Genomic DNA, 72,089 nt, shown 5'->3' with positions numbered 1-72,089 from the left:
ATCTAGTGTTGTCGCACTTGCTTCTTGTTGCTACTGTGTTGTCATTGACGTAGTGGTGTTAATGGCGCTGCTTATGAAAGTGCCAGTGGTAAAGTGGTGTTGTCATTGACTTAGTTTTGTTATTATATTTGAAATTGGTCTGTTCGATCTGAGATTTTCTTCATTCTGCAGTATTGCTGGTTCCGTTGGCAGTACTGCTGTCAATAACTCTGGCCTTACTTTACCACTGGCACCTATCCTAGGAGCTGCTCCTGTGGTACCTCCAGTTGTTGCTCCCTCCGCTTCTTTTCCTGCTCTTGCTGGACTTGGCGCAGGTCTTCAAGTTCCCACTGCTGCTGTGCCAACTATTGATACAATTCGTGTTCCGACTCCCGAGTGAGAGTGTTTATTACTGAAGGATATGTTTGATCCAAAAGTTGAGGTTGGTGGGTTTAGCATTTTTAAATAGTCTTCTGTTCATATTCCTACTGCTGATTATTTTTGAATGACATCTCCCTTTTGCAGACGGAGCCAGATTTTGATTTGGATATCAAAGATGTTCAGGAAGAATGTAACATATTTTGTGGAGAAATGAGTTTAGTGTGCAGCTTTTTTTTTTTTTTTTTTTGTCTTCTATTTTCCCTTGATACTTGTCTGTTTTTACGGGATTCATTGAGAAGTTATAGCCCAATTTGTTATGGGGTGGGATAGGTGAAGACTTCCAAGTATCATTTAGTGAATTGGTCAAAGGTTTGCACTCCGATTATTGAGAGAGGATTGGGTATCATAAATTTAATGATGTTCAACCGTGCTCTTTTAGAGAAATAGTTGTGGCGCTATGGGAGTGAGAGAGATGACAACATGACAACATAAAGATTAAAATGTGTTTGCCTTTGTGTTGCCATATATTGTTTTTTATGCATTTTTGTTAATTGTGACATTATTAGTGTTGTGATACAGGACATTGTGTGTTAGTCTTGGTGGGCTTCATATGAATATGTAGTGATCACTATTTATGTTATTTGTGTGTTACACTTGCAATCTATTTGCCTAAATCACATGATTGTAAGTACTTATTACATGTCAAAAAATAAAAATAAAAATAAAGGACTTATTAGATGTCGTCATGCATCCTATTAGTGTATTTTTAACTTGTTATTTGCAAACACATTTGGATCAGGTCATGTTTTGGGATGCCTATTTGTTTTTGTTTTGTAGTTAAATTATTTATGTTGTCCAAGTGAGAGATTATTGTGTTTATTTTATTTTTCTTTGGGTGAACTAACATAGTCATTTTATTATTGGGTCCATAATAAGCTGGACCATTCTGTAAGCACTTGAGAAAACCCGCATTCTCACCTTAAATATAAATGAAGTTGACCCATTATACTTTATTAGATCATCAGTAAAATTTTAGGATTAAGGTATTAGTCTAGCTCCTTCACACACACATAAACAGGGACGCCATGATCATGTAGAGAGATGGAAACATGTCGTCATAGTAATGAGGTACGTTTCACTTGTTCTTCACATGTTATGTAGAAAGACAAATCTATCTAGTTTAATTCTAACATTTAATTCTATTTAATTTAGTAAAGAAGAACTAATATCCTTAACTTATTTGCTTATTAGAAACTAACTAGCTTTTCTGCCATACAATATAATTTGCTACTCCTATTGACTGATTAAGGTTCAAATATATATAGGACTATCAAAATGGTGCCTTAGTGGGAAGCTTTGAGTTGAAGGACAGTAGGGCTAAATTTGAAAGCACCAAACATGATCCGGTAAGGTCGGTATCATGTGCAATATTTCTCAACTCCCGTACCCAGCACCACCAGTCAACTATCTCATTCACATTGCTATTCAATTATATATATATATATATATATATATATATATAGTACAATTTAACGTGCTTCAAAATGGTGTTGAAATATATATGAATATGCAACATGCATGAAGTCAATGCTAGCTGGTATGGATGCCCATGCAAGAAATATATAAGAGAATTATAATTATTAGTAGCACGTGGCCACTGCCTATTGGTTGGAAAAGGTTCCCATCCAAAGTAACGTCTCCTTTGCTTCAAGTTGCCACGTCCATCTCCGAAGTCAGTCGGAAGAGAAGGTCGGTGCATTAATCGTAATTTATGCAAATTAACCAAATAATCATGCATTCAGGTCTATATATGGAGGATCAACACCTCCATTTGCCTCTTATATTATTATTCCTAATCTGAAATTCATTATCCACCATTTTCAATTAGCAGGGAAGTTACAGTTTCTTCCACCATTTTCAACAGCCAAAATGACGGTAAGCAAACGTAACCTTTCTTTCTCTCTCGATCTCTTTCTCTGTTTTAGAGTGTTTGATGGATTTATAACGGCAAAAAATAGACCATTTTAGAGTGTTGGCAACTTTTTAGGTAAATATATGCTAGAATATGAGTTTCAATTTTCGCAACCAAAATTTGTAAATCGTCTTAAAGTTTCACTGATGTCGTAATGGAGTTGTATCGTTAGACTAGCTTAATTAATCAAGCTTAAAAAAGCTAGCGTTTGCTATTTTCACCGTCTAGTACCTTTTGTCATTGATTTCCAACTAGCAGGAATTGCCCCTCTTGCTTCTTTTTTTTTCTTTTTTTTTTTAATTAAAAAAAAAAAAAAGGTGCAAAAGATACTGAGTTGTGCTAATTTGCTCAAACAAATGAACTTAATTACATATATAAGTCAATAACTTTCCACTTTCTTCCCACACATGTATATATTGGCGTCCATATTTTTTTGTGGATCTTTTTTTTTTTTTTTTTCCCGGATAGTGTTTTCTATAAAATAATGACAATTTAATTTGTTCTGGTAAAAAAATTATCTAGAGCTTTCGAATTGCTAATTATACAGACCTTTTCTAAGCGTAGATATTAAAAAGAAAGAATTTTTTTTTTTTTTTTGTCTTTCTAAGGAGAAATGTCTTTAACAAGATCTATTAAATTAACAATTGTTCTTAAAATATATAATTCTCACATGCATGTGATTCTCATATGTATTATAAAAATAATGTGAAAATTACGTACTCTAAAGATATATATCAATCTAATAAATTGATTCCTCACGTAATTAATGAGATTAATTAGTAGTTCAATAATCTTCCCCCCTTTTTTTTTTCATTAGATCATAGAGATGCAGGTGCACATGGATTGTGGTGGGTGCGAGAGCAAGGTAAAAAATGCACTTCAAAAACTAAAAGGTATATATATATATAGAAATCATAATAATCATCACAATTCGTGCAATTTCATCTTCAAAAACTAAACATCCTCATGCATATGCATGCAGGTGTGGACGATGTTGAGATAGACATGGGCATGCAAAAAGTGACGGTGACTGGATGGGCAGAACAAAAGAAGGTTCTTAGGGCGGTCAGGAAGACGGGTCGGAGGGCGGAGCTGTGGCAGCTGCCCCACAATCCGGAGCTCCATTTTGACGCTAATCAATACCATTGTAATGGAGCAGTCACCTTTAACGCCCCCCACCAGCCCACTTCTTCCTACAACTACTACAAGCACGGATACGATATTGGTCATCCTCCTACCAATCATTACTATCAAAATCATTCGCATTCCACCATTTTCAGTGATGACAACCCTAATGGTTGTTCTATTATGTGATCATGATGCATCATCACCTTTTCTTTCTTTTTTTTTTACCAAATAAGAACGAACACAGCATATATATATATATATATATATATATATATGCTATGGGTCAAATATACAAGTTGTAATTATTGATTTAAAAGAATGGAATTTTAATTACATCTTATTTTGTTGGACTTTGGATCCCACATGTTACCTCTGTCTTTTCGGAAGGAAAACCGGCCCTTGGACTAAAGCGAACCTTTTATGTGTGATTACTAAATGGGAAGTGAAAACAGGGAAATGATATTCTTTGTAGTATTTGGGGTATAGATGGGATTTTGATTTAATTTTGCAGAGGCTTGTATTTATTGAACTTTGATGATTTATAGATTGGTTTGTATAAAAGTTATGAAGGTTTAGTAGTGCTAGCTTTTTTTTTTTTTTTTTTGGTAAAGTGTTAAGTTGTTTTGTTATTAAATTTTTTTTTTTAAAAAAAAAGTGGTTTTGCATAGTCCTTGAATGTATCACGAGTTTTTGCAATGTTAACCTTTAATTATCAAAAAGTTATAATGTGGATATTTCATTTTTAATTTCACTTTTACTTTTAAGATTTTGTGTTAACTCAAACTGTTAGTAGATGAAATGTCTCTTACACTATAAAATTTATAAAAATACAAATTTATCCTTAATTAAGAAAAAAAAAACTTTTATTTTTTTATTTTTTTATTTTTGAAATAGATAAGTAAAGTTTTGGTGAGGATATGTTCATTTATTTTCATGTTTTTTGTGAATATGTTATTGATTTAGAGCATGTGTTAGGATTGTGTCTGAGAAATAAAGCTTTTAAGTCGAAAAATGTTTTTTTGGCAAAAGTTTCATTTTTAATCTTTTACCAAAAATACGTTTGGGCAATTTTTGAGTTTTTTGAACTTTTAAAAACGCTTTCAATTTTTTTAGCAAACGGGTACTTTTATTTCAAATAAACTTTTTGAATGTAAAACGCATTTTTAAGCCACTCAAACATGCCCTTATTTTCAATGACAAGATGTTATCGGCCATGATAACAAGACCTACGTGTCAAAAGCCATTTGAGCACATAACAAGGCCCAAGCCTATATATATATGGGCCGCCGGCCCACTATTAAAAAAAACAAACGCAGAGAAGTTTCTGAGAAAGGCCCATTATTTGAATCCCAAAGCGTTCTCACTCACTCGGCTCGGCAGTTGTCTTTCTTTCATTCTTCAAACCAACCTCTTCCCATTTGAAACAAACAAATCCTTTTTCACTACTTTTCTCAGACAAAACCAAATCATCAAAGATGACAAAACCCCGGTACAAGCATCGTCAGAAAATCCTCCGAGATGATGATGATGATTATAGTGACGCTTCCCTATCCCAACCTCCGTACCAATCAAACGAAGAAGAAGAAGACCAACGACCCGTTAAGGAATATGATGATGATATCGGGTCGGAATCCGAACCCAGTGACCGAATTTCCTCACAAAGCCGCCTTGATTACAATAATATTATTGCAAAATCCTTGTCAAATTCGCCTTCTACTCAATTTTCTTCCTACATGAACATTGCCCCGCTCCCCGTATTTCGCGGCGCTCCCAATGAATCCCCTGTTACCCATTTAAGCCGGTTCGCCAAAGTCTGCCGCGCCAACAATGCTTCCACCATTGACATGGTGATGAGGATCTTCCCCGTCACGCTAGAAGACGAGGCTGCCCTCTGGTACGATCTCAACGTCGAGCCGTACCTGGCTTCGCTCAATTGGGAAGATGTAAAATCGTCATTTTTGCATGCGTATCAGAAAATTGAACTTGTTGATCGTTTGCGGTCGGAACTTATGGCGATCAATCAAGGCGACGAGGAATCGGTGCGTTCCTACTTCTTGAGGCTGCAATGGATACTAAATCAATGGCCGGATCATGGGCTTGGTGACGGGTTGCTCAAAGGGGTGTTCGTCGATGGATTGAGGGAAGATTTTCGAGATCGGATCGTTCCTCATAAACCCAACTCGCTAAACGAAGCGTTGAGGCTTGCTTTTGAGTTTGAGCAGGTGAAGAGCATTCGGCCGGTGAGGAAAAGGTCGGCGTTGAAATGTGGGTTTTGTGATGGTGTGCACGAGGAATTAAGGGATTGTGAGGCTAGGGAGAGAATGAGAGAGTTGTGGAGAAAGAATAAGGAGGAGGAGGAGGAGATTAATTGGAGTGATGAAGATGAGGTCGGGAAGGCTTTTGTGAGGTCGGTTTCGATCGGCGCCGGAAAGAATGGAGGGGATGACGGGAAAGAGGAGGGTGGGAAGAAGAAGAGTCAATGCCAGTGTTGGAAGCATCAGTGTTGGAAGAAGAAGCTTGACAGGAACAGCAGCTTTGTAACTACTGCAAATTCCAAAGCAGAGCCAGAGATGTAAGCCTTTTCTTTTCTTTTTTTCTTGCTCAGAGAAAACCAAAAAAAAAAGAAAAAAAACAGAGTAATTTTTGTTTGGTTGCTCGGAAAGAGGAGCGGGCAGTTTGTTTTGTTGTAACTGGAAAATTCCTAGCCAGCTTTTGTGGATGGAGGGTGCCGACCACCACCAACCTCCTTTTTAGTTTTTTCTTTTTATTTATTTTAAAAATATATAATAGATTATATAAAAATATAAGAGAAAAAGAGGAGACATTTTAACTATTGAAGTATAATAATTATATTTACAAAGATAAGTTAAAGTGTGATGATAAATAAAACTTAGACTAAATAAGGAAGAGATTAAATCTTAAATAAAATAAAAGCCTTATATAGAGAATATTATAACACGTGCATGAACAAATGTGCATGACATGATGATATGACATTATACGATATCATTAGTCCTAAAAATATGTTTGGGATTATGTTTGAAAAATAGAATTTTTAAATTAAAAAAACGCTTTTTAGCAATAAAAACAAAAACTTTTGTCAAAAGTGCGGTTTGCTATTTTTGAGCTTTTGAACCCTTAAAAGCATTTTTAGTTTTTTTTTTTTATTTTTATTTTTTTTTAAACGAACGTTTTAAGTTTTAAACACACTTTTAGGCTCTTCAAACATACACCCAGATAAGTCATAAGTGAATAAGATATCAACTATTAAAACTTAGACAGAAAAACTGATGAAATGGTCATTTTGTCACATGATCAAAATTTAGGTTCTTAATTATAAAAAATATAAATATAAATATAAAAAAAAATGTAATTCTTTTTATGTCATAATGGCACACTTCAGGGAGTCGGGAGCAATTTCGTTTCCATAAAATCTCAACAAATTTTCTCACCTGTGTTGATCTCGTCGAACATTATCATGGCATAATTTTGAGGGTTAAATGCAATTTTGATATATGTGGTTATACCCAAAATCAAACAAACTCATCAGTTTCAAAAAAGTGTCACAAGTGATACGGGTAAATATTAAAAAGACACACTTAGTGCTTTCGTCTATGATCCATCCAAAAATTTAACATAACTACACTTCAGCACGCTTAAAATGATGAAATCTGTCCAGGATGCCACATATTAACGTCAAATCTGTAGATTGGATGATGTGACATTATATCATATGTGATACCTATGCTTTGAATGCCACATATGCTTGTTGTGCCAAATACCACATAAATTAATATACAATATTCGATACGTTTTACTCGCAAGTGTACAAGATTAAAACGATAGTATAGTAGGTAAATACAAAATCATTCCCACGAGGATTGGTAATTTTGCTTAGAATTAATTTTCCAAATTAGATATATTTGAATTGTCACAAATTGAAAGATTAAAAAGAAAATAAGAATAACGAAAGGGTTAGGGTTTTGACATCCACTACTAATTAGACTAATTAAGATAACAATATACCAATGTTCTAATCATACTGGTATGTTTAACGCTTGCCAACCTAAGGGCATGATATCTACTCCTTAAGCTATTGATATCCCTAAGCAACGAATTAAACAAGATATCTACTCTATTTCTTTTCTTTCTTAAAAGATTTAGCATGGTATCTACTAAGTTGTTCTTTAAGAAAACATAAATCTATGAAAATCGACAAACACATGAAGCCTAGGGCATGGTATCTACTCTCGGTTCTCCATGTTGATTACCTTAAAAACTCGTGATGAGATTCTTTTGTCACTTTATTAAGCCCAAGACTCAGTCATCCAAATTGACTTAAATAACACATTCAAACACATGCATATGATGATCAGGCACATTCATATGAGCAATTCAATTAACCAGAAAATAATCAATTTAAATATACCAAAATATGATTGTAACAAAGGCGTCAATATTGAAATCTTTAAAAGACATGATTAGGGCTTCAATCTAGCCTATAACAAAATATTTAGCTAGACATAATTTAAATAAAACTAAAACTAAAAAGTGAAAGAAGAAACCGAAAACGCTTCTTGGTCGAACCTCCAATTCTCCTCTCCGAAATTGTATTTTTCTATGAGGCTTAATAAGCTTAGAAAAACCCTAGAAGCTTTAAAAAACAAAATAAAATCGAAGGTCTAACTTCTAGTCCATTTAGGACTTTGAAAACCTAATTATAAGTGGAAATGGAAGCCTGGCCGCATCTGGGCGCTCTGAGTGCGCTCAATCCCATGTGGCTGCGCTCGATCACAGGTCTACGTTCGATTGTTCCTCTTGTGCGCACGAGCGCTAATGCGCTTGAGCCTACTTCTTGTGCGCACGAGTGCTAATGCGCTCACTCTTTGTATTCTAACGCTCGATCGCTGCTACGCTCGATCCTAGCTCCAACTTTTCCCAAAATTGGTCTTTTATGCTCAAAACTTTCCAGAAGCGCTTCATTTTCTTCAACCACCTAAAAACTGACAAAAACACCGAAAGGAAACAAAACATCACAAAATAACACGACTAGGAGATCATCATACAAAAATTAAGGGGCTAAAATATTTTAGCACTTATCACATTCCCAAACTTACATATTGATAGTCCCTTAAAAAAAAAAAACAAAAACAAAAACTACAGAAACTCCTTCCTGTCCCACATGAAACTCCTTCCTGACTAGTGGCTTATCATGATATGCCTTGGTTCTTTCCTTGTAGAGCTTGGCGTTCTCACATGCATCTCACCTCAATTCCTCAAGTTCATTTAGTTGCAACTTTCTCTTGTCACTAGCTTGTTTCATGTCAAAGTTGAACTTTTTGATGGCTCAATATGCTTTGTGCTCCAACTTGACTAGTAGGTGACACGCTTTCCCAAAGACCAACCGATATAGGGACATACCGATAGGGGTCTAGTATGCAACTCCTATAGGCCTATAATGCATCATGCAAGTGCAGAGACCAATCCTTCCTGCTGGTATTCACTGTCCTTTTCTAGGATGCTTTTGATCTCTCTGTTGCTTATCTCCACTTGACCACTGGTTTGAGGATGATATGGAGTGCCAACCTTATCTGTGATCCCATAATTTTTTATCAAAGGTGCAAAAGGCTGGTTGTTGAAGTGGCTTCCTTCATCACTGATTATCGCCCTTGAAGTCCCAAACCTAGTAAAAATGTTATCTTGCAAAAACTTTACAACAACTTTGTGATCATTAGTCTTTGAGGGGACATCCTTGACCCATTTAGACACATAATTCACACCCACAAGAATATACAAATAACCAAATGAGTTAGGAAATGGACCCATGAAGTCAATACCCCACACATCAAAGAGCTCTACCACTTGAATGTTTTGCAAGAGCATCTGATTTCTAGATGAGATGTTGCCTGTCCTCTAGCATCTATCACAAGAGTTGCAAAACCAAAAGGCATCTTTAAGCACATTAGGCCAATAAAAAACAAATTGTAATGCCTTAAGTGCTGTTCTCTTGGATCCAAAGTGTCCTCCACAGGCAAACTGATGGCAATGCTACAATATGCTCATGTGCTCCTCCTCTGAGACACACCTTCTGATGATTTGATCAGGGCATAATTTGAACAGATAGGACTCATCCCAATGGTAATGTCTAGATATAGACATCAACCTCTTCCTTTCTTAAGTAGACATACCTGGAGAAAAAACCTTGGTCGTTATATAATTGACAATATCTGCATACCATGGAAGTTTGACATCTATTGTAAATAATTGCTCATCTGGGAAGTTTTCATTCAAAGGAAGCTCATCTCCTTCTTTTTCATGAAGTAGCCTAGATAGGTGATCTGCCACCACATTCTCACTGCCCTTTTTGTCCCTAATCTCAAGGTCAAATTCTTGTAATAACAGTACTCATCAAATCAATCTAGGCTTTGCATCCTTTTTAACAAACAAATATCTCAAAGCAGCATGGTCAGTGAATAGAATAACCTTAGAACCAACGAAGTACCACCTAAACTTCTCCAAAGCAAATATGATAGCTAGCAATTCTTTCTTAGTAGTAGAATAATTTAGTTGAGTATTATTCAAAGTTCTAGAAGCATAGTATATAGAATGAGGTACCTTGTTGATTCTTTGACCTAAAACAGCTCCGATGTGGTATTTTTGTGACCAAAAATATCAATTAAAAAATTACAACTCGCAATAGGACAAATCCCATATGATAGGGCTATATTGAGGATGTCGAACCTCAAGGATTGCAGGGGTTTAGTTATCAAATTTATGAGAATTAAAATTAACTTAATGTAAAGAAATTTGATTTGATTTGTAACTAAAGTGCAGGAAATTAAAATAGAATTAAATGGTGAAAGAGAGAGAGTGTAGGGTATTGACTTCACCTCTATCGTCACAACAATGACTAATCATATTTAATCCCAGAAATTCATTTTATACATGTTATAAATAAACAAGAAACTACTTTATTAAAGAATAAGCATAATCTATCTTCGATTGGCACAAATCGTCCACCTAACCATTAAGATGTGGTACGATCCGTCTTCCCTAGGTATAAATTATCAAATTCTTTAGCAGGATACATACAATCAATGAATAAGTGTAACCCATCTTCGATTGACACGAACTGTTTACCTAAATTACACTAAACTAGGGTGTAGTACAATCCATCTTCCCTAGGCATGGCCTATCAAATCCTATTGATCATATGTCAATTAAACCCATTGTATAACCATCATCCTCATAATTACAGAAAACAAGAATGATTTGAGATCAACAAAAATAAAATACTTTCTAAGACAAGATAAAAATTTCATAAATATTGATGTTGGCATTTAAGAACAATTGCATTTAATAATTAAGAACATAATCAAAAGGTAGCAACTCTCATAGTTATACAATCAACATACATAAATTGAAAATCTAGAAATTAAATACAATCAAACCATTGTGCTTGGATAGGGTTACATCAACACCCCACGATGGGGTTTAGCTACTCATGATCTTCTAAGCTCCAAAGACAATTTTTTAATTTCTAGCTCTAGGAAGCGGTGTTTCCATTTACAATGTTTAGAGGCCTATTTATAGGGATTATGAGAACCCTAAAAACCCTAGGAAAACCGAAGGTCAGTCTCCCAATCCAATTGGGAGACTAAAAACCAATTCCAAGTTGTAAAAAGATTCTTGTCATGCACTGTATGCCCGTGTGTGCTCGAGCTTAGGAAGGTGCGTTCGAACGCAAGTATGCTCAACCCTAGACTGCATGCGCTCGAGCGCATGCACGCTCGATCCCAAGTGCAGCTGCGCTCGATCGTGGTACCAAAATGTGTCCAGTTTTGCCTTTTAAGCCCAATTTTCAATGGTTTGTCAATTAAAACCTGAACCACAAAAACAAAACAAAAATCAAACAAATAACAATGCTAAGGAATAAACATATGCAAGTTAAGGGGCTTGAATGTGCAATATTCGGCGCTTATCAAGCTCCCAAGGCAAAGTCACTGGCATCGCACAGGAGCTCAAATGGAAAACTCCAATCAGGTGCCATCATTATTGGTGCAGATGTAAGCAGCTTTTTCAATATGTTGAAAGCATCCATGCATTTTTCAATCCATTCAAACTTGACATCCTTGGCTAGCAGTGCATAGAGGGGTCTAGAGATCTTGGAGAAATCCTTGATGAATCTTCTATAGAACCCAGCATGTCCAAGAAAACTTCTTACACCCTTCACTGTCAAAGGAGGAGGGAGTTTGAAGATGATGTCAATCTTGGCCTCATCCACCTCAATGCTCTTGCTGGAAATGGAATGACCCAACACAATGCCTTGTTGAACCATAAAGTGGCACTTTTCCCAATTGAGCACGAAGTTGCATTCTTCACACCTCTTGAGGACAATCTGCAAATGATTGAGGTATTCATCAAAGTTAGAGCCAAAAACACTAAAATCATCCATAAATACCTCAATGAATTTCTCCACCATGTCCAAAAAAATGCTCATCATGCATCTTTGAAAGGTGGCTGGTGCATTGCATAATCCAAATGGCATCCTTGTATAAGCAAATGTGCCAAAAGGACATGTGAAGGTGGTCTTTTCTCTACCCTCTGGTGCAATTGCAATTTGATTGTAGCCACTCTACCCATCCAAGAAGCAGTATTACCTATGGCCAGCTAACTTCTCTAGCATCTGATCATTGAAGGGCATAGGGAAATGATCTTTTCTGGTCATCTTGTTTAGTTTTTTGTAGTCGATACATACCCTCCAACCAGTGGTTTTTCTTGTAGGTACCAGCTCATCGTCTTCATTCTTCACCACTGTGATCCACTCATCGTAAGAACTACTTAAACTGGACTTACCCACTTACTGTTTGAGATGGGGTAGATAATGCCAACATCCAACAATTTCAATACCTCAGCCTTGACTACCTCCTTCATGTGTGGGTTGAGTCTTCTTTGTGCATCCTTGGTTGGCTTTGTTTCACCCTCAAGGAAGATTTGATGCATGCACTTGGCTGGACTTATGCCTTTGATGTCAGCAATAGTCCATCCTAATGTAGTTTTGTGCTTTCTAAGAACTCTCAATAGCTTCTCCTCTTCCCCCAAACTTAAGTTTGCAGCAACTATCACAGGTAATGTCTAGTTCTCTCCCAAGTAAGCATATGTCAGATGTTCTGGCAACTGCTTCGGTTCCAATTCTGGTGCCTTGACAATAGAAGGGACAAGAGTAGTGTTAGTAGGCACAAGAGTTTCGAAGGGAGGGGGATACTTACTTGGATGTTGTGGAGAGGCCTCAAGAAGGTGCACGACTTCAATGATGTCATCAGTAACATCTTCAAAGTCTGGCTCAATGTCTTGCTATGTGATACTATGAGTAAGGGTGGCCTCCAATGGGTCAATATGATGGACTTGAAAACTTTCTCAACAACACCTTGAATTATACAGACATTGAAGCACTCTAAATTATCTTGGGGTAATTTTAATGCATCAAATATCTTGAACTCTATCTTCTCACCATTTACCTTCATACTTATTGTACCCTTTTTCATACAAATTTTTGTATCAGCTGTTTTCATAAAGGGTCTTCCTAAGATAATAGGCAAAGGCAATGGCATAGGGCATTCTTCCACATCTAATACAATGAAATTAGCAGGTAAAATAAATTAATCTACCTTTACCAAGACATCATCTAGTATACCTCTTGGTCTTTTGATGCTTCTGTCTGTCAATTGTAAGGTGATTGAAGTCAGTTGAAGCTCCCCCAAACCCATCATCTCATACACATTGTATGGAAGCAAATTGACACTAGCTCCTAGATCTAGTAATGCACGCTCAAAAAGATGGTCACAAATCCTGCAAGGAATAGTAAAACTACCGGGATCTTTAAGCTTTGGTGATAGTTTTCTTAATAAGACTGCACTTACCTCTTCTGTTAAAGCCATTGTTTCATGCTCCTGAAACTTTCTTTTATGAGTGCAATCATTTAAAAATTTAGCATATGAAGGAATTTGTTGAATTGCATCTAATAAAGGAATGTTAATCTCTACTTTTTTCAAAGTTTCAACAATGTCAAGAAGTTTCTTTTCTTTCTTTGGCTTTGTTAACCTCTGAGGGAAGCATGGTGCATTCACCTTCTCCATTTCACTTACCTTGGATGTGGAGGCTTCATCTGAAGATGCTTGTGCTGGCTCATTAGCTCCGATGAACTTACCATTTTTGAGGGTTGTGACTACTTTAAGTTGTTGGTAACCTCCTGGATTGTTATTGTTTGGGCTAAAAATTCACCCTTCTTTCTTTCACTCAGCGCCCTAGCCATTTGCCCCATTTATGCGTTCAGTCTTTGAATAGCTTGATCGGTCCTTGCATTGGTTTGGTGTTGTGAAGTCGCAAATTGTCTTTGCTCAGTCATAAATTCTTGTTGCGAAGTAACTAGTTGGAGCACAATACTTTCTAGGTCATTCTTCTTTGATTCCTGAACTGGTTGGACTGCTTGTTGAGAGTTCCTTTGCTGCACTTGAGGATTTAGAACATTCTGATTGTTACTCCATGAGAAATTGGGGTGGTTGCACCATCCTACATTGTAGGTGTTAGAGTATGGATTGTTTTGAGGAGGATAATTGTTCTGTCCCACATAGTTTGCTTGCTCCTGATCTGCAAATGAATACAAAGGACAAGTCTCAGTAGCATAATCAAAATGGGAACATATGGCACATACCTGAATTTGTGCAGCTTGCTGAACGGGAGAGACGTTCTGAGTAGTCATGGCTTTTACAAGCATATCTAGTTTTCTCTCCATGGCAGCCATCTAATTTGCGCTCCGCTTTTTGTGTTCACTTCATATATGCCCTTACTCTTTACTCCTTGTCTCCCTCTGGATGAGAATTGTTAGGAGTGCTCACTCAATGTCTCAAAGAGCTCCATGGCTTCCTCACTGCTCTTTTCCATAAGCACACCTCCACAAGCTGAATCAACGATACCTTTGTTAGTGTCATTTAAACCTTCATAAAAAGTTTGTACCTTATCATCTAGCGATAGATTGTGATGTGGACACTTGAGAAGCAACTCATTGAAGTGCCCCCATGCTTCAAAGAAAAGGTCTCCATCTCTCTGTTGGAATGTTTGAATCTTCATTCTAAGTTATCTTGTCTTTTGAGCTGGGAAAAACTCATTTAGGAATTTAGTGGCTAACTCTTCCCAAGTATGAATAGAATCTGCAAGCAAGGAATTTAACCACAACTTAGCATTATCTTTCAAGGAAAAAAGGAAAAGAATTAACCTGATTCCCTCTGGAGTTAAGCCCTGGATGTACTGAGTTTTGCAGAGATCAAAGAACTCCCTAAGGTGCAAGTGTGGATCCTTAGTAGCTGTGCCCTTGAAGTGAGTCAAAGTATTGAGTATGTGAGGGGACAGATTAAAGGTGCCTGTACTTTTGGTTGATAGGCAATGCATGCTAGTTGGTTGAGGTTTTGTGGAATGAAAACATGTTTCATAGGTCTTCGCACTAGCAGTGGGTTAACGAGCTGTTCTACCATCAGTTCCTCAACTTTAAGTTCTTCTTCTATGTCGGAGTTGTCTCTAGGCCTTTGGAACAGCCTAATCAAGATTACTTAATGTTTGCCAACCTAAGGGCATGGGTGTATACTCCTTAAGCTATTGATTTCTTTAAGCAACGAATTATGCATGAGTGTATACTCTAATTCTTTTCTTTCTCAAAGGATTTAGCATGAGTGTATGCTAAGTTGGTCTTTAAGAAAACATAATTCAATGGAAATCAACAAACACAAGAGGCCTAGGGCATGGGTGTATACTCCCGGTTCCCCATGTTAATTACCCCAAGAACCCGCAAAGATATCTTTTGTCACTCTATTGAGCCAAAGACTCGATCATCCAAATTGACTTAAATAACTAATCCATACCACATTCATATATTGGCCAAACACATTCATATGAGGAATTCATTAAAGCAGGGAATAATCAAGTTAAGCATTACAATATGATTATCACAAAGGCGCCAATATTGAATTATTAAAGAGACATGATTAGGGCTTCAATCTAGCCCTACTAAAGTATTTAGTTACACATAAGTTTGATGCTAATCATCTTCATAATAAAATAAAAAGGAAAAGAATAAATCCGAAAAATGCTTCCTTGAAGAGCCGTCAATTCTTCTCCCAAAGCAAGTCTTTGGAATTGTGTCTCTGAAATTGTGTATTAAATTGTGAGGCTTAGAGGTTTATTTATAGGCTTAGGAAAACCCTAGAAGCCTTAGGATTCCTTTAAAAATCAGACTTTAATCTCCTAGTCAAATTAGGAAGTAATCCAAGTACAAATCGGAAACTCATATTCCACAATGATTTGTAATATTTTGAGTTAGCTTTCCAATACCGCTAAAATCACTTCAATCCGATATTTGAACAGAAAGTTATGATCAAAATACTGAGACATGTGCAGAATCCAAATTTGAATAAAATCCGATTTTGACTCCAATTAGAGAAATTCCGATTTAATCATTTCCTTGATTTGATTAAACTTAACCATATCATATAGGTTCTGTATTATGATTGGTTAATCTTAACCATATCTTCTAGGTCTTCTCAAAGTGTGCTTTAAGCCCGAAACTTTCTAGAAACGCTTCCTTTTCATCCATGACATACAAAAACACAGAAAACACTAAAAAGAAATAAAATAGCACAAAATAATAAAGTTAACAAATTAACAAATGTAAATTAAGGGGCTAAAATATGAATATATTAGCACTTATCACCAGGGAGCCCAGTTCCAGTTACCTGTTTTTGGGTTTTTAAATACTCGGTTATAACCAAGTAACTAGGTATATATATATATATCGAATTTAGTATATTTATTAATATTTTTGAATTACTATTTTTTTTTAAATGGGGCACAAAATGGTTAAATTAAGCCCAAAAGTTAGGCCCAATACTTAAAATAAGCCCAAAAAATAGGCCTAAGAACTAAAACAAGCCTAAAATGTAAAAAAATTAAACAAAACCGATTACCCGGTTCGAATAACCGAAACTGGCCAGTTATTGTATAACTGGTTAATCGGGTACCAGTTTTGGTTCTAGTTTTCAAAAATGAAAAACTGGGTAACCCGGTTCCGGTTCCCGATTTTGGCCAATAACTGAAAAACTAGGACCGGATTTACACCCCTACTTACAAGAGGGAAAAACACACTTTTAAAAGTACAAAAACCTCTTCAACAGAGGAATTTCGGTAACAATGTCTTACAAAGAACAATAAATGAATTTTATTAACTGTAGACATGTTGGAACGGCCAGAGGTGGCAGAGCTTGAATCATCCTCATGCACATGCGAGATTAATAATTAATTAATTAATATTAGTGTTAAATACGCTTTACCTCTCAAAGTTTGAGCCGATTTTCAATTTTACTTCCAATGTTTCAATTTTTACAATGCACCCCATCAAAGTTAAAAAAAATTTCAATGTAGCCCATCTGTTAACCATTTCTGTTTTCTCTAATGGAAATAATGGAAAACACTAAATTGTCCCTACAATTTTATTTTTTATTTAAAAAAAAAAATAAAATAAAATAAAATAAAATAAAATAAAATAAAATTTTGGGGTGGTCGTAGGCTCGTAGCCACCCCCCTTTGGCCATTTAGGGGTGGCTAGCCACTCCCCTTTGGGCCATGGGGGTGGCCATGGGGGGTGGCCGACCACCCCCAAGGGGCCAAGTGGGGGTGGTTTCGACCACCCCCAAATCCTTTGGCCACCCCCAAATCCTTTGTGGGTGGCTTAGTGCAACGACCTCGATGGAAAAATCAGTTAACTGGTAATTGACCCCATGGTTCGTCTCCTAGCCATATAACGAGAGAATTCAGCAAAAGACTTTGTTACTCTAGGGAAAATGAAAGCAATAACTAAACAACCACAAAATTCATATACGAGAATAATTACAACACCTCATAATATAAATAAGTCATCAAATGTATCGATCAACAGGCCGTCATCAGAATAAGCATATTACATAACCATAACATAATTGTCTTACAATAAGATAAAAGATGAAATCCTAAGTTTGAGTATTGCTAGAGAGATGACAATTTCTATCATGTCTGCCCGTATGGTTCCTCCATCATCCAACATCGGTTTCAACCATATTGGGTCCAGATCTTCAAACACAACTCTAATCAAATCCTGAGCCACCACCCAGGTCCGGTTCGTAGACATCCTCCTCTAGACTAGCTAGACCGTGCAATTGTATATAATAGAGGGGGAGACATAAAAATAAAGGGGGTAAATCCAAGGACTTGGTGAAAGTTAATGCACATAATACCCATGTCATTTTAGTGATGAACTCCATTTGGTAAAGAATGCAATAATTTAGTCATGACAGTTATCCAAGTATGATATAGATATAATACATGCATATAATCATGAGTAACAGTGATAGTTCAATAGTTTGGTCTACCCTAGATATTACCTATTTTCATCAGGGTTGGCACTGCCCCGAGGGACCCATAATACAATACTGGTGCACTAGATATTGTACGCTACCATCCATAACACTAGCAGTCCGACCGAGTTCGACCTTGGATGGCCCATGCTACTAATGATGTATGTCCAGTAGTCACCGCCTTTTAAGGTTGCTCCGGTCACGAACAACCATTGGATTCAAGGCCCATATATCACATGCACATTTGACCATAAAGTTAACATGTATAGTAAGCCCATGGCCGTTATCCCGCACATACCGGTGTACCATGTCATACGATGCAATTACTCTTGTTCGTATTTTACATGCATGCTTTTACAAATCTCAATATCATTATCTTTGTTAAGTAGCACATTTTTCATAAAAAGCTAGAGTTCATATGCAGTAAGAAATATACTGTGAGAGTTGTAAATATGCATGTTTTGGTACACAAAATAGTCGTGCAATGCAGGAAAATAAATGGTGAGCATTATGTGAGTTAAAACTTACCTGGATCGATCAAGTTCTCTGAGTATTCCTCCAAAAGTCCCGGGCTCTCCGAATCTGTGAAAAACCTTCTATTAGTCCTAAGTCCAACCAGAACGAACCTAAAACTTGAAAACTAGGGTCGTTGGGTGCTTGGCCAAAAGGGTCTTTCCCTGAACGACCCTGGTCAAGCGCTTGACCTTAGGGATGAGCGTTAACTGCCAGTGAGGTTCAGGTAGGACCTCATTTGGTCCAAATGCTTTTTGAGCCTTCCAACAATCTCTTATGTTACCCAAAGGTTTTCTAACACTATTCTAAGCAAAGCAACGTTTCTAAATAGCAAGATTAAACCTAAGCAAGAGGAAACGCTAATCAAAATTAAAGCTTACTAAGCTATTAGAAACAAGAACCAAGCTAACAACTTAACGAATCTCAAATAAAAAGGGTGGAGGTTACCTCAACACGTAAGCTCCTCCAAGAACCACCTTTTCCAACCAAAGACCTCACTCAACTTTACAAAAACAAACCAACAGGGTTTCCCCAAGCTTTAGAGGTGAGAAAACTCGAATGGGGAGTGGGGTATTTATAGGACAAAGCGGTTGAGGGCAAAATGGAAATTTATGAAAAGGTGGGAGCGCTCATGTACTGTAACTCAGAGGTGTTAGAGTTGCAAATGGCACGAGCGGGTAAAAATCAACCATCTAAAAAAAGTCAACGAGTGCTTGTCCTAGTCCCCACACAAGCGCTAGTGTACGTCTACCAGGCGAGCGCTCATGTATGGTCCCCTACATGAGCGTTTGTCTACTGTAGCTCCAACATTATGAAATACCCAAAATGCCCCTCCAGATGTTCCTAGTGACCCAAAGTCTAATTAATCCCCTAATTAAGCTATCCTAAGCCTAATTAATTATTTGGGTCACTACACCGAGCCACCCCCAAATGGCCGAGAGCCACTCCTAAACAGTTGAATTGAGGGTGGCTGAAACCACCCCCAAACCCTTTGGGGGTGGCCGAGCCACTTCAAGTGGCCAAAGGGGGTGGTCAACCACCCCCCATGGGTCGTGGGGGTGGTTGGAATGGCCAAAGGGCCACAATATATATATGTGTGTGTGTGTGTGTGTTATTTTTAGTTTGGTTTAACTTAGTGGCATTTTTGTAATTTGCTAAAATACATGGGGAGAATTTTAAAAATTTAAGACAAAAAAATACACGGGCACGTGACTAATTTTCAGTCAAATTGGATTGAAATAGTTAACAGATGGACCACATTGAAAAGTTTTGAAACTTTGATGGGGTGCATTGTAAAAATTAAAACAGTAGAAGTCAAATTGAAAATCGGATTAAACTTTAGGGAGGTAAAGTGTACTTTTCCCTTAATATAAAATAATATATTATATTTTGATATGGTTTATTCAATACCCAGCATGAATATTTTTTTATTTGAAATATTAAAAAAAAAAAAAGTATTGAATGCCTTATTAATTACATCCAAAATTTAATTATTGAATAACATGTAATTATTTTAAAATTATTTTGTTTTCTTAATTTTTAATTTCCTTAAAAAAATAAAAATAAAGTAAATTCATTTCAACTCAAATTAGAATTAATTTCATTATTTGCTAATAATTTTAACTCTAAAAAAAGAGTTAAGTAACATCTATTTTATTTAATTTAAGTTTTGTTAGTAGAAATTTTTTAGTCTTATGATTTTAGGAGAAAAAAAATGATATGTGATTCACATAAAATAGCTAAATTGTGTTAATAATAATCAAAATTTAAAAGTAGAGATGTAGTCTGACGGTTCCGAAGTTACATGTCAAGATGTGTATACTTTGCTGCATTCTTTTAAGTTTCCAATTATAATATTAAATGTCTATTTTCTATCGACTATTAATATCTCATCAACTAAATGACTATATTACCCCATTTTGTTGCACAACATGATCAATTGCTTCACATACAGCGTGCGCTTCAGCATAAGTAATTTCAACATTTGCACCATGATACAATTGGGCACTTCTATAACGATGAATTCCATGGTAATCAAATAAGATGAAACCAATAAACATCTAACCGTTTGAAATACTTTCATTTGAGTTCATTTTCCATTCGGCTACCTCTCTAGGGGTGACTAGTTCAATAGGCCCACCTTTATACCTACAACGAGGGTAAAGTGTTGAATATTATTCAAACAATATGCCACGCTTAATAAACTGAGTTAAAAATGCTGAATATAATTCAAAAAATATAAATTATTTATTTTCTTAACAAATACTTGAATAAATAATATTCTATGTTTAGCTTGATCCACTTACCTTCCAATCTCCCCTTATAACCAAAAGAATAGTGAATATGACATTAACTAAATAAATTTATCCGCGGTCCACAAAGAAAGCAATTAAGAGTATAAAAAAAATTCATTTAAAAAGCATTTCAACTTTACCAATGATTTGAACTTGATATTGTTTAAGACATCAATTATGCTAAAATCCTGCACTATTCGATTCTAAAGTCATTTCTCAATTCCCTCTATATCCTAAATCAAAAATATTTCAATAATGTTACCATTAACTTAATTTTGCCAATATATACGAATCTCGCATTTTGAATGTAAAATTCAAACAAACAAATGAAATTTATTAATAATTTACTGTAACATATTTTCTCTTTAATCCAATAATAATACTATCCACAGAAAGATGAAGATCATAATAAGGCTCCAACTGCAATGATTCGTTAAACTTTTCTTTTGCCTTTCAAGTTTTTATCTTACCCCCACCGTGACACATAGCCCGCCAAATTTTACGATGCCTAAATATTCTGATAAAGGTATAGGATGAGACGAAATATTAATATCTTGAAACGAACCCAAGTTATACACTGCTGATAGTTGATTGATTTGTATATGGGTTTTGAAGCTTCAGTTTCATGCTATAACCTTTTCTTTGTAAAGTATTAAGTTGTTTTGTTAATGAAAGTTACTCATTTGGCAAAAAGATATAAAAACTGATTAGATAAAATTACTCATTTTTAAGGAAATAATTGCCATCGTAGAAAGATTTGATATAAGAATTCCTTTTTTTTTTTTTTGAAAGTGACTACAATTTGATACCAAACAAATGAAAAATTTATTTATATATTAATGATTGACGCAACTAAAAATGATAAAACATGCATTCCTTTTATCATTGTATTCCTGATACATTGATATAATCGTCTTTGTAAATTAAACATTAAAGTTAAAAATAAAATAAAACATTGATAACAAATAAGCTAAAATATATTAAAAAAAAAAAAAAAAGCCAAAGAATATTGAAGTTTACCAACTGTGGTATGTCTTTTAACCATTGCAAAACATTGATCAGTTTACATATTACTTGACTTTTATCAACATATGCCTTGCAATTGGGGATGACCAAAGATATAGACACTGCATCAAGATAAAAGTAAGAATTAAATTAAATTTCTAATAAAAGTAACTGATAAGGCGCAAAAAAAAAAAAAAAAAAAAAGAGAAAAAGAGAAGGATTATTGACAATGTATTAATGTATTACTTACACGTATTAATTTTTTTTTTTTCAATAAATGTGTTTTCGGATTTGAAATTTGGAATATTAATTTTTGCGGGATCTCATTAATATTTGCTGCATTCAACAACCCTGTGAAAATAAAGAGAAAAAGAAAATCAATTAATTTTTAGAAAATAAATATATACCATGTTTTTTAAAATGAAATTAACATAAATTAAAACAGTACTAACTTAAAAAGGAAAATAACACATTTCAACAATGTTACCATTAACTTAAGTTTGTACAATATATACCAAGCTCGTATTTTGAACGCAAAATTGAAATAAACAAATGAATAAAATGAAATATATTAACACTTATCGCAACATATTTTACTCATGATCCAAAATTAATACGATTTACAAAAATCTTATTGACATCTCGAAATCTGTCTGAGATCTCGAAATCTCACTAGATCTCACTAGATCTAAAGATCTTAATACCAAGAATAGGAAGAGTTGTTCATACCATTCTAGCATTCTTATCTCTTGAGTATGAATTGAAGTGAAGTTATTTCTTATCTTTATTCTTTTCTTCAATACTCTCCTATTGCAATGATATGAACATAATCATTAATCAACAAAAAACAATTGATAACTTTTGCAAAGATTTTAATTTTTGTCTTTCAAGTTTTTATCTTACCTCTACTTTAATGCGTACATTTTTGTCAAATTCTACTATAGCCAAATGTTTTGATAAATGTGTAGGATTAAAAAAAAAATAATAACCACTTCAGGAGAAATCAATGAATACAACACATTTTTACTGCAAAGAAAATTAAACACATGTTACGAAGTTACATTATAATTTTTTGGTGCCAACCGTTGAACAGTGAAAACAAAAATGTAAGTAAAGTTGAATATTGAAGCAACCTCATGAAAAGTGACTTGACATAAAAATCGAGTTCAAACAGCAAGAAATAATCAACATTTTCAGGGCTAACTATGAAGAAAACATTGCTAGTAAAATGTAACCTTATTGGAGCACCAAAATTAAATGCACCCACTCCTTCCATCTTACCCCAAGTATGCTAGCCGTTTGGCTTTAGAACTATCTTTTTCTACCTTGAGGAGCAGCTCTTCAAACGTTACCAACTTCAAGTTGATGTTATCTGGCTGTTTTAAAAAACAGTCCAGTTTGTTGACATAATCCTCCAATTTTGCTCACGAATTTTCAAGTGATTTTTCAAGGGAGCCAAGTCTTTTATTCTAATTCTCTCTAATTTTGCACCCTAATAATATTTTCCTAAATAATCACACATATTTATGCAAATGAAATCATCACAGTTCTTCAACAGCAAAAAACATACTATAACCAAGAACAAAAACAACACTGAAATTCTTCAAATCGTTGCATCCCTCATGGAGGAGCATCTGATCAAAGTGTCATACTCCTGCAAGTCACCAAACAAAACTTTAAAGCACAAAAAATTGAAAAGAAAGGAATTGGATAAAGCAGTCTTTGAAATCTGAATCATATCGTGGCCTTTACTAACCATGGCGAGTGCCTTTGGTAATAAATATATAATTGTATTAAGGGTGGAGCTCGCTAGGTGGTCACTTCCTTGAGAGATGACCAAAAATAAAGTGAACACTGATGCCAGCATTTTAGAAGATGATTTGTTTTTCATTTGATTTGTTATGTTTGACTATCGAGGCATTCACCACTATAGATATTCTGAAAAATGCTACTATGCACACTTTCTGGTTGATGCTAAAGATCCAACATATGACGAGGAAAGGCAGTTAGCGATTTGTGAGGCTGAAACACGCGCCATAAAGGAGGCAATTCACCATGTGGTGCAACAAAATTGCTTGCCCACAAACATTGACACTGGCATTTTGATTGTTAGTGGAGCAATAACTGGTGAGTGGCATGAAAGAAAAAAAAAGAAAAATAAAATAAAATAAAATAAAGATAAACTGAGCGTAAATTTTTGGACAACTATTAGAGAAATTCATGAGTTAATTGGGAGTATGAATATTCAAGTTAAATAGATTCCTGATAAATTGAATTGAGCAGCTAACCATGTGGTCAACCTTGTGAGAAAGTCAACTGTTAAAAAGTATCAAATAGAGAAAAGATGGGAGAAGTTGAATAAAACAATTACGGACCAAACTTGGGTGGCAATGTATCGTGTCTCTCAGGTAATTACTAGGGAAGAACAAAAAGGAGCGGCAAAATAAAAGATAGATAATGCGAAGGATACATGTTATATATTCTCAAAAATTGGATAGATACAGAACAGTACATTATCTTTCCTTTTAAGTTAGTACCATCTTAGTTTATGTTGATTTGATTTGAAAGAAGATGTTATTTCTAAAAATCATTTTAATTACTTTTTCTTTTCTTTTTTTCTATCTTTTCACATGACTGCCAATGCAAATATGAATCAGATCCCTAGTAAAATAATATTCCAAATTTTCAAATCAGGGACATCCTTAAGGGAACAATATACTAGTATATGTCATACCTTATCAATAATCATTCTCTGTTTTTTTGGGAGGGCGCTAATTAGTTATTTTGTTTTTTTTTTTTTTTCTTTAATTTTATCTTGCCTATTTTTTATTATTATTTTAATTCCTTAAAAAAAGGCCAATTAATTGCATTAGTAAATTATTTAAGCTCAAGTTTAGTAATTAAACATTATTCAACAATTAATTATAAAATACAAGAGTTAGAACAAAATAAAGTATGATAATGCATATTTATAATAGAAAAAAAAAATACACTTTTAAGCTATTATCACCCTCCCCAACTAGCTTATTGTTAGTCTCTTGCAATTCAAGAGGCTCAAAACAAAACCAAACACAAGAACAGAGATTCAAGAAAAGAAAAACAATTTTTAATATAAAATGGCCTCCCAAACTAACAGCCGTTTGCGAGTTCACCCCCCAATTTTCAAAAGATACTAAAGTAGCTTAACAAAGTACCAAAATATGTTAAAGTGGCCACCTCGTTAGTCAGCCCTTTCAGTTTGGATGGAAAATGCATCATGTGCCGTCCACGTGATTTTTTTTTTTTTTGACTTGAACTTACTAAAATGTCCTTTTGGGAAAATACTCTCAAATAGGCCTCTCAACCGTCTTCGTTTGGCAACCTAAAATAATACCCATACAATTATCAAAACAATGTCGTTTTGGTAATTGTATAATACCCAAGTCTTCACGCCTCACCCTATCCTCACGCCTCACTCGTCTTCACCACCTGTTAGTCAGTCCTCACACCTCACCTGTAAATCTCAAACCGTAAGCGTGTTGCGTGTAGATCGTGGTCCCAAATGACATCATCCACTAAAGGTAACGCACTAAGATTAATTAGACTTTCGTACTGTTTAGGGTTTGTTGATTTCACACTAGTAGGCTTGTCTTTTGAGGCATTTGTGGGTTCCTTTCTCTAATTATATTTTTCTGCACTATCTATGCCCCACTAGGCTTTCATTTTACTCAAACAATAATTCCCTCTTCATACACGACAAATAAAAGGAAAACAAAATTACGTTTTGTTTGCTTGTCTGTCTGTTATATGTAGGGGAAAATTCACTTTACCCCCCTGAAGTTTCAGGGGTTTTTCAATTTGAACCTCAAAGTTTTAAAATTTGCAATGTACCCCCCTAAAGTTACAAAAATTGTCAATTTAAACTTTTTGTTAGTATCTGCCGTCAAAGTGGATGGAAAACGTCTCACATGCATATCACGTGAGCTTTTTCAGTTTGCTCTTCCAAGTTTGCCCTCAATATTGATATCAAAATTACAAGATTGCCCTCAGTGAACATAAAGGCCTTTTTTTCTTTTTCTAGCAGCCGAGTGGACCCATTTTGCACCCCACCTTGTCTTCTTAACTCCAAAACACACGCACACACCACGACAGCAGCAACAACCTCATCCATTCCATCACCGCTTGTCTATCCACAAACAAAAAACATTCTTTTGAGAGCCTTGACTTGAGGATAAGCAGCTCGTTAGAGTATAGAGCCACACGGACAGAGACTCTAGAGTTAATCCATGGAAGCTGGAAGGAATTTTCTCTCTTCAGCGTCATCGTTTCCTCTAGGAAGCCACCTTAGAAACTGTCTTTCCTCCTCTTCGTCTTCTTCTTCTACTTCAGGTCAGCTTTTATTTCTTTCAAAAACCATAGTGAATGGCAGTGGTCATCATCGTTTCTCTTTTGGAATTGGGATTGTTCCAAATGTTGTTATGTACTTAATTTGTTTTGTCTTACAATGAATATTACTAGTAATGTTAATTTGATAGCACAAGACCCGTTACTATTTTTTTTGTGGTGTCTTCATTCAAGATGACTATAAAATGTAATGCAGTGGTGAATTTAGATTCAGCAAGGAAGTAGTTTAGACGTGCTGTTAATGTTTGATGTTTTGTCCATTCATTTAAGAAGTTTGTCTAATTTATTGTATTGCTGGCTCTATTGACAGACTTGTTTTTATTAGTGAGTGAGTTTCCAAGTTTCTCTTCCTGTAAATGTTCAAGCTTGTTTAACTTCTTTGGGTTGCCCAGAGTTATCTGTGTGTTTGAGTTTTCATGTGTCATAAGTGTTTGTGCTCTTAATTATGCAGTTTTGATGCTTCATGAGCAAGCAGCTCCTGCTGTTACCTCTATGCTAAGCTCTTCTACAGCACGACGGTGTCATACTTCAGTTCTATTACAAGAGCAGCGTGATGAAATTGGGCCTCCATCGCACGTATTTAAGAAAGACGCAACATCCTAGGTTAGCTTTTGTTGTATATAATGCACGACTTGTTTTCTTTTTTCCTTGTTGTCATGGTGTGTGCGTGTGTGTTGGAGTTAAGAAGACAAGGTGGGGTGCAAAATGGGTCCACTCGGCTGCTAGAAAAAGAAAAAAAACACCTTTTATGCTCACTGAGGGCAATTTTGTAATTTTGATATCAATATTGTGGGCAAACTTGGAAAAGCAGGCTGAAAAAGCTCATGTGATATGCACGTGAGACGTTTTCCATCCACTTTGACGGCAGATACTAACAGAAGGTTTAAATTGACAATTTTTGTAACTTTAGGGGGGTACATTGCAAATTTTGAAACTTTGGGGTTCAAATTGAAAAACCCCTAAAATTTCAGGGGGGTAAAGTGGATTTTTCCCTTATATGTATGTTTGTTTGTTTGTCTACTTATTGGGGATTTGTTTCCTTTCACGCATATTGGGGGTTTGTTTGCATGTCTGTTATATGTCTGGTACATTTGTTTTATGTATGTTTTTTTACACAGTTAACCCATTTAATAATGTAGTTTTGTTGGTTTATGGTTGATGGGTTGTGTGGTCCCTACGGATGTTATATGCTTTGGAAAGTTGTTTTCTATTTTGAAATGATGTATTGAGGCATCATATTTCTAATGTGGTACTTGGATGTGCCCCTACTTTTTAGACTAATTAATGACTTATTATACATGTGGTCCCTGGATGTGCCTCCACTTTAGGTTTCATCTCTTGTACTCATACATGTGCATTTGACTGTTTAATCAATTTCATTGGCAGTATGTACATGCTATACTAAAAACAACATAAACAACATATCTTACCCCAAATAATTCATGATGCCCCATGTGAAAACTTATTCAAATTTATTTAAGTTCATATGTGTGGTAAGTTGAGTGTTTGAAATAGAGGTCAAACTTATTGATTTAACTTAAATTAATTAATTATCATATATGTGAAATAGACCTCAAACACTCATATTAAGGAATAATAATAAGTAAGACTTTATTAATAACTAAGACTCTAATATTTACTTAAGTTTGATTGGTGGTCAGTTACACATCCACTTTCTTGGTTGCATTCGTATGCTATACTAAATCTTTATTTATTGGCAGTATGAAAAACATGTTAATATTTTATTGATTTGTTTATTTTGTTTATTTTTTTTATTGTTAGGATGACTATTCAGGAGTTTGTATTCGATGTACATTATGGGGGTAAGATAAATAGGGGGTTTATGTGCACATATGTGGGTAGTGATGTAGATGTGTATGATGAGAAGTTTGACGAGAACAAGTTGTCCTTTTTTGAGATTGAGGGTATAGTTAAAACGTATGGATACAAGTCAGGGGATCTAGTGTATTACTTACACCCACGTAGTAGTATTCAAAATGGTTTGAAATTAATTTCATCAGACCATGATGTGTTGGAAATGGTTGTAAAACATATAGGGGTACCAGTTATTAAGTTCTACCTTGTTTCATTTGATGAGCCTATAGTTAGTGATGAGGAATATGAGGAAGATACTGATGATAATGATGGTGAACATGGTGGGCATAGTAGGATTGATCAAGATGATCCTTATTGGGACGAGGTGTTAGAACTGGACTTGTTTGATGAAGATAACAACGTTCCTGGGCCATCAATGGAAGGGGGCAATGTTGAGGAGGGCGGTGTTAAGGGTGATGGGGAGGGTAATGAGTCTGAGGATGAGGAGGAGGATAATGATGATGTGGAGGGGGGTGATGAGGAGGAGGAGGAGGAGGAGGGTGGTAATCAAAATGCAAATGCAGAGGGAGTTGAAGAAGTTAATGGAAGGGGTAAAGGCTATGGTGATGAGGTTGATGATGATGCAAACTCAGATATGATACGAAGTGACATTCTTGTATCTCCTCCCATAAGTGATGAGGAGATTGAGATTTCATCTCTTGCCACATGTGTAACTAGGCGAACAGAGTTTCAACAAACTAACATGCAAAACCCACAGTTGAGTACTCGGCAGCAATTTCCCTCAATCAAAGTCATTAGAGAAGCTATTAGAGAGAACAATTTAAAAAATGGAAAGGATATAAGGTTTAAAAAGAAGTGCATGGCCAAATGTATTGTGGTATGCAGGGATCCAGGTTGTAGGAATAGGGTGTATGGTCGTAAATGTAAAGATGATGACTCATTTGAAATTAGATCATTACGGCCCAACACACAGTTATACAAGGAGGCATAGGAATTCTATTGTCAAATCTGCATGGATTGCTGACAAACTGATTGACAAGTTTAGAGCACAACCTAACATGCCTTTAAAGGCAATCCTTGGGGAAGTCAAAGATAAGTGGGGTGTTAATGTTAATAATTGCCAGATGTATAGAACTAGAAGACTTGCAAATGATAAGATTCTTGGTAAAGTTAACAACTAGGCAAACAAACCAGGGTAGTTGTGTGATGATGAAGGTTGATGTCATAGAGTTTACTGAAAAGTGATGATGAATTAGTTTGTCAACAAACATTTTGGGAGTAAGTCTCCCCTCCCCTCGAGTATAATCTTCACGCAGCAATTTGGGGATAGCTGCCAAGGGATTCCCCTTCAAACCCTTCGCCAAAGATTTAATGAAAGGCGACCTTCTCCCAGAATGGCCCCTAATCGGTTGTCCCCTATACACGGGGGCTTGATTCTCAAGCTCGGTAGGAGAAGACGGAGAGTCTGACTCCATAATAGAAGTATCGGGCACACCAGCAGCAGGGACTTCTCCCTGAGTTGCCCGAGATTCAGAATCTATCGCGTCAACCACCTGAGGATGTATGCGCAATGAGATAACTTCTAAAGGAGCCACACTTTCATTTTGAGGAGGTTGAGGTGAAGTGACGAGAGAACAACGTTCCCCAAAGGTAGCTGCCTAGCTGGAGCAAAGCAACAACTAGTAGACTTTACCAAGCTCAAGAGTTGTTGGGATCTCTCTATCCTTGCTTTCTTCAAAACCTCATCTACGATGCCCTCACCCTTATTTGCATTTCTTTTCAAAGCCGAGAGGTAGGTCTCAGCAGCAGAAGCAGATGAAGCACCATCCCGAGAACATGTTGAAGATTGAGGTGCGAGAAACTTTGAAGCAGAAGCCTTGGTGACAACAGGCTTATCTGTTTGAACGCAAACTTTGTATGCCCAGGTTTCTTGCCTTAAGCCCGGGCAGGAGATTTTTGAGCCACCTTATCAGACGGTGGAACCGGTTTCTTTGGCTTTCCCCGACGGTCCCATAAAACTATGTTAGCCGGGATCTAATATCTCAAGTGTTCACGAAGAGTGGAATAGGTAACAATAGCTCCAAAAGTTATCCAAGCCTCATTCTCAAGAAGCAAAGAAAAAGCAAGAATATGATCAACTCGACACCGTGAGTCTAAGTCAAGCTTGGGACACTCTTCCCCTACTAAAAGAAAAAATTCTTTTAGGGAACATATAAAAAAGAGTCAAGCCGAAAGAACAAGGAAAGGAAGGGAAAGCACTTACAAATCACCCAAGGATTACCCCAATTTCAAGGAATGGCATGCTCTAGTGGTAGAGTTTCGGAAGGAGATGCCTCCCATTTGCCGGAAACATAGAAAAATTGTTTCGACCAATGTTTGTTGTTTGAATAAGTAGAACAAAACTCAATAAATTGGTTCTTTCCACGAACCAAGAAAGTCATTGTCTCGGTATTTGGATAAAAGTGAGGACCATATATGTTGAAAAATTCCGAAATTGACATCGACTTCCCGGAAAAATGGTGGGCCACAACAAGAAAGTAGCCATAAAATAGCGCCACCCATTGGGCATCAATTGCCCCGGAGCAACTCCAGAGTAAGATAGCAGCTATCTGATAATAGGAGAAAAGGGTAAGAGAATCCTGGCTCAGAACATGCGCTCATAAATGCACACGTCTCTAAGACCATCCACCATACCCGTAGAATTATCGAGAAAGTGAAGTTGTATAGAAGAAGGAATCTCATAATTATGCCGAAGTACCTTCTCGTCAGTCAGCATGAAACACGACCTCTGTTGACAAGGAAAATCCAGGCATAAAAATGCCCTAGAGTCGAAGGCAGGACCTTTACAGAAGGACGACCCTTTGAAGAAGAGCCATCGGTCGGACGAATCAAAGGAGCCTCAAGAGAATAACCAGCAAAATGCTCCTCATCAGTGGGATGCAATTGTTTGGAAGAAGACATGGGTGCAAGAAGAGAAACAAGGAAATTTTGAGAGTCTGTAAGGTTGAAAAATGCGAGAAAATCAACAGAAAGAAGGAGGAAGACGAAGATCACTTATAAAGAGGAAGCCTTGGTTGAGGTGAAAGAGCATTAAATGCGAGGAATGATGATCTCGCCGCCTTGTCAAAATTAAAATGACCTATGGAGGATATCTCAAAAGACGCAAAAGGAACAACCACCCGATATTTGACACCTGTCCCATAAACTCGTACACCCGAGCAAGGATCGCGTAGAAGGCAACACGTGGAAAGAGAAGAAGCCCATTTATGTATAATGGACAAAATCCATAAATATCAAAGATCGGGCCAAACCACTGGATATCACGGATGAATAACTGTCGAATTAGAGAATAGTTGTCGGATTCGAAAAAAACAACTGTAATATTGAGGAAAGTAGCTGTCGAGGGATAATTAGCAAACCGAGCCATGATTACATGGATATATGTTCATTTAAAAGAACCAAAAATTGGGAATTCCATTCTTTCGACTCCTCTCAAGAAGGAATTTGGGGAGTAACTGTTATACATATTTATCTGACTAGAGCCCATGGGCCCGGGCCATCAACAAATGTCAGAATGGCTTGGAGCCCCTATTTATTCAAGATTAGCACAAAGGATCAACTACTCATATTACCAAGGATAACTCCACAGTGCTATGTTATCCTCGGATTGTCTATACTCAGGATTGCATACATGGTTAGAGCAAAGCCATCCAATGTATATAACGGAGGAATGTCAGTTACGAGTTAGTAAATGCCTGTAAGCGTTACAGCATCCATAAAGTCATCTGAACATTACGCTCAATTATTTTCAATGGAAGATCTTGTCATCAATTCCCCATCAGTTACGCTCGAGCATCCTTAACTCTTTAAACGGTTACATCCAATCCCGCATCCTTCGCTTGGTCTTCATTCATTTGCCAACGGTTACATCCAATCTCGAATCCTTCGCCCAGTAATTATTATCTCCTTATCAGCCACATTATAAATATGGAGTAGAGTCAACAGAGAAGGTGAGACGCTAAAATCATTCTTGAATACTCTATCACCCCACCAAAAAAGGTCACTGACTTAACCATCAGAGGAGCATTCGCTAGAGACACCCTGGCGAGCTCTCTTAACCATTTTTTTTATTTATTATCTTGCATATCATGAAGGAACAACAATAACTGTAGTGGCCCAAATAATTAACTAAGTTTAGGTAGCTTAGTTAGAGGGTTAATTTGGACTTTGAGTCACTAGAAATAGCTGGAATGACATTTTAAAAATTTTAGACTTTTTGACCGGACGTGTGCCCGGGGACCACCGTACGTACGCTCTTGTATTTAAGTAAAGACGTACACTGGGGGACCATTGGACGTACTTTGCCAATAGTACGTTGTACTCTGCAAATAGTATGCGGACGTACTCCCCAATAGGACTGGACGTACTCTACTTTTTGGTTAACTCCTGAATAATACCTAAACGTACGCTACAACCTTGGACCGCAGGGTAAATAGTACCAGACATATGCCCCAATAGTACCGAACGTCCACTACTTCTCAGAATAGTTGGTAGCACCCTCTGCTTTTTCTCACCTATAAATAACCCCCTACCCTCAACATTTAAGCTTCATTCTTGCCCCAGGCTCTCTGAAAATCCTTTGTGTGAGTGTGTTCTTGTGAGTTAAGTGAGTTTTTGTGGAGAAAAGAGGTGATTCTTTGGCTTCAAGAAGGTAACCTTCTAAGCTCTGCTCGTTGCTTAAATCGTTATGCTCTTTTAATGCTTTAAGGCAAGCTTAGTTGTTGGTTTGAGTTTCTAGCTAGATTATGCCTTAATCTTGGTTTAAGCATGGGTTAGCGTTTAATTTTTGTTGGGCATATTTCCTTTTGCATGGAGGTGTTGTTTTGAGATAGGAGGTTTTAGGAATCCTTTTGGTAGCTTTAGAACTAGTTTAGGAGGATAGGAGGATGGTTGAACCAAATGAAGTTACCTAAACCTTCTGGGCGGACGTACGGCCACAGACTTGGACGTACAGTCAGAAGTGTTCCAGGGAACACCACTTTGGCCAGTCGTCCAATAGCCTATGTTTTCATGTTCTAGGTTTATTTTAATTGGATTTAGAACTAATGATAGGTCTTTTCTCAGTATTCGAGGTTATGGAGCCTCAAGAGAATTTTATGGAGGAGCCTTACGACTCGGGTGAGTACAAACTCATGCTTGTTGTTACTTTTCCCACATTGCATATCTATTATATATATATCAAACATGCATATTTTGCAACTCTCATGAAATACATTTTGGAACTACCGTGAACTCTCTTTTGTGAAAACGTATGTTGATTAATAAGATAACAATGAGGCTTGTAAAACTATGCATGTAAAAGACTGATAAGATTAATTGCATCATATGAAATGGTACACTGGTATGTGCGGGATAACAGCCATGTTCTTACTGTACAAGTTAAGTTTATGGTCAAAGGTGTGTGTAGGGGGCTTTGGATCCAATGGTTTTGTGACCAGGCCCAGCCATTCCCTAATGGATGGCCACTATAAGACGGGCATCATTAGAGGCATGGGCCACCCGAGGTCGGACTCGGTCTTGCCACTAATGGGATGGACAGCAGCGTACAATATCTGGGGCACCGGTGTTGTATTACAGGTCCTTCGGAACAGCGTCAACCCTACTGAAAATGGGTAATATTTCGGGTAGACCATACGATTGAATTATTACTGTTACTCATGATTATAAGCATATATTATATCTATATCACATCAATGATAAATTTCATCTCATAATGTTGCATGTGCTTTATAAACAACTGAGTTCACTATTTAATGACGGGTACGTCATGTGCATTTATACTTATTAAGTCGTCGGACTTAACCTTGTATTATATCTATTTATTCTCTATATGTACAACTATACTGTTATAGATAGTTTAGTAGAAGATGGATACCACGAATCATCTGGTTATCTTGGAGGATTCAATCCAGGAAATGTTTAAGGACTTATTACGAGTTTAGGCGGGTGCTCATGATAATTAGTACATTGCTTTATGTTGTAGGCTTAAGAGCTTTGATGCATGCTTGCATATTAAGGTATAGTGTGACTTGAATCCCTTGTAAAAATGACTTGTGTAGTGTGATTTTAATTCCTTTTATGTTCCTTGGTAGATGCTTTGGTTGTAATGATTAATGTTTATAGAACTTAAATTATTTCCGCTGCTTAGTATCATCTCTTTTCGAGGAGATGTGGCTTGGAGACGAACCGTGGAGTTAATTACCATTTAATTAATTTTCGAGGTGTTGCAATAACGAGGCAACTCAGCATTGAAGAAACAACCTTCTCCCCCTTGCATTTAGCAAACTGGAAACTGTTTTAACATATCTCAATTCGTATAAAGATTTTAGCCCCTTTTGTTGTAGGAAAGAAAATTTCCTGGAGTTGGGGTCTAATGCACCATGATCTCAAACTATGACCCTATAGAAAAGTGTTTGGTTTTTATTTTTAATTTATTTCTTGTTCATCTTCGTATAAGAGATAAGTAAATTCACTATTGAATTTGTAAAACCACACATAAATCTCACAGGTTTAAAGACGAATTTGTAAAAGAAATGGATTGAAAAAAAATGAACGTGTAACACTTGTAGTATACAAAATATGAACCAAACAATTTCCTTTATTTTTTCAGAGTTTTTTTTTATTTGCAAATTTTTATTTATATATAGGGTAAAGTTTACTTAACCCCCTCAAACTACAACTCTAATGACAATCTACCCTTCAAACTATCAATTATGACAATTTACCTCCCAAACTACCAAAAAATGACAATGTACTCCTCAATGCTAGCAAAATGACAAAATTACTCCTATAGACTTTTCAATAAGACAAAAATTTTCTTAAAATTTTGAAAAAAAAAATTAAATTTTAATATTTTTGTTTTTATTTTAGTATGGGTAATTTTGTTATTTTGTTAAAATTTGAGGTACATTGTCATTGTTTTGATAATTTGAGGGGTAAATTGTATCAATTAATAATTTAAGAGGTAAACTATCATTAAAATGGTAATTTGAGAAGATTAAGTAGACTTTATCCCTATTTATAAAATTCTGTAAAAGATCCGAGGGAATATAGAATATAATGGAAGTACATTCCAAGTGCGAGTCAAAATCTGCAATATCTGTCATGATTAATGTGGTTGAATTCAAACATAAATTTAATTTTAAAATTTTCTCTTGAATTTAATGACAATCTACCCTTCAAACTATCAATTATGACAATTTACCTCACAAACTACCAAAAAATGACAATGTACTCCTCAATGCTAGCAAAATGACAAAATTACTCTTATAGAATTTTCAATAAGACAAAAATTTTCTTAAAATTTTGAAAAAAAAAATTAAATTTTAGTATTTTTGTTTTTATTTTAGTATGGGTAATTTTGTTATTTTGTTAAAATTTGAGGTACATTGTCATTGTTTTGATAATTTGAGGGGTAAATTGTCGCAATTAATAATTTAAGAGGTAAATTATCATTAGAATGATAGTTTGAGAAGATTAAGTAGACTTTATCCTTATTTATAAAATTCTGTAAAAGATCCGAGGGAATATAGAATATAATGGAAGTACATTCCAAGTGCGAGTCAAAATCTGCAATATCTGTCCTGATTAATGTGGTTGAATTCAAACATAAATTTAATTTTAAAATTTTCTCTTGAATTTATTTGTAATTACGAATTACGTAATAAAGGAGCCAAATCGGGTTGGCATTGGGTCACGTCCTGATTGCAACGTATCTCCTTTGAAAAAGACTAATTAACCAAAATAAAATAAATAAAGAAATAAATAAAATCCAGGTACCAAACAAAAAATAAAATTGTAAACGCGGCACATTTTGATTCGCCACAACAACAACAACAGCATTTCCTCAGAAAAAAAAAAAAAAAAAAGAAGAAAGGGTTTTGACCTGAACTGTAGTACCACACGTGGGCTTCAATGATTGGGCAAAAATTCCATAAATTTTTTTAATGTAAACTGCATCTAAGTCAATCCCACTCTGACTTTGAAATATAAAATCATTAGTTGAATTAGAAAAAGTACCAAAAATAAATAAATTATTTGTGTGGACATGTAAAAGAAAACACAAAAATAAATAAATAAATTATATTTAAGTAATTAAGGTATGAAATTGATTGCTTAACTATCATTTCTGGTCCGTCTTAGACTCTCGTTCTCTGCAGTCTGCTCGAGCAAGAACAGAGAGATTCGAAGGCTAGAGCGAATTTTTCAAAAACCTAGAATTTCTCTGAGATCGGCTATGGCTTCCCGCGAGAATTTGGTATTCATCGCCAAGCTCGCTGAGCGGGCCGATCGCTTCGATGGTTAGCGTTTTTCTCACTCAATTCTCTCTCTCTCTCACACTGTGTGTGTAGGTGTGATCTTCTTCTTTAGCTCCGTTGAAGTAATTAGTGAAATTTGAGATTAATCGGTGCGTCTCTTTGTGAGTGTTTCAGTTGGAAGTTTGACTTTACTTTCCCTTTTACTCAATTTAAGAAAGGCTCTGTTTGTTTGGCAATAAAATAAGGCTGGGTTTGTTTTCGAAGCATTCATTAAAATTATAGAAGAAATAACGTTTTTTTTTTTTAAGTATCTGCGCTTGGTTCGATGGACATGCTTTGATTGAACTTTGACGAATATAGGTTTTGCCGCCCTTTTTGCAGTTATTCTTTTATATTTGTTACCAGCCAAAAAAAAAAGAAAAAGAAACAGAATGGTCTATTTGAAGTAATTTGAATTGGGATTTCGATATTTCAGGTTTTTAGTAATGGGTGGCTCTGTTTGTTTACACAGATTCTTTCTTTCTTTTGAATTTTCTACTGTGAAGTTCGGTAAATTTGTTACGAGAGGGAAAAAATTGCTATATGCATGATTTTTAATTTTCTAGGCTATTTTTGTTTGTATCATTGTATGACAACTAGGCCCTGAAAATCGTTCTGGAGAATTGGGGTGTTTTTGGCCTCATTTTCTTAATGGGTTTTATATCCTGTTCACATCTGCAATGGGTACGATATCTTTCTACTCCTTAAAATTTTTTAATATTAATTCCTTAAAGACAAACATGCTGACTGAAAATTTTATGATTTTCCTCTTCTCGACTTCCTCAGTGACTAGAAAGAGTTTATTTATTTTTACCTTATAATGATGGAAAGCTTGATTCTTTTCCATTCTTTTCACTCATAATTTTAACAGAGATGGTGGATGCAATGAAGAAGGTTGCAGAGCTTGATGTTGAGTTGACAGCTGAAGAGAGGAACTTGCTCTCTGGTGGGTACAAGAACGTGATTGGTGCTCGGAGAGCATCATGGAGGATCCTATCATCAATAGAGCAGAAGGAAGAATCAAGAGGAAATGAAATGCATGTGAAGTGGATCAAGGAGTACAAGCAGAAGATTGAATCAGAGCTGTCGAGCATTTCTAATGATATAATGACATTGGTTGATGAGCATCTTATACCTTCAACTTCTGCCGGTGAATCAACTGTGTTTTATTATAAGATGTGAGACTATATTTTTACTGAACATAAGCTTACAATTCTTGGATTTAGGTGTGAAGATTTTGAGGTTACTAAAATATTCTTGGTTGCAGGAAAGGAGATTATTATCGATATCTTGCAGAATTCAAGACTGGCAATGAAAGGAAAGAGGCTGCTGATCAGTCAATGAAAGCTTATGAGGTGTGTACTTCAATTTTTTTTTTTCCTCTTAATGTGAATTTAGGCCAATATTAAATCAAATATATGCACTCGTTTCTTGTTTTATTGTAAATAAAAATTGTGGTGCTGTGCGTGATCAACCACACTTCAGATTTTATGTACTTGGTTGAGACAAGTTATACTGTTAATATCTTGTTGTATTTGAGGTTATTATGATTGTGGCCCAGTTTTGTTGTCTGTTTACAGACACACACGTGCACACACATTTTATATTATATATTTTCTTTCTTCTAGTTGATTAGGTTGTTCAAAGTTCTGTTGGAAACAAAGTTGCTTACTTCTATATTTGTTGGGAAGTTTAAATAACTAGAAGATCAATTGTTTTTTTTTTTTTTTTTTGTCATTTCTGATTCAAATTTCAATGACTGATTAAAAAATACTCTGGGTCTAACTCAAAGTGCTGGTTCCTTGAGCCAAGTGGTTGCATATTTTGCAATAGTTCTCTATTCCCTCATTGAGGAACAATATTCTGTTGTCTTTTGTCCAAAGTTATTTCAGGTGTTATAATGTTCTTGAAGATCAAGACTTTTGATAATTGTTCCGTTACATTACTTCTTTATTTGTATGTTTTGAATAAGAAGAATGGCTATCTATTTTTCTATTGTTTGCTGTTCTCTGTTGCTTGGCCAGCTAGTTATGGCATGAATTCTTTGCTTTTGAAAAAATTGAATTGGCGTAAATTCTTTGGTGTCATGCTTTACATTTGGTTTTGCTTGCTTTAAAAGAAATCTGAGGATCTTGGTATTGGAGAAAGGGCACTAAATGTGAAATTCTGTAGAAAGCCATGTGAAAATTTGTTGAGATTTTGTCATATAAATAATTTGAAGGATTACTCATGGCTTATATCTTGTGTTTCCTTAGAGACGTTAGGGGAAAAATTATTTGCTTGGGGACTCTTAGCATTGATGATTGTTGTTTTCGTCATAGTGAAAAATATTACAACTGCTATCGAGCTATCGGCCAAATAGGTGGATTTGCTTTAAATTATCATTCAATGATGTCATACTAGATTTATTTATTTATTTTTCAAGTTTTAGGTTATTTTATAGATTCTTCTGAGTAATGCAACAAAAGGTTGATTTGTTTTAATACGTTATTTTTATATTGATAGTTTGATTTGAGCAGATGCGCTCCCCCTCTCTTTTTCAAAGGGAAATATTATTACTGCTCTTGATTTTCACATTATATATTTGAGTAATGCTACACATACTCCCATTTTCCTACACCTATTTACTTACACCCATAGGTGGCTTTTAAAACCACCATTGGATTAAAATCCAATAAACATCCATCTCATATCCAATGGTGGTTTTAAAACCACCTATGGGTGTTGTGGAGAAGTACTCCATTCATCTCATATCCAATGATGGTTTTAAAAGCCATCTATGGGTGTAGGGAAATGGGTGTGGAGAAGTGGGAGTAAGTGTAGCATTACTCTATATATTTAAACTGTTACCCATTAACTTGATATGCTTCATTCGGAAAAGCATGCCCCTTTTTGCTGGTTGTGTATGCTTGTAGTTTGCTGATATCATTTTTTTTTTGGGTTGGGAATGCTCTCACACATTTCTCTTGACTAATTTTCTGAATTTAATTTTAATTGTATCTCTTTGCAGACTGCTACCACTGCAGCTGAGGCTGATTTGCCCTCTACGCATCCCATCCGATTGGGTCTGGCTTTGAATTTCTCAGTCTTCTATTATGAGATCCTGAATTCACCTGAAAGGTTTACGTTACTATTTTCAGCCTTAACTGTAGAAATATGTTCTGCTTTTCAGTTTGATGTGGAAATTGGCTTTGGTTTTGTTTTCCAGGGCTTGCCACCTTGCAAAAGAAGCTTTTGATGAAGCTATCTCAGAGCTTGACACCCTCAATGAGGAGTCTTACAAAGATAGCACCCTAATTATGCAGCTTCTTAGAGACAACCTTACCTTGTGGACTTCTGACATCCCAGAGGATGGAGGTGATTCTAATAGTTATTACAGGATATTACCTTTCAAAAAAAAGTTATTACAGGACATAAGCATGCAATTTAGTTCTCATCCGTAGTTGTTTCTAGGGATTGCCTTTTTTTTTTTTTTCTTTCAAATTAGTTGTTTTTTTAAGGCTAAGAAAGAAATTGTGATGCTATTTCAGTTACATTTTTGTTTAAGGCTTTTTATTCCAAGTAATCTTTTCTTTACATGGCTTTTGAACCTAACGTTGTGTTGAGATTGTCTTCACATACAGTTTTCTCTGAAGAGGTACACTTAGATACCTCATTCATATATATAACTAGTAATGGAGATTTGGTTGGACATATATTTCGCATGTGTATGTAGCAATGCAAACATAAATTAGAGGACTCACCTAATACACAGTAGGTATGAAGTATAAGGGCTTGATTAGGTTTGTTCTCAAAAAATAGTTTTATGTTTTTAACACAAAAATTGAGAGATGGAAAAAATTGTGTTTGGGTGAGTTTTTTCTATTTTCTGGTTTTTTTATGAAAACCAGAAAATAGATAAGTAGGTTAATGTATTAAGGACAAAGGACAAGGGATAGCCCAGAGTAGACAATATTGCAAACAAACTCCAAGTTGGAAAAGAGATTAAAGAGATTGGAGCATAGCAAAGGGATAGAAATTTGTTACAAACTAGTTTGTAGCTAATTCATACAAACGCATATAATAAAGTGACATACGCATATAATAAAGTGACATGTGTCCCATAACTATTAAACAAGTGAGAAGCACATGTTAAACATGTGCTTCTCACATGTTAAGGGACACATATCACTTTATTATATAGGTTTGTATGAATTAACTATAAATCAATTTGTAGCAAATTTTTGTCCATAGCACAGAGTCCCTGCATCAACTTAGAAAGCAAAAGATAAAGTGACAAACTAATCAGGCCAAAAAATCTCAGTTGAAATACCCCATGATTTTTTAAGCCCTTGATTTTCTTAAGTAAGATTGAAATAGAAGGTATTAATTCTAGCAACCACATAATACATAAACTCACAAGAACACAACAAATATTTCTGCGCTATCTTGAAACCTTTTGTAGATGGCTGCAGCTAGTATGAGTTTACAAATCATACTTGGAAGGTTCTTTCTCTTAAAGCATAGGATCATCCAGGAAATAGTTTCTTCCGTGTTTTTAAAACTCATGGAAGGTGTTTATGCATAGCAGCCCAATTTTATTGCTCCATGCTTGACGCTGAAACCTTGCTTATTCTTAGATAAGCGAACATGTCACCAAGCAACCTTGGCCTTGCTAGTATTTAAGTCACTACATTTCTAAAGAGAGGCTCCAAGAGTCTACTCAACTTGTTTAATTATTGTTCTAAAAATAATAAACAAGGAATATCGATAGACCTGGATGGTAAAAAGAATAGTCTTTACCAGCTGCAGCCTCTCAACATAGGAAAGAGTTCTATAAGTTCAACTCTGCGCTTTAGAAACTATTCTATCCACTAGGCCCCCCTGAAAGCCTAAAAGAAATTAATGATACTCCTATGCACCTTATTGAAAGAGAGCCTTCATTCTAACAAAAAATGTGCAGAATGTTGAAAGATGATATCAGAATTTGATCATTATCATGTGATTTACATTCCTTATATTGTACATTCATATGGCCTATAAATAGCCATTCTCACTGTATTACCATAACAAGTCGTCAAATAAAGATGTAGTCCCATTGGACTCTCTTCCTAATGGTAGATGTAGGCTTCTTAGGCCAAACTGCCCCAAATTTCTGTGTTCTCTCTTTCTCTATTGCTTTTGCTCTCTTATCTTCTTCATTTTATTATAAATTTCAATATGGTATTAGAGCCACTTTTTTTTTTTTTTTTGTGATTTTAACTTGGGTGTTTGGAAAGTGCCAACACATAGCTTTTCTCAAAATTCAGGTGCTTCTGGATCTTGTTATGGTACAAAAACTACACCTACAAGTTCCACAAGTCCCGATCTACACTGCACTGACAAAGTAAAGCTATTTCGATCTTACACTGATAGGGATAATATTAGGGTTAAATACATTTAATAGTTGAGTTGGAATTCTATTCCAACTCATTATGATTGGATTATTTAAAAGGTTAAATACCAAATACCCCCCTGGGGTTTGATACCTTTATTTTTACCCCCCTGGAGTTTCATTTTTATCACAGGACCCCCTTGAGGTTTTGATAAAGGACCAAATTAGTCTATCCGTTAGTTGACCGTTACGACTGACACGTGGACCAATCAGATGTTGACACGTGGCACATATTTAATTTATTATTATTTTTTAAAAAGAAAAGAAAAAAAATTGGGGTGGCTAGGGAGCCCCAAGGGGTGGCGAGACCACACACCCCACAGCCTCGTGGGGGGTGGTTCGGCCACCCAGACAAAGAAGTGAGCCACCCCCCATCGGCCAGAGATAGGGTGGCTAGAGCCACCCCCATGGCTAAGGAAGTGGTAGAACCACCCCAAATAGCCAAGGGTGGCTCGGCCACTCTTTTCTTTTTTAATTTTTTATTTTTAAAAAATACATTTTTTTTAAAAATTTTTTTAAAAAAATTAAATATGTGCTACGTGTCAACATCTAGGGGCTTCCTTCAAGCAGGTGGCTGTTTGGGATGATATGGTGGAGAAAATTGCTGGAAGGTTGGCCTCGTGGAAGCGTTCTTATTTGTCCAAGGGGGCGAGGCTCACTCTCATCAAGAGCACCTTATCCAACTTGCCCACCTATCTTCTGTCCTTGTTTCCCATCCCTATCTCCGTGGCGAATCGTATTGAGAAGATTCAACGGGATTTTTTATGGGGAGGTTTCAAGGATGAACCCAAATTCCATTTGGTCAGTTGGCACGAGGTTTGTTCTCCGATTTCTGAGGGAGGTCTAGGGATTCGGAGCTTGCGCCTTTTCAACCAAGCTCTCTTGGGGAAATGGCTATGGAGATTTGCAAATGAAGAAGAAGCTTGGTGGAGAAGTATCTTGGTGGCTAAGTTTGGGGTGGTTGGCGTTCAAATGTTCCGCGTGGAACGCATGGGGTGGGGTTATGGAAATACATTTGTGGGGTTTGGAGGTCGTTTCGGTGCCACTTCAGATTAGTCCCCGGTTTGGGGGGGAAGGTCAAATTTTGGGAGGATTGTTGGTGTGGCGAGACGCCCCTCAAAGATGCTTTTCCGGGCCTTTTTAATATAGCCCGCAACAAGGATGCCTCCATTGCGGATATCCGGGAGTGCATAAATGGGATGGTGCACTGGAACGTCACTTTTACCCGTAGCATCCATGATTGGGAGGAGATGGCCTTACCTCTTTCTTCTCGCTCTTGTATTCGTCTCCGATCCGGGGGGAAGGGGTTGACCGGATGTGGTGGATTCCTTCTAGGAAAGGGAAGTTTGAGGTCCGCACTTTCTACAGGAGGCTTGCCCTTAAGGAGCCTAACCAGTTCCCTTGGAGAAGGATTTGGCGTACTAAGGCTCCTTTGCGAGTGGCGTTTTTTGCTTGGTCGGCCGCTCTTGGGAAATCTCTCACACTGGATAATGTTCGGAAGAGAGGTATTGTTGTGATTAATCGTTGTTGCATGTGTAAGGCGGATGGGGAGTCTGTGGATCATCTCTTCCTTCATTGTGGGGTCGCGCGCAAGTTGTGGGAGGTCATCTTCTCTCGCTTTAACTTGAGTTGGGTTATGCCTAGAAGTGTCATGGAGATGTTTGCCAGTTGGTGGGCGGGAGGTAGAACTAGTAGTGCGGTGGTTTGGAAGATGGCCCCCTTGTGTCTCCTATGGTGCCTTTGGAAGGAAAGGAATGCGAGATGCTTCGAGGATTTGTCGAGGAACCTAGAGGACCTTATTCACTTCTTTTTGTACACTTTATTCACTTGGACAGCAGGATGGCTTGCTCCTTTAGTGATTGATTTTTCTGATTTTCTCTTTATGTTCTCTTCTTCTTTCTCCCCTACTTAGTCGCTCTCTTGTATACTTCCTGTGTACTAGGGTTGCGCCCCTCTGCGCTCTTAATGCATTATTACTTATCAAAAAAAAAACATCTGATTGGTCCACGTGTCAGTCATAATGGTCAACTAACGGATGAACTAACTTGGTCCTTTATCAAAACTCCAGGGGGGTCCTGTGATAAAAATGAAACCCCAGGGGGTAAAAATAAAGGTACCAAACCCCAGAGGGGCATTTGGTATTTGACCCTTATTTAAATTAGTATTAGTTTATTTGAAATTAAGATTAGGTTATTTGAAATGAGGATTATGATTAATTATGAGTTCTTATCAATTTAGGTGTCATCTTATTATTGTATGTTTATTTAAAGACCCATTTGGTTGTTAAGGGGATATTGAGAATTGATATAGACTTTTATCTTGTGGTTTGTTTCCAATCCCAATTGTTTTCACTTGTGGTTTGTCTCCCACCCTAATTGGAGTTCACTATCAATACAATTTCCATTTCATTTCTACATTCATTCACAATCCATTGTATTCGTTAGAAAACACCTATCAATTGGTATTAGAGCAGTTGAATCCCCCATTCAAAATTGCCCAAAACCACAACCAGCCCTCCACGGCAGAGCCATCAATGTTTGTCAAAGTCCCCTTGAGTGCAGATCGACTAGAAGCAATTTGGGAAGCCCTTCTCGAGTTTAAGGATTGGATGATCGAGCAGGCGAGTGAGTGTTTCAAGCAATTCTAGCTTGATAGCATTTCAGCACCTGGCGGTCCACATCCAGCCCAGTGTCACTGCCCAAAAACCATTAGTACCAGAACACCTGTACTAGCAACTCAAACTGGCACAAACCCAGCAACCCCAAGGTTTCCCCATCAACCACAGAAAAACCAACCCAAATTCAACCAGAAACACCGAAACCCACCCCAACCAACCTAAAACTACCCAAAGGCCACCGGTCCTACCACCCCCCAAAAACCCGTCCAGTGTCGCCCCAGCTCGCCCGCACCTCCATCAGACTGGCCAACGTCGCCACCAGATTGCCAAACGCCACAACCAGATTGCCAAACGCCCCACTGCGTCGATCCCTCAGCCTCATGCACCGCCGCACTTTGGCATGCCTAGTCGTAGATCGCCACACCACCACTTCCCCAGGCCGCCGATCTATCTGGTTTCACAGCTTTCCGTATGCAGCCGTGTGTAGACACTTTATTTTATGGCTTAGAAGGAGAAGAAAAAAAAAGTCTTATTTTCTCCGTTTGGTTCAGAAAAAGAAAACGAAGAAGAAAAAAATAAAAGGCAGTGGCGCACGTGGGATGGTCTTTGAACGTGCAACAATAGAGTCACCTCTCCCACAAAAGTTTGCCAGTGACTGCTATAGAAATAGATCTCTACTAATTTAGTTTAAATTTTAGTTTAATTTTTTAAAATCAAGTGGGAATTAAGTGAACCTTGGGGACAAGGTTCTTTCAAGGCGGTAGGAATGATATGGATAATATTTTGGTTAAATATGTTTAATAGTTGAGTTGGAATAAATTCCAACTCATTAGGATTTGATTATTTAAATTAGTATTAGTTTATTTGAAATTAAGATTATGTTATTTGAAATGAGGATTAGGATTAATTATGAATTCTTATCAATTTAGGTGTCATCTTATTATTTTATGTCTATTTAAAGACCCATTTGGTTGTTAAGGGGATATTGAGAATTGATATAGACTTTTGTCTTGTGGTTTGTTTCTAGCCCCAATTGGATTCACTTGTGGTTTGTCTCCAACCCTAATTGGAGTTCACTATCAATACAATTTCCATTTCATTACTACATTCATTCACAATCCATCGTATTCATTAGAAAACACCTATCACACACTCCCCCTCACGTGCCCCTAGAAGATCTACCTTTGTTGTTTACGTGCCTCACATGCTACCTGCCATATTTCACTTGTCATCACCTTTAGCCGTTTTTGGTGTTTCAACCCCAAAAATAGGCATGGAGGCTACCAATTTGCTGAACTGAGGAAATTTCCTCACCGTACGCCTTCTATGCACTAACAAAGTAAAGCTATTTTGATCTCACACTCCCCCTCAGGTGCCCCTAGAATATCTACCTTTGTTGTCTACATGCCTCACATGCTACCTGCCATATTTCACTTGTCATCACCATTAGCCGTTTTCGGTGTTTCAACCCCAAAAATATGCGTGGAGGCTGCCAATTTGCTGAACCGAGGAAAGTTCCTCACCGTACGCCTTCTATGCGCTGTCATGTGCTGCTTTGAGTTACAATTCTCCATCTCACATGCCTCACACATGCTGCGACAGATTCCACTAGTCCTCAAGAACCTGCACGTGCCAGTTCTGCATGTGCCGCATGCGCAAGTACCAGACGTGCGTTCATCAAACTCTCGCGTCACTCGATCCAATGAAAGGCCCAGTTTCATGACCTGTTAGTTGGCCTAGTTTCATCAACCTATTAGTGGGCCCAGTTCAGCGGCCCATCGTCGATCCAATTTAGCAGCCCATAACCAGATTAGTTTAGCGGCCCATAGTCAACCTAGTTCAACTACAATCGTCTACACAAGTCAATTGGCCCTCTGCTAGCTCAACCTTTGACAACTTCCAACCACTGTCTCTAATCATCTCTGCCCATCGTCTTTGGTATCCACCATCAGTCATCATCTTCAGCAAGCACCATTGTCATCGTCTCTGGCAACCACTGCCACTAGCCACGTCACCGGCCATCGTATCTGCCACCTTCTCCATATTACCAACCACTGTTACTAGTTGCTATTCACTTCACTCTTGTGGCCAAGTCAACATTGGCGAGTCAACCTATTGAGTCATTAACATGCCAACCCAGTTGAGTCAGCTTTGATTTGACTCGCCAAGTTCAGCGAGTGAACTAGCTGAATCACTCAGTTAGTATTAAAAAAAAAAAAAAGGAAAGAAACTCATTAATCCAACTCGGCATGAGTTGGCTTGGTCGAAAAAAACACAAAAAAAAAAAAGAAGAAAAAAATTCAGCTAATTTTCCTTCCAAACTCAAGCTTACACTTTGAGTTAGAGGGGGAATGTTGAAATACCAAAGATATTCTTTCCTTATCAGATGATATTAGAATCTGATCATGTCCTAATATTAGAATTTGGTCATTATCACGTAATTTACATTCCCTATATTGTACATTCATATGGGCTATAAATAGGCATTATCACTGTATTACTAGGACAAGTCAGTCAGTATATATGCAGTTCTATCAGGCTTTTCCTAGTGGTAGACGTAGACCTAGACCTGTAAGGTTGTACCATCTGTGTTCTCTCTTTCTCTCCTGCTTCCGCTCTCTTATTTTCTTTATTTTATTATAAATTTCTACACAGAATTTGCTCTCTAACACTATTGCAATGCCATTTGTGAACAAGTTACTAGTAAGCCTGGAAAGCTCCTTTAACTGATTAGGATTGCAAACTACTTAGTCGGTTTGGACTTCATCCTTACAAAAAATGGGGAGATATCTGCAAAATAGAGATGGTAGATTTTCTCTTTTTCACATCCCAAGTGAAACTTGAAGTGCCCCTCAGCTATTATCCTATGCATTAAGGCCGAGATAACTTCCTCACAAGAACAAAGATATGGCACGACATGGGGGTCCCTTTACTCAATCCTCTGACCTCAGGAAAGAACCCATTCAGTTCTCCATTTATGCTGATAGAAAGCCTTATAGATGAAATGCGTTCTTTGATCTCCATTCAATGCGTTCTTTGATCTATGAACTCAAGAAAGTTGATGATTCTCGAAGCAGCTTTTAGGAAATCCCATCTGACAGTATCATAAGCTTTCATTAATTCAAGTTTTAAGAGGAGAACAAGGCACATATTTCTCTCAATAGTAGTTTCTTTTAGTTATCACCAAGCCTCCAACCCTCTATAGAACTTGTCTGCTGCAGCAAGATGTAGGTCTTTAAATCATTGAATTGAGTCAAGTTAATCACCCTAGGATTAAAGTAATGGAAGTTGCATTAATTTCCTTCAGCAAGCAACTTGAATTAAAAAAGGACTTGATAGCACTTCCAAATTGCTCCTCACAGCACTCAAAGCCTTTTAGAAGAACAAGAGGTTATAATCGTCATAATTTGGTGCCTTATGATTTGTCAAAGAGAATAGAACAACCTTAATGTTTTCCTCATGTTGCCCACCCCTTTTCAGTATTCTCAGCTCGTGTTCTTAGAACATTTAGAAAAAGAGGAGAACAACTTTGGCTATTCAATGGCATTTGTAAATATGAATCTTCGTGTCTATTAACTATTCCTTTGCCATTGCAGCCTCACTTCTTCAGTTCTTCCCCATTTCTCACCCTTCTAGCTTTCCCTTTTTGCAGCCTTTGCCTCTCTCTTCCAACCCTCCATCATCAAGAAGACCCAGTTGCTTTAAATCCTCTTCTCCTCTACCCTGGCCTCTAATGCTGTCTCATTTTCCTCCAACATCATCTCCATCACTGCTATCACCTCAAAAGGCTTTTTTGGGAGCCATACATTCTTTACAGAGCATAGGATCGAGGATTGGGTTTCTCTTTTACGACATTGTCTTTGACATTGGTTGGTATTCGAGATATTCGTTATGATTTGTTGGGATATTGTTTATGGATCTACTGCAATAAAATCCAAATTGGTGTGATGTGGTTCTTGGTTTTCAAGAGACGGCAGCTTTGGAAGGATAAGAGAATTAGTCTTGAATTGAATTTTTCGGTCTTTCTCATCTGTGCTTCCATTTTTTTGGCATCCATTGTAATTTGGAATTAAAAAGTCTTTGATGGGCAGCATATAGCGAGGGGTTTTATTGGATTAAGATTCTCTGGTGGGTGGTGGAAGGATATGATTTGTGGATTGATTGGAGCATCAAGCTTTTGTACGTATGTCAAACTTGATCGGGCCCTAAATTTTCTAGTTTAATGTGAACTTGTGGAGAGCCAAACTTGATGCCTGTTTTGACGTAGCGGAAGATTAAGGTAACTAATCAAATAGCAGTGTCTTTGATTCTGTAAGGAGAAACGTCTTTATCTTCTACCCAAAAAGATAAAAACAAGCCCGCAGGCTAAAAGAAAGATAAAACTCCGTAGAGTATTTGAGAGATAATTCTCTGATTTGATAATAACTCAATTGATTTCAGTTTTACATAATAAACTAGCCTATTTATTGAAGAGAAATACTTGTAGAGAAAGTAAACCTAATCCTAGTAGTAATAGTAAACATAATCCTAGTAACAATAGTAAACCTAATCCTAATAAGGAAAGGAGAATAATTAAAACAAATCTAACCCTATTAAGGAAAGGAATTAAATTCCTAATAAAATAAAATAAAATAAAATCCTAATGTAAAATTGACAATCAACGAGAATCGTGATAATCTTTCCTTTTGTACTTCCATTGTCTGAGAACGGATAAAATTTTGATCAAGCGGTGCTCTTTCAATATTATTATTGATATTTTTCTTATTTTCGTTTTTATCGAAAATATAGGTAAATATCGTCCTACATCAGACACCTCCACTTGAAAAAAACTCGTTCTTGAGTTTTTTTTGGAACATGGCACGTGCAGCTCCTCCGAAGAAAGGTATTTGGAGAAATCTACATAGATAGCACCAAGATATGATTTTTTCTTTTCGTCTACTTCCAAAAAAATTCCTTCAACAAATCATGGATCTCATCTTCAACTTCATCGTTTTCTTCAAAAGAATCGTCAATTTTTGTGGTAATCGTGATGAGTTGTACTTGTGGTGGAGGAAGCGATAGCTATTCTTCCATTGATGTAATCGTTGAAACCAATGATTGTGGTTGCACATATTTTTTCTCTGACGGCAACTCCACTTTTTTAACCAAATTAACAGCTTCAACATCTCTTTCACCATAATTAATATTCTCTTCATAGGCGGAGTACCTATTTGGAGATTTATGAATATAATTACGAATAGGTCGAATGTGACTTACATCAATGTTTCTATGATTCCGAAAGAAACCCATCTGCATGCGTTTAAATGTCTCCCTCAAATGGCGCACCTCCTGTTGCATCATCTAGGCCGTCTACCGGAGCTCTTGGAATTTGCTCTCAAAGGTGCCTCTGATCGCTTGATGTATTGTTGATAGTTGGATCTCGAAATAACATCTCTCTCATGAATGGTGTCGTTATAGAAGTTGTTGTAGTATAAGTTAGCCATCGAATCCGGATAATGCCGGCTCGGATACCCCATGAATTTGGCTCTCGAAAGAGCCCCTCCCCTACAAGCGGCGTTGTTGTAGAAGTTTGTCACTGTTGCGCTGATTGGCCATGATCAGGATAAAGCCTGCTTTGATTCCAACTGACGTAGTGGAAGAACTAAGGTAATTAATCAAAGAGCAGCGTCTTTGATTTTGTAATGAGAAGCGTCTTCGTCTTCTACCCAAAAAGATAAAAACAAGCCCGCAGACTAAAAGAAAGATTAAACTCCGCAAAGTATTTGAGAGATAATTCTCTGATTTGATAATAATTCAATTGATTTCAGTTTTACATAATAAACTAGCCTATTTATAGAAGAGAAATACTTGTAGAGAAAGTAAACCTAATCCTAGTAACAATAGTAAACCTAATCCTAATAAGGAAAGGAGAATAATTAAAACAAATCTAACCCTATTAAGGAAAGGAATTAAAGTCCTAATATAAAATTGACAATCAGCGAGAATCGTGACAATCTTTCCTTTTATACTTTTATTATCTGAGAACGGATAAAATTCTGATCAAGCGGCGCTCTTCCAATATTATTATTGATATTTTCCTTATTTTCGTTTTTACCGAAAATATAGGTAAATATCGTCCTACATCAAGTTTGTTACCTGTACCATATTTAGTTCTATCAATCAATCGAGGACCAAATCTTTTGTAGTTTAGTGAGAAGGCCCATGAGTTGGTTAAGAGGGGAAACACTGGTTTAACTTTATGCAATGGCTTCTGTTAAAACTAGGCCAGTGTACTTTCTCCAAATTGAATGAACTCTGAACAGGCTCAAAGGAACCCAAACGCAAAGCATAAACAGTTTATGAACCAACTCTCTTTCATGGTTAATATATATGTGAATGAATGTGTATATGTATTATATCATATATCTGTATGTGTGTGTGTGTGTGTGTGTGTATGTATACGTATACACACATATATGTTGTATCCTCTTATCACTTTCAAATATCATTGCCTGACTAAACCCTTTAATTGAAGAAAGGGAACAAAGGTCAGTAGCCTAAAACTTTGTCTGTTGCTTAACTTGAGTTCGTGAACCTGCTATTTTCTTTATCAAAGCCGATGATGAGTATTTTTGTTGCTGTGGAGAAACTTCAAGAGTAAGGTGCATCTCCCAAGCATATCTATTCATGGCTGAAATGATTTTAGGTCCCTCCTGCTTTTGACTTGGCGACTTTAAAGTGCGCAAAATGTGTCACCAATTTAACATCTAGGTTGGTGTCAAATGGTTTTGGTTGGTGCATTACCGTGTTATAATACTGTGCTTAAAAATTTGGCGATGCTCTAGTTGACATGAACTTTCTTTTATCAGAGTTATCTGACAGACAATAAATATAAGGACCAGTTACATCATGATCCCTTGGTTGTAGCAGTTTATATAGGCTGTCAGATTACCCCCACCACCCCCCAAAAAAAAAGAAAAAAAATTGTGAGAGCTAAGACTTAAATCAACAAATAAATTTGGTTCCTGCATTCTTTAACAGAAATTCTTTCTTAGAGATCTCAAGCAAAGCGAAAGAGAATCATGAAGATTGACTTATTCAGGCATCTTTTCTTGTTTGAGATTCCTCATGCCTTCACTCTTGGCCATTCTTGGATGGCAGCAAAATAGATGACTAGCAGAAACAGATAAACACATTACATCTCTCTCTGTGGTCAGAACTCTGTTAAAATGGAATATCTTTTTAATTCTATAAAAAAGAGAAGCAAATTATCTTTATGTTATGTTTGTATTTTGGAAACAGTACCTACAAGACTTGAGTTGAAGATTCCACTAAGTAGTCCAATATTTGAGATTGAGGATTTAATGGCATTTGGGTGTAACTCTGTCGGTACCATGGAAACCAAATATACTGGGATATGCAAGGTGTACGGATCTTTCTTGTTGAGTAGATTGAATCTGGGAAAGGAAGAAAATATAGATGAGGCAGGGTTTTATGCAGATGAGATTATAAATGGATAACAAAATTGTAGTCATACAGTAAATTGTATGTTTTAGGGGAACCTTTTGTATGCAGATTGTCCTTCAAAAGTTTCTCTTTTGTGCATAGATCCCAATCTGGAGGTTAAATGTCCTGTAAGATGCAACTCCTTTGGAGAACTTCAAGGTCATATTTGTTTTCTTTACACCTATTGGGTCAATGAGACTATTGTGCTCTCTCTCTCTCTCTCTCTCTCTCTCATGCAGAAAAGGGAGTACAATTGATGGGCTTGAGGTGTTTCTGTGGTAGGACCTAATTATTGATTTGACATCTTTCGTCTTCTTAAAAAAATTTCCTTTTCCCAAGTAAATAATCTGTAGTATCTACATAGAATACAATATTGCTCATCAACTCCACTTTTCACAATTCTTGTGAATCTTGTTTCACATCGTGATGAAAAAACTAGTAGATCAGTTTACGATTGTAATTCTTACAATAGCAAATTGATTGTACAACTTTCCCACGACCTCAAAGATTGATTTCGCTAGAATTTAAGATGCTCTAATTAAGCAACAGTAGAATTTTCCTAGGCAACAGTGAGAGAAACTGAAAAGAGTAGAATGGTTTGTGCGTCAATACTTTCTTCTTGACGTATTTTCGTACTGAAATTCTTTATTGGGATGGATAAGGAGATTGGGTGGCAACGGTCAAAATTTTGAATGGTATTGGTTGATATGGATACCTGTGTATCTTGTCAAATTGTCCTTTTCATAGAATTGGATGATGGAACTGCATTACCTTGCGTGGTAGGACTATATGCTGCAAATCAGATTGAATCTATCTTTCTGATTGCTAAATTTTGAAGTCTTTTTTGACGTATCAAAAAAAGAAAAAAAAAAAATTATTCTTTTTGGCTTTGACGGGATTCTATTTGTAGGGCTGAATATTGGTTATGCATCTATTTTGGTTTATATTTCTTAGTTCTCAGTCTTATCAGTTTTTTTGTTACTTAGTAACTAATATGAAAATAGATATGATTTTGTTGATGCTGTCAATGAACTTAAAATGAAATAGATGTTATAGTAAGTCCGAACGATGGAGAGTGAGCTTGCATAGTTTGCTATTGCTGTAAGCCCCTTGATCGATCATTTTGAAAGTGAAGTGACTTTGAAGGGGACGATATGCATGTGGATATTTATAGAATCTTAGTCATAAGGGGACTTGTATGCATATATAAGTTTCCATGAGCATGTAGCCATGAATGCTGCATTGAAATATATGCCAATTTGTTGTTTTTTTTGTTTTTTTTCTTTAAAAAAGGAGACTTTTGAAAAAGCATACTTTCTAAGACCTCAAACTATTTTTTGAAAAATAATTTTTGTTTTTTCATTTAAAAAAAAAAAAGCATTAGAAGAAAGATTGGTATAGAATAGGGAATATGTTTTAACAATCTTTCGTATTTTAAACATGTCAGAAAAACTGAATTTATGATGCAAGTGTATTGTTCACATCTGCATAGTAACAAATCTCTATTTCTGCAGTGGACCATTTACCTTATTTTCTTCCAAGAATTAATTTCTTTTATTTTTCTTTTCCTCCCTCTTGCTGCTACAGATGATCCATTTACCCATAGGATTAATGGCAGCACCAAGGGTGGTGCGGTGGAAAGTGCACAGGTGGGCTTCCCACAGATCTCTTAGTTATCATTTGTATTGTGATATTGTTACTACTCTGCTCATTGTATTCCTTTTTTCTTTTCTCATTAATGTTCTAGTACTGTGCTCATTGTATTTCATCATTATTATTTATTTATTTATTTTTCTGCAGTGATGTAAATGGTGCCTTACAACTAAATGTAACTGGTGATGGGGCATAAGACCTGATGCTGGAACGTTGGTGTGTGGCTAAAATTAGGGCTTATTGTTTCTCTTTGTTTTTGCTCTTATTGTCATTTTCTTTTCTGGGGTGCCATATTATGATTTCGGTCCAATATGCATTTACCCAAGCTTTTCCTTCTCAGTCATGGTGAATGGAGTCTAAAGGATTGAGCTGTGATTGCTTAAGGTGAATTTCTTGCTTTTAATGAAAGTGCCACTGCCACAGGCCAGACGGCAAATTTCCATTGTTTGTATATCATGTTTAGCATTTATTTAAGCTATCTATTCTGTTTTCTCCTTATAATTTGTTATGGTTGCACTTGTTTAATCTTCTCATTTGCGAATCATTGCCGGTCTCCTTAATGAAAGTAAACAATTCATTTGACATTTTTGTGTACTTCATGGAAGCACAGATGTCCTTTTGTAACCTTGTAGCCCTTCATATCCTTTACAATTTACTGCATTTAAGCATAGAGAGGCATTGGAAGAGGCTCATTCAAGATTGTTAGGGCCAAGATCATCAAATTGGTTGCTTGGAAGAGAGGAATGAATGCCCTAGCAAGTAGTTGGAATGCCATTGCTGAATTTAAACAATATTCCTGCCTCCATTGTAGCTGTTCAAATCGGGGATGTATGGTCTGGCCTCCATTTTCATTGGTTTTTAAAAAAGCATTTGAACAAATTCTCGCACCACTGGACTGCTAACCGGCTAAAGTGTGTTGTGTTGCATATACCTCAAGGAGGAATTAGAGGGGCATCCATGAGTTTGATCCTCAGCTTGCTTCCAAGTATATCCGTTGCCATCCCAAAAGAGATATATGCGTATGGGCTTGTTTGCTAATGCCTTTTTTTTTTGTTTTTTTGGCTTTTTGAATTGTTTGTTAATACTTTTGTATTTTTGTTTTTGGTTAAAAAAAAAAAAAACAAAAAAACAAAAAACAAAAGGAAATCCTAATAAGAACTAGCAAATGAGATATCTCTAAAAGGGGAAAAATGATTAGAGCCGGCTAATTTAAATTTTTTAATTTTTTCTAAAGAGAGGTTCCATTGGGTTCAAGGTCCAGAAGTTGGTTTTTGAAAAAAGTTTTTCAATCTCGAAATGATGAAAACCATCTTTTTTTTTAAGGGCGTTAAGTAAACAATTAAAAACGAACAGCAATTATTGAGCAAATTCTGTTTTATAATAGAGTAATTAAATTTTTATTTCGCAATTATTTTATAATGCCAACGTGAAAGTCTTAGTCAATTCTTTAATCCATCCTTATTATTAAGACTCGTATGACACCATTGATGGATAATTGTAAAATAAAAATTATATTATTACTCTTTTTAATGACAATTTTTTTTTGGTCAATAAATTTTGAATATTTTCATCCAAACATATCAAACCTTTTATTATTATTATTATTATTATTATTATTATTTGGGTTAAAACTTGAATCATGCACCGTCCTGGCCGGACAAAGGTGACAAGAGGAGGAATCTGTTGAACTCTCCAAAGAGCTTGGATATTTTTTTTCCTACTTTTCTTTCTGCAGAAAAAAGCGGGAAAGCCTCTCTTTTTCTCGAACATTCCAATAATATGCCAATTTGCATGAGATTTCATACGCTACCGAGCACCCATGAAAATGCCGTTGGACGTCCCTTTCACTCCTCACGGGGTATTGATCCCTCTGTACCACCTCTACTCCTTCTCCTCTTACGCAAAACACTATCTATATGCTTAATTTCTATATATCTTTCTCCTCATTTCACAAACTCCATCACTTCTTTGCCTTAATTTACACCATGAGCTGCTGTGCCTCTTGCAAACCAAAAACCAAAGTTTTGGCTGTAATTCTTGACTTGGATGGGACCCTTTTGGACACAGGTCTCCAAAATCATTGCTCACTCATTTCTACGTAATGTGTCTTTCTTATTTCTTGATTCTCTGTAAAGCCTCTCTGTGTTTCGTTAATCTTTTGTAGAGAAAGCTTCAAAGGGCATTTTGAAGGAATTCTTGGGAAAATATGGGAAAAATGATCAGGAGAGAGAGGACAAGAAAAGGTTGGGGATGACACAGAAGGAATCTGCTGCCGGCATTTGTAAGGACTATGCCCTCCCACTCACGCCTGACCAGTATATCAAAGAAATCACACCAATGTATCGTGAAAAGTAAGTATTTTCTTTTTCTTTTTCTCTTTCTCTCATCCATTTTATTCAAACAAATAAAAAGATAATTAGTTTATATCATCCTTGAATTCGGTACAGGAACATGTTTTGAGATTGTTTCATTTTTTGTCTATCAACGCGTCAGAGTGATAATATTATCTTGCAACATTCAGTAATGTCTTTTACGTAATGATTTGGCTTTCTATTTTATTATATCTTCCTTATAAAAGTATATTTTTTTTTTCTTACCGAAAATTCATAATATATTGCTAAAACACGTTTTTATTTGTTTATGAGCATGTCATTATAATATTCTCAGGCAAAATTTAGCATTCTTGGAGAGCTTTGGTCACATGTGAGCATGCAATGAGACGCTTTCACTTTCTTGAACTGCTCTGAAGAAACAGAGAGAACTTGGTTCACCCATATAATAAATGTTTTGAAACCCTTGAACATTTTGATGTTAGCATGATGATAATAAGCTTTGATGTACGTAGTTAACATACTTGCATAAGCATCTGCAGCGTTTGTTTTGTCTTCTTACTTGATTGTGTAATTTTAGGTGGCTGCAAGCAAAGCCACTTCCTGGGGCTAATCGACTTATCAAACATCTCCATAAACATGGAGTGCCATTTTCTCTTGCTTCAAACTCCTTACGAGAATACATAGATGCAAAAATATCTCTCCAAAGAGGTTCTCCATTTTGGCTTTCTTGGATATTAGCTTGAATCTAGCCCTTTTTTAACCTTTGTTTCTTGCTATTCTCATTAACTTTTTGTTATTACACTGTTATAACCAACTTGATATTGAAGTTATTGCTACTGTATATGACCAAAAGATTTAATTACTGCTCATAATACATGCCAAAAGTTACTTGATGGACTGAGAGCTTTTTTTGTATGTATAAAACACAATGGACATTTGTTGTACAGAGATCTCCGAGAAGTGCCACTTTATGGGTTGAGAGAAAAAAGAGCTGCTAGGGAATTTGATAAAATGGATTTTTGAGATCTCTCTCTCTCTCTCTCTCTCTCTCTCTCTCTCTGTGGATCATAATATATCTTAAATGTCACCCATTTCATTGGTCCAAATGGTTCTTTTAATTACAGCAAGTTTTATGGTTGACATACTGAAGTTAATTTGTCATAAGTTCTGTACATTTAAAAAGTGTCGACCGGTGCCATTTTGGTGAGAAGCAAAGTCCTAATACTCCTGATGATAGAGTTCCACCATAATTAGAGGTTCCCTTTACATTTCACAAATCTGCAATTGTTGAAACAAATACAAACACAGAAGAAGACAGCTTCCATAGTTGTTTACTTTTTTTAGTGATATGTTATAAGCTGTCTCACAAATTCTAGACGTGATTTGTGCTTGTTAATTCAATGTCACATCTACCAATCACTGGGAAACAATTTATACAAGTTACCACTTTCATTGTCTTCCTCTTCAATTACTTTCTTTTAAATTTTGGCTACTTCACTGAAGCCTGGCAAAGTAAACAAATAAATCATACAAAATAAGTTGTTTACTATAGTTTTATGAAAGATATTGGTTGGAAGAAAGATCATAGGGAAGGTACAATATGGATCTTGGGATTGTATTCAGTAGTCAATACACTATCCTTGATTTATTTCTTTTCAGCTTTGGCAGTTCCATCCGCTTGTATTTTGTTTAGGCCTAAGTCTGTTGAAGACTTAACTAGCCAAATATTTATTTTCTATTAGCTGCATTGACAAAGCTTGAAATGTGTAATTTCGTTAAAGCATCTGCATCAAAAAGTTTAAGCATCCCCTATCTGACCAACATCGAAAGTGTTTATTTTAGTTAATGTAGTAGGCACTGGTGGCTAATTGTACAGTGAAGCTTATGAAATCTAATATACCATCTATAACGTTTGTGGTTTGAAATAGAAAAGCTAAAATATTGTTGAGTTAATGAAAGTTTGCCAAATTGGAGTTGGCCAACATTCTAGCATGCACCAAAAACCAAAATGAAGTGAGTTATTGTCCAAAATTTGTAATGTTAATCTTGGCATAGACTTCTATTTTTTGAATTTATATGTCAGTTTCCTATACAATACTGGTCTCTGTATTATTCCCACATCAATTTATTCTTGTTCATTTAAATTATTTGTTTAGGTTGGAAGGAATACTTCTCAGTAATTATTGGAAGTGACCAAGTTAAATCAGGAAAGCCCTCTCCATATCTGTAAGGTTTCTCACATTATCCAGTGTAAAATGAAGGCTGCCCCTGAAAACCACATGGAAACAGAACCTTCCCATAGAGCGATTCTAGAAGGTGGTTTAGTCACCATGAGTAAAAGTTTAAAAGAAAAAACTTCTTTTTTTTTTTTTTTTTAAAAAAAAAAAAAAATCATAAATTGATTCTCTATTTGTAACAGAAAAATATAATCTCATGCTAATAAAAATAAAGTAGTGTGAGATAGGTAGCATTTCCACTAGAAATCCTAACATGCCCAAAAGCTTCTTTTTTTTTTTTTTTTTTTTTTTCTCATGAAGAAATTTCACCTTTAATCATAAGTATTGTTTTTCACATATTGTCATATGAATTCCCTAATTGTTTACAGATTTGAAGAGGCTGCAAAGAGAATGGGGGTAGATGCACCTCAGTGCCTTGTGATTGAAGATTCTTTGTAAGTTGAATTAGTGATTATATACATAAAACTTGGAACATAAATGCAGCTAAGCTTCCCTGAGGAAATTACTTATTATCTGTGTCAAACTCTTATGGAGTTTCAATAACATTGTTTTTTTCATTGCTCACGTTAAACTGATGCCGACTTTTGGTTATTGCTAGAAATTTGAAGTCATAATTTATGAAGAAGTATGAAAATGTCTAAATTTATGAGAATTACTGTAGCTGTCTTATAATAAATTTTGGTTTCATAAGCTTTTTGGATATTAGCTTTTGTCACTAAGTTGATTGACACAACATTATTCAGTGCACAATGATGTCAGATTTAAGTTGTGGATCAATAAATTTCTACAGGGTTGGTGTTAAAGCTGCTAATGCAGCCAAAATGAAGGTAGTTGCTGTTCCACCGCATGGTGAAACTGATTGTGCTTCCCTAGCAGATTCCGTGCTTCATTCACTTCTAGAATTTCAGCCCGAGCTATGGGGTCTTCCCCCATTTGAAGACTGTAAATATTTCTTGTTATTTTATTTAAATTTTTATCCATAGGCACTCAAATCTCCTGGTATGATTTGGCATAAATAATGGTTTCAGGGGTAGATAATGCATTACCTATCGAACCAATGCATCTGAGTGGTGTATCTGTCAGTGGATCTGTGTGGGAAATCTCAGGTTTGTTAATTGTAATTTCCTTTCCATGATATATTTGGATACTAGTTTGATGACATTAGTATTGTAGAGCCAATGAGCTTTTTTCCAAATACCATTTTCTCTCCACTTGAAAATAGGATGGAGGATAAGATCATAGCATTTAGACCCACTGAGTGCATGTGTAAGTTTTTATTACAAAAGTATATATATATCTAGACAACTTACTTTTACCAATGGCTCTACTCATTACAAGCTTTTGTTGTGCCAGTTTAAATACTCTTTAAAACCTTTTTTACAAGGAAAAAGATTTCCTAAAACAATCTTAATATACTACCATATAGAGATTCAATTTTGAGTAAATTACTCCCTTAAAACACTCACAAACAGCTAACTAATACCCTGTTCTAGAAAATTCCAAAAATTACAGAAATTAAAAATAAAAATCTATGGCTTCTACATTGTTGCAGTTTGTATTCTCTGTTATTAACAACATTAATATATATATATATATATGTCCAGAGAACGGAACACTTACTCTTCCAGACCAAGTCTTTGGATTTTACTTTGGTTGGGCCGAAGTTGATATGCAGAAAAGCTTCAAAGTTGTGGTTAGCATTGGATGGGATCACTGTTCCTGTATCTCCAAGAGAAAATTTGTGAGCAATCAACCCCTAACTGGTCAATTAGCTTTTCTTTTTTATTTCCTTGTATGTGGAATCCTATGAGAATTCTATGAGATAATTAATATATTACTTCAGACACTTTGAAATGGGTGTATATTCACTTTATACAACTTCTTCAACATAATTTTTTTCTTAGTACTAATATCTGTTCTTTCAAATTTGATTCTTGATAATGCACTTTATTTCCTGACAAGCATATGGATGACTATCTCATCTGATTATATGGATTTTCTTTATTGGAAAATAAGTACTCATTGAATCCCCTTCACCATGGGTTCTACTAATCTTTATCAAATTATATGTTCTTCTAAAACTGCTGTGTGGGCTTCTTATTATAAGTAAACACAAAAATTGTTCACGTAGATATTGGTTCTCTTTTTGCAGCATATATGCATAATTGATGGAAACAATGACCATTTATCTGATCAGCAGATCCAACTCCTGCTTGTTGGTTACCTCCGCGGTTCGAATAGCAAGGTAATTAATGGCATTTTCAGGAGAATAATATTAGACCAATAGATAAAATATACAAATAATGCATGATATTTTTTTATTTGCTGGTCTTTCTGGGAGGTTTCTTGTTGGTGGTGTTACTATAAAAATATGTTGGTCGCTTATGCTAAAATCCCCTTATGCATGAAAAATGTGCATGCATGCATGTACAGGATCCTACATCCATGAATGTGGAAGAAGTACTCGAGGAATATAAGTCCATTGCAAGTGCTTCATTGGATCTGCCTATGTTTGTTCACCATGCTTGTGAACCTCTCTTTCCAGAAGCTTCCTCAGAGGACTCCTTTGGCTATGATGAGAAAGAATAATGATGTAACCCATTATTTATTTGATAAGTACTAAAACAATTTAACACTAAAAGAAATGTTGAAATTGAATAATTTCTTATCTTTTTCTTTGACTACATATGCATCATATGCCCAATGGCTTGGGCCATTGGAAATGGTTCGACCACCTTTAGATTCGGCTAGAGGGGTTGGCCGACCCATCCTCCCCATCCTCATAGCCTTACAATTGGTCAAACTAAAGAAAATGAAGACACAAGATAATGATTGTTTGTAATGGTTCGAGAAATGAGCTCTGATCTCTATTTATAATGGTTAGTACGAATAATTTTATAAGTCCCTCTTGTATTACTCATGTGTTCCTCTAAAAATGAAGTGACTTTTAAAATCATTATTTGATCAAAATCCAATAATGATCAATTACAAGCGTAATAGTGATTTTAAAAGTCACATCATTTTTGAATGAACACAAGAATGAAAAATCATTTTTTAAGCCCACGGTTCAAACTAGGAGGTTTTCAGTTTGAACGAGAGTGTTTTGCAAGCTCTGTTCCATTCTCGTGCCAAATCAATTCGAATTGGGCATTCCAGAATGCTCCATTCCAAGTTGGTTCGAATCTGATGAGTTTTTGATCAAACCGTGCATGCAACTCGTTCCAATTGCATTCCATTTTGGTTCAAACTAAGAGCTCCAAAGAAGTTAGTTTTAAGCCCATTCCAAATTAATTGGCTCGAACTGGAGAGTTTCCGAGAGGCGTGTTCTAATCCAGTTTGAACTAGCTAGGGAATAAGTGAGATTATTAGTACAGAATTGGTCTAGCCTTTTCTTTGGAAATTAATTCATTGCATCTGATAAGCTAAGTTCTGCATCCAGTTTGAGATTATTAGTACAGAATTGGTCTAGCCTTTTGCTTTCTTTTTTTCTCTCATCAAGTATGTTCATCTTGTTTTAGAATTTTTGTAACTCATTGGCGCATGTTGCTTGGAAACTATGTTATTAAAAACATTACTTGGGTTTTGCTCCTAATCTGTTTTTTTTCTATCAACCTCCAAGATAATGTTTTTTTTTTCTTAATCAAGAATATGAACAAATGTTTTATGTACTTTCAATTCCTAATCTTGTATTTTATTGTTAAAATTTTGTTTTACATTATCCTTAAGACTCCACGGTAAATATTTAGCATCTTCAAAATTTTCAATGCTTTCAGTCTCTTAGGTTCAATGCCATGTACACAGATACATTTCCATTTCATGTTTAGTTGTAACAAATTGATAACAATAAATTTAACCCCAAGTAAATAAGAGCAATAGCAGCAGATGCTCTATATGTCATTCCCTTCCTTATATTTAAGGAAAATTTCAAAAACACCACAAAAACCCACTCACATTAGATTCCTTACATTTAACCAACTCTCAAGGGTTGCTACAGTGTTTTTCAATGTGTAGGGAACCAAAAGTGAGGGTAGGTAGGGAACTTGTTCCCTATATATTATTTTAATATAAACATTTCTCTTTCCTCTTTCATATTTTTATCTGTAATTGGGAATTGTGTTAGAATTTTGTGAAAAAAGTGAAGGTAGGTAGGGAACTTGTATTTTGTAAAGAAATAATATTTTAATAGTATAGAAAAAGGTAAGGGAATCTATTATGAAACATAGGAAGCAAAAAGTAGCCGTGCCCTAAACTTAGGGAAAATCAAATGGAAGCTGCTGCTAGTGCTCTAACATACATGGTTTCAGTTTTTGGTACCAATAAATATTACTAATATTCCAATGCTTTGTCATAAATGGACATTAGCAATAAGAATTAATATCAATTGTGAGTGTGCTATAATTAAGTCCTAATCTTAAATTTTCGTTCAATTATTATTATTTTTTTTCCAATTAAAACCTGTCTACTTAAATTATAATTCTCAATTTTCAGGTTTACTAAGTCCATACAAAGCTTACTAGCCATATTTGAACATCTATTGTGTCCAAACATGAACTAGGTAAGATTATTAGCATTCCAAGTTGTATCTATGGGTTAGATTTTATGTACTAAAGGGGAGGCACACCGGCTGAGTCTTCTTGTAATGAACTCAGTTTGCAGCTAAGTCTTCTTGTAATGAATTCAATTTGCAGCTGAGTCTTCTTATAATGAATTCAGTTTATTAATGAAACATTTTCTTTGAAGTTTGGATGTTTGTATGCTGACCATGGAATATCTCCAACTTTGACCATATCATATGGAGTGTTCATGGCCTTGACTGTCTGGTCCATGGGTATTCTTATCTTCTTGTCTTGTTTTCTGTCAAGGGTTGTCCCCATGTTTAACCGAGTTCAAGGTTTGCACCCTTATTGTTTTTTGTCAAGGGTTTTCTCCCCGTTTAACTAAGTCCAAGGTTTGCACCCTTCTTGTTTTTTGTCAAGGGTTTTCTCCCTGTTTAACTGAGTCCAGGGTTTGCACTCTTCTTGTTTTTTTTTTTTTTTTTTTGTCAAGGGTTTTCTCCCTGTTTAACTGAGTCCAGGGTTGGCACCCTTCTTATTTTTTTTGTCAAGGGTTTTCTCCCTGTTTAACTGAGTCCAGGGTTTACACCCTTCTTGTTTTTTTGTCAAAGGTTTTCTCCCCATTTAACTGAGTCTAAGGTTCACACCCTTCTTCTTTTTTTGTCTGGAGTTTTCTCCTTGTTTAACTGAGTCCAGGGTTTGCACCCTTTTTGTTCCGAGAGCGCCATTTTGTTACCCCCCCTGAAATTTGAAGTTTTTTCCAATTTGAACCTCAATGTTTAAAAATTTGCAATGTACCTCCCAAATGTTTCAAAAATTTGCATTTAACAGTCTCTGTTACTAATTGCCGTCTAAGTAGACGGAAATGACATTACGTGCGTCTCACGTGAGATTTTTATGTTGAGTCTACTCATTTTGCACCCAACCCACTGTGTGAAATTACCACAGTGCCCCTCATTAAACCCAACGCATCTCGTCAACTCTTTTGAACCCCACTCGTGCTCCTTTTTCTTTTTCACTCCAACACCCACACGACAGCACTCTCGTGCTCCCAGCAATAACGACCGTGCAAATTCACTAACCGTCGCCATCTTGGCAATGATCCGCTTCTCCGTCAGAGCTCAAGCTGCCTACGAAGCAACTTTTGGCATCATACCCTTCATTTCTCACCGATCGTTGGGTATTATATCAGGCTTGACCGGCGTTGGTGGGAACTTCGGCTCCAGGTTGACCCAATTAGTGTTCTTCGCAAAATTAGGATTCTACACTACAACAGGACTATCTCTGATGGGGGTGATGATTGTGTGTTGTACTCTTCCTGTGATGTTGGTTCACTTCCCACAGTGGGGGAGCATGTTCCTTCCACCTTCCAAAGACATAGTGAAGTCCACCAAAGAATTCTATTACGTGTCGGAGTGGAACGAGGAGGAGAAGCAGAAGGGCTTGCACCAGTAAAGCCTTAAATTTGTAGAAAACAGCCAGTCGGAGCATGGCAGGCGCGTGGCACCAGCTCCAACTCGAACAAATTCAACACCAGCCCATGTTTAGTAGGTAGCTAGAGACCAATAATTAGAGGAAAAAGGCTATTTCAATAACAGTCTCATCTGAATCTCTCTTGCCTGTTATTTGTCAATTATTGTCATGTTTTTACTTTTTAACGAAATAGCCATGCAGATGAACATGGAAACTCTTAACATATCCATTATCCATGATTCTGGGTTTTTTGTGGAAAGATTCATCATTTATTGGAATCGTAAATGAATATATAATATAGACTTTTAATCAATAATCAATACATATCTATTGCATGCTTACGAGAGAGGCGGGGCATCTATTTGGGCCTAGAATTTTCCTCGCATGGCATTCCATGATTGGTTGAACTGGAAAGCATTATGATATTTATAATTCTCAATTATTAGCATTGGTTTCAACCAAGTGACCTGCTTTGTTCTTGAGAGTGAGAGAAGAAAAGGAGCACGAGTGGGGTTCAAAAGAGTTGACGAGATGTGTTGGGTTTAATGAGGGGCACTGTGATAATTTCACACAGTGGGTTGGATGCAAAATGGGGAGACTCAGCATAAAAATTTCACATGAGATGCACGTGATGTCATTTTCATCTACTTAGACGACAATTAGTAATGGAGGGTGTTAATTGCAAATTTTTGAAACATTATAAGGGTACATTGCAAATTTTTAAACATTGGGATTCAAATTGAAAAAGACCTCAAACTTCGGGGGGTAATGTGAATTTTTGCCTTTAATAAACCTATTGAAAAAACTTTTCATAAAAAACCAAGTAAAAAATATACTACTAATTTTGCTAAAGGAAAATGTCTTAAATGTGGAAAAACTGGGCATTTTGCTAATAAGTGTCCAAAACCACCTAGTAAATTGAAAAACAAAATCAATACGCTGAAAATTGATGACAGTGAACAAGAAGATCTGATTAGGACTTTACAATCCAGAGATTCTTCTAACTCATCTAATATGGATATTTTAACATCTGATGATTCTGATTATCAATCTGCTAGTGAGTTTTCTGACAATAATATTTTCAAAATTGGTTATAATGATTCTTGCTGCAAAAATATAAAAACCTGTAATGTTTTTACCAAAGCGGAAGAACAAGAAGATTTGTTAATTACATTGATTTCAAAAATTGAAAATCTTGAGTTAAAAGAAGAATATCTTAAAAAACTCAAGAAAACAATGATTAAAAGTATTGATAAGCCTGTTAACTCAAAAATCTCTCTTGATGAAACTTTGGAAAGATTTTCAAAACAAAAATCCAAAGTAATTACTATCTCAAATTTGCAACATGAGATATGTAATATCAAGAAAAAAATTGTTGATTTAAAAGGTGATTTACATACTGTTAAAACTGATAATAAAAATTGAGAAGTGTTAGGGAGCCAAACAAATGAGCCTAGAAAAATTTCAAAACTGACGTGGCAGACAAGGGAGAGAGAATTGCATTGTTTTTTTAACTTAAAAACCCTTGCCACATCAGTTTGGAAATTTTTCTGGGTTCATTTGTTTGGCTCTCTAGCACTTCTCATAAAGATTTAAAACAACTTCTTCTAATAAACCTTCAAAATCAATTTCATGATAATAATTCTGATGACGAAGAACCTACTAAACCACTTGGGCAATCCAATGAAGCAGAGTCCAGCAATCGGATGATCTCTTCCAATACTGATAAAGTTGTTAATCTTATTGATAAAATCTTACCTCCTAAGTAGTATTCAAAGGCAAATATAATTGTTTCTCAAGATTATACTTTTGATGTTATTGCTCTGATTGATTCTCGTTCTGACCTAAACTGCATACAGGAAGGGTTAGTTCCTAGTAAATATTTTGAAAAATTAAATTCTGCTAGTGGAAACCATTTGCATATTAAATATGAATTGAATAATGTTCATGTTTACCAAGATGATGTTTGTTTTCATATTCCTTCTGTGCTTGTTAAGAATATGTCTGATAAAGTTATTCTTGGTCTTCCTTTTATTGTCATGCTTTATCATTTCTCTGTCGATAAAACTGGTATTTCTCCTAATAAAATGAAACAATAAGTGAAGTTTCATTTTGCCTCCAAATTTGATATTGATGTTAGCCGATTAAATACAATCACTGCTAAAACCTAACATTTGGACTTCTTAAGGCAAGAAGTCAAATACAAAAAAATTGCTAAACAACTCTCTGATAAATTGTTACAATAAAAAATTGATGCTTTCAATACCTTACTAATTGATACTATCTGTTCCAATCTTCCCACTGCTTTTTGGCATGGGAAAAAACATATTGTTTCTTTGCCTTATATTAAAAAAATTTCTGAAAACAAAATTCGTACTAAAGCTGGCCTATCCAAATGAATGCTAAAACTTTAGAATTTTGTCAAAAAGAAATTGCTGATTTACTGGCTAAAAATATTATTCACAAGAGTAAGTCTCCTTGGTCTTGTGCTGCTTTTTATTTTATGAAAAATGTTGAACTTGAAAGAGGAACCCCTAGGTTGGTGATTAATTACAAACCTCTCAATGATGTGTTAGAATGGATTAGGTGTCCCATACGTAATTGGAAAGTCCTAGTCAACCGTCTTAGTGCAGCGCTAGTCTTTTCCAAGTTTGATGTGAAGTCTAGATTTCGGCAAATTCAGATTACTGATAATGATAGATATAAGACAACTTTTACTACTCCTTTTGGTCATTATGAGTGGAATGTTATGCCTTTCGGTTTGAAAAATGCTCCTAGTGAATTCCAAAATATTATGAATGATATTCTGAACCCCTTCAACCATTTCACCATTGTTTACATTGATGTTCTAGTCTATTACAAATCCATTGATGAACATTGGAAACATTTGAACTCGTTTCTAGATATTATCAAATACAATGGACTTGTTGTTTCTGCTAAAAAGATTAAACTTTTTCAGACCAAGATTAGATATTCCTTGGTTTTGATATTTAGTGAGGACAAGTTCGTCCCATTGATAGAGCTATTCAATTTGCTGACAAATTTCCTAATGTTATCACCGATAAAACTCAACTCCAGAGATTTCTCGGGTCATTAAATTAAATTGCTGACTTCTACAAAGATCTAAGGAAATATTGCAAACCCTTATTTGATAGGCTGCAAAATAATCCTCCTCCTTGGACTGACATTCATACTTCATTAGTCAAGGAAATTAAAATCCATGTTAAAACTCTGCTCTGTTTAGGTATTCCTACTGATTAGGGTTGTGTAGATCGGCCACCTCCCGCCCACCGGCCGCATATTGTCCGTCACCGCACCGACGCCGACTCGCCACAGACAATTGGCGGCCAGTAGACAACAAGAAATCTCCCTACCGACATCAGGTCGGTCGGTAGGCAAGATACTATTGTTGGAATCGGTTTTCAAACCAAACCGAACTGCATCTGTTGTAATTTTTTAAAGTATAAATATATAATACAAGATGACATTGTTTTGTGTCAAACAAACGATTCTAGATCTCTTTAACAAAAAAAAAAAAAAAAAAAAATCTAACTTAACTGAAAACTCAAAAAATAAAACCCTAACTTAACTGGAAAAGGCTGAAACCCACTTTCGTTCGTCATTGCCGTTGCCGTTCAAAAAATGCAATAAGGTCTCTTGCAGTTGCCAACATTCTCTCCGGCTCCAAAACTCATGTTCTCTAATCTCTCTGTCCAAGTGAGTTTAAAATAGTCACACTTATTTGTGTTTATGTTTTTGGTCTTTATTATTATTTTTTTTTCTACACACTTTTTCTTAAAGTGTATGTCTTATTTTATTTTATTTTTTTCTTTTTCTGAGGACAAGGCAGAGCATGTGTGTGTCAGACTTCTACTTTTACTTCTGAGGATGCGTGTGTTTTGTGCATTAGTGATAGCATGCATGTGTTTTGTGCATTAGTAGTGTATTAGTGATCGCATGCGTGTACTTTGTGCATTATTAGTGTTGCTTTTTTTATTCTATGAAAGATAATGTAAAAACTAGTGTCTTTTATTTGGTAATGGATAAAAGATTTAAACTTGGCATTACTGTAGTATTGGATTGGACATAAAGTTGGTTTTTGAAGCATTGAGCCAAGCGTTTGGTTGGAAATAGCAGGGAGTTGTTTCATGTTTGGGTTATAAAATTCTTGTATTTCTCTTTAGATGGGGGTGAGAGCAAGAGAGATAGAGAGGGTTCTTTCGGTTTTTTTATTTATTTATTTATTTATTTTATTTTTATGCAAGTGAGACTGTGAGAGGAAGAAGGTGGTGAGAAGAAAGTTAATAAAATGGGATGGAGATAAAGTAAATAATATGGAGAGGGAGAGTAAATGTGAGTTGGCTTTAAGAGAAGATAACCCAAACAACTTTGCCATTGCATGCCTCTTTTCCACCAAGCGCTTGGCTCAATGCTTCAGCCTTCAGACATCAGCTTTACGTCAAATTTGCTACAGTAATTGGCCAAGTTTAAATTTGACGTCGGTTGTCAAATTGAATTTATTTATTCTTATAAAAGAATCAATGTTAAAAATTTATTAATTTTTAGTTCTTAATCAATTAAAGATGGATTCACCTCAAATGACACATTTATCAAGTAGTGCTCCTGTCATGCATCTTTGCCTATAGACACTCCAATGACTCCCATAGAAATTGAAGATATAGAAATATCTGGTGCTAGTTCTATGCCAATTGATGGTCGTGGTGGTGGTGGACGACCACCACTCCCTAGGAAAAAAAGAAATGTAATGAACAAATCTGCAGCATGGGACCATTTCACTAGGGATAAAAGTACTTTCGATAATGATCATGTAGCACATTGCAATTACTATAGAGCTTCCTATAAATGTCATCAAAAAAAAACAATAGCACATCATCCATGTTGTATCATGTGAGCTCATGCTAAAAGTACAAGAGTCTAAAGGCTAAGCAAGATAGGTCTCAATCTAAGTTTACTTTTGGGGCCAAGCAAGATGGTACTAGTAACAACCTTATGATTGCCAATTATTCTGAGAAGGTTATTAGGGAAAGACTTTGCGAAATGATTATTGTTGATGAAATGCCATTTATGACGGTGGGGGGAAAGGGATTTCGAAAGTTTGTCAAGGCTCTTGAGCCTCAATTTAATGTTCCTTCTCGCTATACAGTGATGAAGGATTGTCTCAAGCTATATATAAATGATAAAAACACATTGAAGAATACATTTTTGATAACTAGTCAAAGAGTTTGCTTGACAACCGACACGTGGACTTCAATTCAAAATATAAATTATATGTGTGTCACTGGGCATTTCATTGATCCTAATTGGACATATCATAAAAGAATATTAGCATTTCGTTGAGTGCCGGATCATAAGGGGCAAACAATTGCGAAAGAATTAGAAGAGTGTTTGGTAGAATGGGGGATTCATAGGATGATGACAATATCAACTGACAATGCAAGTGCTAATGAAATTGCAATTGATTGGTTTTTTTAAAAAAAAAACTGCATCCAATAAGGAAGTTGTTTGTCGTCACGAGTTTATTCATGTGAGATGTTCTACACATATTCTTAATATAATTGTGCATGAGGGTTTGAAGAATGTTGACGATTCAATCATAAAGATCCGAAATATGGTGAAGTATGTGAAGTCTTCCCCCCAAAGATTGGCTCTCTTTAAGTCTTGTGCGGAAAGAAAAAGCGTTGAGTGTAATGCTTCTTTGAAACTTGATGTTTCCACTAGATGGAACTCTACTTATATCATGCTGGAGGTGGCAAAAAAGTACCAAAGGGACTTTGAACTTATGTTAGATGAAGATGGGCATTTTATGAACTATTTGTATGATGATGGTATAGGAAAAAAGGGGTTGGGAATTCTGACTGATGATGATTGATACAATATCCGTCAATTTATTAAGTTCTTACAAGTATTTTATGATGTTACAGTGAAAATACCTGGTTCTATGTATTCAACTTCCAACTTATTTTTTGACATATTATGTTCTGTTCATTCATGTTTGACAAAGTATTGTGAAAGTAATGATCCTTTGTTGAGTACAATGGCGAACAAAATGAAAGAAAAATATGATAAATACTAAGGAGATGTCAAGAAGATTAACCCATTGTTGTTTGTAGCTTCTTTGCTTGATCTATGTTATAAGATGATTGCTTTAGAATATTGGTTTCGGCTTAGTTTTGGGGTTGAGAAAGCAAAACGGATGGACACTCAACTAAAATGGGTATTGGGTCGGTTATACGAGCACTATTTTAATGGTTATAAAAATGTTGGAAGTTGGTCTATATTGTCAAATGATGAAGAGGTGAGAAGTGGTACAACATCAGTGGGTAATTCTAAGTCTAAAACTACTTTCATACATAATTTTCGTTCAATTCGGGCATCTCAAAATTCGACGCAATGTAAGACAGAGATAGAACAATATTTTTTAGAGGATGTTGAGACGCTAAGTGAAAATTTTGATATGTTATGTGGTGGAAAGTAAATTCAACAAAGTTTCTGATCCTCGCTGAGGTAGCCCGAGATGTATTGGCAATTCCAATTATCACAGTTACTTCTGAGTCAGGATTTAATACTGGAGGTCGCGTGATAGATCATTTTTAGAGTTCTTTGGCTGCGAAAATAGTGGAGGCTCTTGTATGTACTTAAAATTGGTTGACATCTTCTCCCATTAGTGCACATGAGTCATACTTGTCTAATGTTGAAGATGAAGAAAGCTATAAGCTTGAGTCAAGTAATAGTAGCAAAATAAATTTCATAATTTTGTAACTGTTCAGCTTATTCATTGTTTTGATTTTACTAATTCTGTCAAATTTTTATTGTGGTAGAATATATGTCCAATTCCATCACATTTGACGTAGAGGCTTCAAGGATGAACTTTGTTTAATGGTGTTTCTTTGGTCGAAGGAATCAAATGATGCTATTTACTATTTTTTTTTAAAAAAAAAAAATTCTAAGTTGGGTTGTGAATTAATAATTTGCACTTTATTTAATTGTTTTAGTGAAGTATGATATTAACACTAAAAGTATTTTGTGATTTGTGATGTATGGATAATAAGGTTAAGTTTAATTGTTGTTGTGTTATTTCAAATGTATTTGTGATTTTCTTTAAATGATGTGTTTGTGACTTGAAGTTTAAATTTTTTTTAAGTGATGTATAAGTGATTGCATGTGTCAAAAAATCAAGATAAGTATTTTTTTAAAGTGATTCCCATTTGTTTATTACGTGGAGTACAATATAAACCTGGACACTTTTTTCATGAGTTATATTTCTTTTTTCTTCTTTTATATTTTATTTAAATATTTGTTTTATTATGCACACTTTTTGATTCTGGTCACCAGCTTGTAGCTGCACACTTTTTCTTGGGCACGCTGCACGTCTTATCTTTCTTTCTTCTCTCTCTCTCATTTACTCTTTCCAGACTTCCAATTTTCAAGCAAGAATGGTTATGCTCCAAGCAAGAACGGCTCTTCCTTCTAGTGTATCAACAAGAATCTTGCTTGTCCTTGACTCCTTGTTTGCGATTTGAAGAAACACAAAATGGTTCTTGAAGAACTAGCTTTCTACTTTGTGAAAATTGTGATCTGCCAGCCCGTGAAGCAGCGACTCCAAACAGATCAACCATACCTCTCCACCCCACGAAGCTCTCTCTCTCTAATAGGTTACTGACCGTTACCGTCACCGATTATAATGGTCGAAATCAAATTTGTCAAGATGAAGTCAGTGAAATTACCGACTTCACCGAAAAATTCGGGACGGTAGGCGGAAAACCCCCTACCGTCACCGATTCCCCCGAGACCTACCCCTACTACTGATAATGCTTTCAAAATTGTTGAAATTGATGCCTCTGAAATTGGTTATGGAGGTATTGAGAAACAAGTTGTTTCACCGGGATCTTCTGAACAAATTGTTTAATTCCATTTCGGATCCTGGAATAATGCATAAATTAATTATAGTACTATTAAAAAAGAAATTCTTTTTGTTGTTTTATGCATTACTAAATTTCAATATAATTTGTTAAATCAGAAAT

The 72,089-nt window shown here is 35.8% G+C and overlaps 2 protein-coding genes, 1 long non-coding RNA gene and 1 other non-coding gene across 6 annotated transcripts in view; all 4 read left to right on the top strand.

Annotated features, from left to right (window-relative positions):
- LOC132180443 (uncharacterized) overlaps window positions 1-1,522 on the top strand; it is a 3,412-nt gene extending 1,890 nt beyond the window's left edge. Inside the window, exons 2-3 of the long non-coding RNA XR_009440154.1 lie at window positions 172-421; window positions 505-1,522. This is a non-coding gene — a long non-coding RNA (uncharacterized LOC132180443). The remainder of the gene's footprint in view (window positions 1-171; window positions 422-504) is intronic.
- Window positions 1,523-1,960: 438 nt separating this feature from the next.
- Window positions 1,961-3,646, top strand: LOC132183269 (heavy metal-associated isoprenylated plant protein 28). Its single transcript, XM_059596669.1, has 4 exons — window positions 1,961-2,109; window positions 2,252-2,295; window positions 3,150-3,225; window positions 3,315-3,646. The coding sequence occupies exons 2-4, from the start codon at window positions 2,290-2,292 to the stop codon at window positions 3,644-3,646; spliced, it is 414 nt and encodes a 137-aa protein (XP_059452652.1). The 5' UTR covers window positions 1,961-2,109; window positions 2,252-2,289.
- A 10,843-nt stretch (window positions 3,647-14,489) lies between these two features.
- LOC132183477 (small nucleolar RNA R71) lies at window positions 14,490-14,596 on the top strand. The gene has a single exon (XR_009440441.1). It is a non-coding gene; the product is annotated as a small nucleolar RNA R71 (small nucleolar RNA).
- Window positions 14,597-36,117: 21,521 nt separating this feature from the next.
- Window positions 36,118-60,691, top strand: LOC132180798 (bifunctional riboflavin kinase/FMN phosphatase-like). Of its 3 annotated transcripts, XM_059593753.1 has the most exons (11): window positions 53,596-53,667; window positions 53,792-53,835; window positions 55,616-55,802; window positions 56,362-56,492; window positions 57,941-58,010; window positions 58,390-58,455; window positions 58,812-58,963; window positions 59,050-59,127; window positions 59,626-59,762; window positions 60,174-60,266; window positions 60,455-60,691. In XM_059593753.1, exons 3-11 carry the CDS (start codon window positions 55,702-55,704, stop codon window positions 60,608-60,610), a joined length of 984 nt encoding a protein of 327 aa, XP_059449736.1. In that variant the 5' UTR covers window positions 53,596-53,667; window positions 53,792-53,835; window positions 55,616-55,701; the 3' UTR covers window positions 60,611-60,691. The 3 variants fall into 3 exon arrangements, 2 of the variants coding, with proteins under 2 accessions (XP_059449736.1, XP_059449735.1); XM_059593752.1 differs by lacking the exons at window positions 53,596-53,667; window positions 53,792-53,835 and adding an exon at window positions 55,318-55,518; XR_009440194.1 differs by lacking the exons at window positions 55,616-55,802; window positions 56,362-56,492; window positions 57,941-58,010; ... (4 more) ...; window positions 60,174-60,266; window positions 60,455-60,691 and adding exons at window positions 36,118-36,286; window positions 37,155-37,461; window positions 37,551-37,638; ... (1 more) ...; window positions 39,492-39,640; window positions 53,386-53,447 and having other exon boundaries at window positions 53,599-53,667; window positions 53,792-53,902.
- Window positions 60,692-72,089: the final 11,398 nt, after the last annotated feature.

Source organism: Corylus avellana, chromosome ca5 (assembly GCF_901000735.1).
Source record: "Corylus avellana chromosome ca5, CavTom2PMs-1.0".
Taxonomy (NCBI): Eukaryota; Viridiplantae; Streptophyta; class Magnoliopsida; order Fagales; family Betulaceae; genus Corylus; species Corylus avellana.
This window is presented reverse-complemented; position numbering and strand designations above follow the sequence as displayed.

Coding starts and splice junctions, on each gene's coding strand:
- LOC132180798 (XM_059593752.1), top strand. CDS start 55,368: ATGCTTAATTTCTATATATCTTTCTCCTCATTTCACAAACTCCATCAC. Junction 55,803..56,361: donor ACACCAATGTATCGTGAAAA/GTAAGTATTTTC, acceptor GTGTAATTTTAG/GTGGCTGCAAGCAAAGCCAC. Junction 59,763..60,173: donor GTATCTCCAAGAGAAAATTT/GTGAGCAATCAA, acceptor CTCTTTTTGCAG/CATATATGCATAATTGATGG.
- LOC132183269 (XM_059596669.1), top strand. Junction 3,226..3,314: donor TGCACTTCAAAAACTAAAAG/GTATATATATAT, acceptor ATATGCATGCAG/GTGTGGACGATGTTGAGATA.